Here is a 72,089-nt window from a genome sequence, read left to right on the forward strand (position 1 = left end):
AGGCCCTCCCCTCACCCGGTGGCAGTGCTTTGGTACTGAAAGGCTTTGGGCTATGTGGGAATGGGACACAAACTATGCCATTCCAGGCAGGCTGTTGGCAGCTCTGCTGTGAAATAACAGAAGCTCAGCAGTTGGAGGGATATCTGGAGCTTCTGCAAAACCATGTTAGGTGGTAAATGCTGAGACGAGAAGGAAGGAGACAACAATTCTAAGGAAGCACAGACAAGTGAGAATGCCTGAAGAGGGTGGGCAAGCAAAGCAGGTAAACAGCCAAAGAACTGCAGCCTGATAAGAGGCTGATAAGAGGTATGTGGGCATGGACAGAGAGGAGACTTGGGAGGAGGTACAACTTTAGAGGGACTGCAAGTCGTGGAGGAAACCACACTGAAAAGGTAAGAAGAAATTGCAAAGGAGCCTGATCTTAATCTCCTACACCACCCACTGTGTCCCGGAAAGGATAGAGTATAATAAAATGAGTGAACTGAAGATATGGAAGGGAGGAGTACACCTAGAAGGAAACTGAGGTGTTTTCCCTAAGTGTCTGGGTTTTTGTTGTTAGTTTGCTTTTAACAACAACATCAGAAAGTAAAACGGTTGTGCGTTGGTTTTTATTTAGTTTGGTTGATTGGTTGCTATTAATTGGCATAGAATTGCATTAATTGAAATTCCCTAACACAAAACTGTTTTTAATGCCTGTGACACTCATCTCCCCAGGCTTTAACTCTTCAACCTTACAATCCCTGCCCTTCTTCAACCTCCTGGGGGCTGAACAAATGCAAGCTGAGGTTAGGAGAGGCCTCTAGCACCTGAGGCTTAGAGCGAGGGAGTGAGGGCGTTGGGTTCAGGTTGTGGCATCTGGCATCTCAGTAGGATTTCTGCTAAGGGGCATGCATTCAGGCTAGGTTTGGGTGTTGAGGTTTCACTTAGGAAGTTTATAAATTAGCTTTTGGGATTAGGAAAAGGCTTCAGGTTAGGGTTCAGGGTCTGCTAAAGGTTCCTGATAAGCAGTTAGGTTATGAGATAGCTTTAGATAGGGAGCTGTTGTACTTGTTAGAATCTATTTATGCTTGATTTATTTGTTTTCTTATTGTTTTCTTATAATCTATACTTATCCTTGAGGTTTGTAAATTACTGGGAATATTTACTAAATCTTAATAGAAATCAGGAATTAGTACATGCTGTCTGCCAAGCTAAGAAAAACCTGATTCTGCAACAAAACTCAGGATGATACAAATTGCACTTCCTACTTATCACCAGCAAAGGGAGCTGTTAAATGCTTCAAACTGCTTCATCCCAGTGATTGAAGAGAAACGTGAATGTGGGTGATATTACTGCAGAATATGTTCAACACAATTCTTTGTTGCCTCAGTTTGTTCTGTTGTTTATGCATAAAGTATCACTCTTTTTGCCTTTTATCCCCCCAGTAATTTTGCGGAATACCTCAGGGTCCTGAAAATTATCTTTCGCTCTCATCATAGCAATAAATGTGTAGAAAGATGTTTAAGAACCTCTTGATAATATCACACTCTGAGCAGGTGCCTGTTGTTGTCTTTTTGTGATGTATTTGCGTTGTGATTGACTCATAAATGAATACACAGTAATTACATCTTCTGGCTGCCTTTCATCTCCCCGAGATAGTTATGAAATCATTCTGCTTTCAAAGAACTCCGAAGCCCACACCATAAAGCACTAATAGTGTGAAGGTTAGACTTGACAGATCATGAATGTACATTCTGGTCTTTCAACAAGCCAGTGTACATAGTAAAGAGTACAAAGATCTCCTTTAACCTCTTGAAGAAAAATCAAAAGACAGGAAAATGAAAGTGGGTGGCTATAAAAAGGAGAGGTGTTACTTTCCTCTGTTCACTCATCACTTAAACTTGAACCATCTGTCTTATCATTGCCAAGATTAAGGAAAAATAAACTTTGCTGCATAATGCTATCTCCTGGCAGGAATTAATAACATTTCAGACAATCCCAGCATGTGCTATGAGTAAGTGTAACTGAGCATTGTAAAAATATTATGAAAGCACGTGTTCTTTCTGTAAAATGGCTATGATAAAGGAACTACATTCATATGACAGAAACACAAATGTGGAGATATACTTGGAAGGATACATCAACATAATTCACATAATTAACATAATGTTACTGGAGGCCAATGGAGCTGCAGGAGAAGAAACATACACTCTAAAACACAGGTGAATTGGTTGTAGTTTAAGTACCTAATCACCACAGGCTCAGTGCTATGGCCTGGAAAGAAAAATAATGATTACTGCCCCAGAGCTGTTTCATGAAGGAATGTTTAGAAGCCATGAGATACATAGAACAAGAACAGTTTGGGCATAAGGGTTTGGTGAGTTTGTATTTTCTTCCACCTGAAGCTGTAAAATACAATTTCATGATTGAACATTTGATTATTAAAATAAATAAAAAGTCTCTACTTGTTCCACTAACATCTCCTGATTTTACCTTTCTGTCCTTAATTTGTACCAATTCATCATTAGACTAGCAGACAACCAAATTTGTTAAACACTTTGAAAACTTTATCTCGTGTTTTCATCTGTCTCCCACTCTCTCAAAACAGTGATAAGTTTTGTGCCACAAAGTCAGTCAAAACTACTTGAACCAAGACCAGAATTCGCAGAGGTGCCTTACAAGGCAGGACTGTGGGATTTTCTTCTTACTAGTAGAGTTTACTAATAAATAAAATGGTTATACACCATGACAAAAAGTTTTGGAGTCTCCAGGATTGAAGCAATGCAATCACTAGATTGAAGCTAGTTAGCCTAACTCAGCATTTCTTCTCTCTCAGTTCATGCGTAGACTCCTCTCAGCTTTCAGCAGCAGAAAGCTGAGCTTCTGAGTTTTATAAGGAATAAAGTTGCTTTTAAATATGTCTTTCTGAACAATTCTTAATTGTTACGTCTTATGTTTTTATGCTTCTTACACAACACCTGCATGTACATAAAGATGTACATCCTTAATATGCCTTTAACTATAAATGAAGAAGAGGTTATATATGAACTTAGAAAACCTATTACTAATCTTGTATGTAATAAACATCCTTCCAATCACAAAATGATCTAGGGGTTAGTGGCCTCTGTTGATATGAAAATCTGTAAGAGGAAGAAACAGCCGTTTTGACATGACAGAAGTCTTTGAGGAAGGTCCCTCACCCTAAGTAAGCAGATACAGGTTTTATCAGCTTTCCAGAAAATTTCTGCATTTATAAATTAGCCAAGTAAGAATTTTATTCACAAACGTGATGGTTTTTCATCTCCAGTACAGCAGTAATAACAAAGCACAAACCAGTACAAAAATACCTTGCATTACTGATTCTAAACTACACATGTAACACTGAAATTCAGTGAACTATTTTCGCTTCAGTGGAGGTTCACTTCTAAAGCATTTGATGAAACTTGGTCTCACTTAAATAAACTGAATTAATTTACATTGTCTGCAGTCAAATCAGGACTTTTTGTGTAGAGCTGAAGTGATTTTTATTATTCTGTCTTCATGAGCAGAAAATGAAAGCAGCAACGATAGTTTAAAACAAAATATCACAGGTTATTACTTACCAATGGACAACAATGTGGTAATTGTATTTCTACTGTACAACTTAAAAACATAGACCTAGTCAGATAGTGGAGTACAATGGATGATGAGTAAGTTTATGCAAATCTCACTTCTGTGATTTGAAAGGCCAGTGAATTCTTGAGTGAATTTGAAACATTAAAAAGGATCATGAAAAACAGTGATGGGAACATGGCTGTGAAAAGTATTCCTTGATCACGAAATCTTTTCCTCTCCTACCACAGAAAGCAAGATTTTAATTTATTTTCTATAAATGATAGCACCCTCCATCTTCAAACAGAGGGGTCTTCTCTCTCCTTCCCCCTTCCCCCCCCCCCCCCCCCCATCCAAATAATCTATTCCTTACTCAGAGGAAAAGCTTCTAATTTCTAGTTCTAACTTACTCACTGCTACGTCATTTATTAAATTCATTTTCCAGGTGTGTAAATATTTCTTCTACTTCATATTTACTATCAGAAATATTATCTCCCCTCAACTCTTATTCTGTTCAGTAAAAAGAAACACGTCTCACTGGTTTCCTGTTGCCTGACAGGTTCTCTGTCCTCACCCTACTCACCACATCTGCCCTTCTGGTGTTATTTCAGAAGCGCTCATACCTCCTCTATGTCCTCTGCTTAGGCACTGCACTGCCTAGTAGAATAGGGTAATCTAGACTCCCCAGGGCTGCAGAGTGCTACAGAAGATTCACAGTAGGCATAATCTCTATAAACTGCTAATGAAAAATAGTAATTCTGAAAGCTTAAGTGAAACGCCCATGTCTCTCACCACCAGCACCGAGGTTCATCACAGATGAGAGCAGAGACCACCCTGTGTTGTGGTTTCTCATCAGGTTGTACAAATCTTTCACCTTTCCTAGATATGTGCAGTGTAGGTGTTTTAGTTCAAAACCAACCAAACAAAACACTTAGTGCACCACTAGCCATACGTCTGAATTGTTTCTTCTTATTTTGTACTAAATGTTTGACAATAAGAAACAAAAACAATGCTTCGATCTAATGTCAAAAGTCAGTTTCCCCATCATTTTCAACATCAAACAGCACCAATATGGGTCAGTGGAAAAATAATGTTTCTGTTTTATAGGTACTCGGGCTTTTAGTAACATCATTAGTTGTTATATTTCTGCTCACTTGCGTACATTTCTTTCTCTTCTAGAAGGCAACAGATTGCTCACAAGTGTGGAAGAGTAGAGAAGAAGCTGAACAATGATGCAGGTTTCTAAACCTGAGATTAAAAAAATCTTGTGAAGGAAACAATCATCTAACAAGCAGCAACCATTATGAACGACACAGCTGAACGCAAAATATCCTGGTTGCTCTGAAACTTAGCCAGGCCTATTCTATCTTTTCATCTCCTGCATTTACAGTAATTAGAATGCTTGTTCCTGAGTTTAACATTGAGATATGTATCGCTGTTACCACACAATGCACATCTGCAGGTTATTTATAGTGGATTCTGCAGTAGGATATGGATTTCAGTGTACTTCAGGGGAAGTACAGTGACGTTCCTTTAGAAAAATCTCTATGTTGAGAATTTCTAGGACTCAGACAAGCTATCTCTAGAACTCACACCCTTCTTTCTTGAAAACCATATTAGAGAAGACAAAGAATGTTCTTGCTGCCAGTCACTTCCTTCAGAAATCCAGTGGATTAGCCCAATGTGGGAAGTTGTACAAACAGCCATTTTTGCTGAGAAAATGCTACATTGCTGATTAGTATCATTTTTATTTGTATCTTTAATTGAAAACAAATCGGGCTACAGTAGAAACTCCATGCACCCTATTATAGTGTTCCAAGTTCACTTTCCAATAAGGCATGTCCCAGTCCCCACAGAAATTCAGGAATAATGGTCAGAAATTCAACTCCATAAACTCCAATGGTTACAAATTAGACCTCTTAGACCTATAGTGTGAACCTAGTTGGTTGGCTTTTATATAGGTACTTACAGGTATTTATAGTATGATAGGATTAATATCACCTGCAGTTCTGCAGTGGATTAGAATCACAGAATCACCAAGGTTGGAAAAGACCTAAAAGATCAACCAGCCCAACCGTTCACCTATTACTAATAGCTCCCACTAAACCATGTCCCTCAACACAACATCCAGTCGCTCCTTGAACACTGCCAGGGTCGCTGACTCCACCACCTCCTGGGCAGTGCATTCCAGTGCCTCACCACCCTTTCTGAGAAGTAATACCTCCTAAATACCAGCCTGAATCTCCCCTGCCGTAGCTTGAAACCATTCCCTCTGGTCCTATCACTAATGACACGAGAGAAGTGGCCAACCCCCAGCTCACTACAACCTCCTTTCTGGAACTTACACAGAGCAATAATGTCTCCCCTGAGCCTCCTCTTCTCCAGGCTGAACAATCCCAGCTCCTTCAGCCGCTCCTCATAAGGCCTGTGCTGCAGACCCCTCACCAGCTTCGTTGCCCTCCTCTGAACACGTTCCAGGGCCTCAATGTCTTTCTTGCAGTGAGGGGCCCAAAACTGGACACCGTACTTGAGGTGCGGCCGCACCAGTGCCGAGTACAGGGGAACAATCACTTCTCTGCTCCTGCTGGCAACACTGATTACCTTAGCTTTGCCAATGAAGTTTAATTAAAATAAAGCCTAAGTAGAAAGTGGAGAAGCATATGCTAGATCCTTAACATTACTGTTACCCAGATTACAGAAGAATCAAAACTATTTCCAGGGAAATTATTATGGGAAGAAAACTTTAAACACAATTCAAATTAGCATACAATTCAATTACATCCCAAATAAAGCCTGAGCCATTGTCTCAGTGCTCCTGAAAAACAGTTTGTTTACAAAAGTCATGTGGTATTGTTCCAAGGAGGAAAATTTTGTCTGCTACCAACAAAAAAAAAAAAAGTGTGAGAAAAATGTAAGGAAAAAAAATGTTTTTCAGCTTGCTACCTATGGTTCTTTTCAAACATCTGAAGTATTAACCCAATTATGATATTTTCCTGTAATTAGAATATAGAATCAGAATGTAGATTGGTAAAAAAAAACCAACAAACTGGTAGATAAATGGTTTGACCACATTAGAAATAATGCGTGGATCCAACTTACATTATATTATCATTGAGGACACTTCAAATCTTTAATTTACTTTAAAATAGATTCCTTCAAAAGCAAGAACAAAAATCACACTGCTTTGGAATTTTCCCAGTATCATATAAAGAAATCTGTTGAAAAACAAATACATATTTTTCTTTCTTCCTTATGTCGTTCCAGTTTTGCTAGATTTGACAGCTTGAGAAGGTTTTGGCCTTGCTTTGCAATCCAGGAAACTCCAACAAAAGGTTATAGAAAATGGGCCAATACTATCACATAGATATAAAGTATGGAACAGTTTGTACAAAGCACTTCAGATACAATAGGTGACTCAGCTTTAGGAGAAGTAGTAGCAGAGATAAGGAGAGTAATGGATGGTAGAACATTGTTCAGAATAATCATTCAAGCAGTTACAGGAAGAGTCTCCTTGAAATGGGTAGTATGTGGGCCAGAGTGCTGTATGCTTTTATCAGCTCAAATTCTGGCCTAACTCACTTGTATTAACCCTTAAGAAAGTAACCACCCTTCAAACTATGGCAACTTCTGTACTAAGTATCCTCGTTCTGATACAGGCTTCATGTAGGACATCTGCGCTCAATCTCCTGGTTAGCAAAATTAAGATGATGAGTTCCCTGTGTCAAGGAATTGCAACGAGGTAAAACAGAACCCTCTCAGAAGAATGCAAATAATTTTGGTTGCTCAGGACATGGTCAACTGGTGTGAAAAGAAGGACTCTGGAGGGTTATTTGGGGAAGAGAGGCATCTCCTGCACAGCTGATGGGAACAGCTAACAACAACTATATATCCAACCAGAAAACTGGCTAGCTTGCAGGTGATTGGGCAAGTGGCATGAAACACTACTGAGCTCTCCAAATATTTCTGACCCTCACTGGGATTGTTCAGACAGTCAAAGAGGGGAGATCTTATCACTCTATAACTACCTGAAAATAGGTTGTGGTAAGGTGGGGGTCAGCCTCTACTCCTGGATAACAGTGATAGAACTAGAGGGAATAGCCTCAAATTGTATCACAGGAGATTCAGGCTGCTTATTAGGAAGAAATTCTCCAAAAGTGGTCAGGCACTGGAATGGGCTGCCCAGAGAAGTGATGGAGTTCCCATCCCTGGAAGTGTTCAAGAAACATGCAGATGTGGTGCTTTAGTACATAGTTTAGTGGGCAATATTGGTGGTAGGTGGGCAGTTGGACTAAATGATTTTGGAGGTCTCTTCCAACTTTTAATGATTCTGTGAAAATCAGGAAGATTTCACAGTACAAATAGATACAGTTTCTCAGAACTCCATCTGTAAATTAGAACCTGTCCGTGCTAACCTCTGTGTATGCACTTAAAACTAAAGATAAACTTCTCCAAAGAATTTACAGATGAATCAAGATACTGGAAATACGTAAGATGCTGAATACATATTTTTTTACACAGAAATATTTCTTAAACAGTCTCTGATAAAGTAATCTGATAACACAGCAAGATACTGATTAGCTGATTTTTTCTTAGTTTATTTGGGACAACATCAGCAAGGAATAAGCTGTGCATTTTTAGTCAACAGCTTATCACGTATCTTCTATAGCACCTTTACTATCTTGCAATTAAAATTAACGTCTGTTCTGAAAATAATAAGTCATTACTGTTGATTCATTAGAAAGCTGAAATTCTCAACCTTACTAAAGGTTGATTAAAAATGAGGATCTAGCACTGATATTTTTAAGCTCTTAACACAATCTCTGTGCTTATTCTTCGATGAGCTTCTTAGGAATTCCCAACAGGGTATGATACATGGAATGTATGCTATTTCCACAGACAGCAAACAGTACTAAGCTTCTGGTTTGGGCCATTCAACTGGGTAATAGTCACAGGCAGCTGTGACTAAATTTAACCTAACAGAAGATACATAGATAAAAAAACTTTTGAGTTCTTTCAGTGTGGCTGCGTACAAAACTGAAAAAGAATTATTTTTAAAGAAAAGCTAATTAACTAGGTAATGCTGTGTTGTGGACTTTCTTATGGAGAGGTTGTCTGCAGTAGCTGTAGAAGTTTAACTCAATATGATAAATCAGAATAAAAGAAATAAATAAAACCACTAGAACATAAAAGGTTTTCTGTTGTTGCTTAGTTTTAGTTAGTTTTTTGATTGAGAGACAATACAAAATTAATCCAAATTCTGGAATGTCAGACATCTTACAAGCTTTCAAAAATACCATCATTAAAAGATTTGGTAAGGATGTAAACCAGTCTTGTCTTTATATATATTTAGCCTTTTCTTTGCCCTGATCTACATTAATGCTGTATGAATACTAAAGGTGAAAGCTACACGCACACGTTTCCTATTAATATAGTACCCTTGCACAGATTATTTTTAACTAGGGTGATTCTCACATATAATCATCCTGACACATCAGAGATCCCACAGGGCCCTCATCTGACTCCAAAGAGAAGCACATGTTCTCATAACCTTCACGTTTTATCTGCCAGCTTCGTGGTGATAACTCTAGCACTTAGGAGATATCAAACAGCAGCTGTTGACTGCAGCTTGGCAAGGGAATGAAGCTGTAAGTGCTGGATGCATACATCTTAGGCTGAACTGTAGCTTAGCTCACTTACAAATCCATGAAATATTATCCAGTGAGAAACAGAACTGACAGTATAGCAACAGAACTGACAGTATAGCACGAAAAAAAAATGCTTGAGGCTTCTATTTCTCTTCATAAAGAAGCCTCCCCAAACCGTATCAAACTTAGAATATAATTTCCCTGAACTAAAGTCAGGGCAGGATCTCAAATCTCCCTAAATACCCTAGTACTATATGATGTCATGTTTCTGATGCAAACTGAAAGTTTCTTAATACTGTTTAATGTGCTGATAGAAAGCTCCTCTTGCAACTTGCCACAAGACAAGAAAAAGAGAAAGAATAAATAATAACAAAAAAAAATTCTACTTCTTACTCTTCTAAGTCATGAACATGCAGAAACTTCTAGGATAGATGAAATCACAACTATTGGATGCCACAGGAACAGTTCAGAAGATGATGCAGTCAGTAAGGAATGGCTGCTGAGGTAGCCAATAAAGAACAACACTTAATAACCAATTTCATTGATAAATTGGAAGTTGATGTGATTTGTTAATCCTTTAATAGTTTCTGTCAGCAGCATAAATCTCATTGCATGCCTATCACCAAGCAATATTATAGCAACAACAAAAATACATAAATAGGTGACTATAACAATAACTTGTTAAATCACAGTCTCAATGTGATCATAACCCAAACTTTACATTTACACCTATATACTACAAGGATATTTCATAACAACAATCTCCTCACATAAAAACATAAAAAAAGACAAGCTTGGCTAGAGAAAGTCACAAAGCGTTGAAGTAAGTTCCTAAGAAGAGGAAGAGAAGTCTTGCTGTTGGCTACCCAAATAATTTTGTTTAATAAGCTGTGTGAAAACACTGTTTTCCTGTCTAATTTAGCATTGTTTCATTGTCAAAATATATTGATTCTAATTAGAATTTTCTACTTATACTAAACTCAGTTCTGATCAGTCATTCTAAAAGTACTCCTGGAAGTCAAAGTTTGACCCAAGCAAAAATCAAAAGTGAAGAGTTGTCACATTTTATGGCTAGACTTAAAGGTGTGTTCTTAAACAAACAAAAGCTGATCAACTCTTATGCACATAACAACTTTTGGCTTGAAGGGATATAGACACCTGTTGATGTCAGTGTCTTATCTCTGAGAATAGTCGAAAAAGCATTCTTCAGACCTGTCTTGTTATAATTTAAAATATGTAACTCGTATTTTCTTTTAAGCCTGATGTGGACATAAGACCCAGAGTCCACTAGGATACTTCTTTCTCAGTTTTTAAATACAGTTGTTTATATTTTTGTCATGTGGCATTAACAACATAACTGGTACCTATAGCAATATTTTACTGAAATAATTAGCCTCAGAACAGCCTAGGATCCTGAAGATCCCATTAGAACATCTTCACATAAGGTAAGAAGATATTTTTGTGAGAAAAAATAATTGCCTCAAGAATTCCAGACCTTCCACTCTGTCAAAGACAATTTGTTTCTAATTTTTCATTTTTGTTAGAGTAATTAGCAGAGCTCTAAACCAGTCATGCTTCTAGAATCCAGTTATTTTTTTAATCAGTCCACTAGAATTACATTTGAACAGTCAGGGCATGACACTTCAGATCTTACGTTACTATATTTGCTTCACTGAAATGAATTAAATAATGCTTCTGGTTTGCGTATTCCTTAGAAATGCCCTGCTATAGTTGTCTTGTTCTCTTTATCTGTGCTCCTGCACAGACTTCAAATTGTCCACGTCTGATCATCCTTGATGTCTGGAATAAAGGTGCAGTGGACTCTGATGATGTAGCTATCCACAGATAAAAAGACATGGAGCTGTTGGAGTTGATCCAGGGGAGGTCTATATAGGTGATCAGAGGGCTGAAGCACTTCCCTTATGAAGAAAGGCTGAGGGAGCTGGGCTTGTTCAGCCTGGAGAAGAGGGGAGACCCTGACTGCAGCCTTTCAGTATTTAAAGGTAGTTATAAACACAAGAGATCCCGAATTTTTACATGGTATAATAGTAACAGAACAAGGGAGAATAGTTTTAAATTAAAAGAGGGTACGTTTAGATTATGTAGGTCACTCTGAAAGTAATGCTTCCTATTTATTTCCAGGAAATCTACAACAGATACTGAGAACTGATATAGTACTATTTGATAGACCTAATTCTCAGCTACAAAACACTCTTTTTGACACACTGACCACCATTAGCAGTGCATTTTCATCAGCAATGAATAAGAACCTGTATGCTATGCTTGTAAAAATCCACAGCAGGGAGGAGACCCACTGTTGCTGTCACCACTGCTGAATTGCACCAGCACTGCTTCATAATGCTCACATCCACTGTTCAGACTCTGTTTCAGCAAGTATTGATGAAAGAAAGTGGGTGCCATTTTTTCCCATATGGAGGAATTCAATTGCACACCCTGGTGGGAACGTTCAGCCTCTTCTGCCTCAACATCTGCCTGTGATATTGAAGGCTAAGTTAATAAAATGGGAGACATTATTTTTGGAGTAGCCCTCATAGATGTTAGGAAGAAATTCTTCACTATGAGAGAAGTGAAGCATTGGCACAAGCTGTCCAGAGAAGCTGTGGATGCTCCATTCCCAGAGCTATTCAAGGCTAGGTTGACTGGGGCCCTGGGCACACTGATATAGTGGGTGGCAACCATGCCCATAGCAGGAAGAGTGGAACTAGGTGGTCTTAAAGGTCCCTTCCAACTCAAGCCATTCTATGATTCTGATTCAATCACATGGCAGGTCAGTTTATTAGAAATCCGATATAGCATTAGCACAGGTTTATAAAAGCTCTATATGGGGAAAATAAGAAATTCGAATCATATAATCACTCAGGTTGGAAAAGACCATAAAGATCACTGAGTCCAATCACAACCTCACCATACTACTCTAACAACCCTGCGCTAAATCATGTCCCTGAGCACCACATCCGTACAGTTTTTAAACACATCCAGGGATGGTGTCTCAACCACCTCCCTGGGCAGACTATTCCAGTGCTTAACAACCCGTTCTGTAAAGAAGTATTTCTTTATATCCATCCTAAACTTACCCTGGCACAACTTGCCATTTGCCCTCGTCCTGTCACCTGTCACCAGTGAGAAGCGACCAACCCTGTTCTTGATGTAAGCACCTTTCAGGTACTGGAAGAAAGCAATAAGGTCTTCCCTCAGCTTCCTCTTCCCCGGACTAAACAGCCCCAGTTCCTTCAGTCAGTCTTCACAGGGCTGATTTTCCAAGCCCTTCACAAGCCTCGTTGCCCTTCTCTGGACCTGCTCCAGTACCTCCATGTCCTTTCTGTATGGAGGTGCCCAAAACTGAACACAGAACTTGAGGTGAGGCCTCACAAAGTCCAAGTACAGGGGCAGGATGACTTCCCTAGTCCTGCTCACCACACCATTCCTGATACAAGCCAGAATGCCATTGGCCTTCTTAGCCACCTGGGCACGCTGCTGGCTCATATTCAGCTGACTGTCAGTACACCAAAGTCCCTTTCCATCAGGCAGCTTTCCAGCCACTCCTCCCTAAGCCTATAGGGTTGCCTGGGGTTATTGTGAGCATATGCTGGCCCATCAATGCAGTTTATCCAGGTCCCTCTGTACCGCCCTTCTCCCCTCAGGCAGATCAACACTCCCTCCCAACTTGGTGTCATCTGCAAACTTACTGAGGATGCACTCAATACCCTCAATTCAACATCTTTATAATTTTGATGAAGCGGCCCCAGTAACAAGCCCTGGGGGACAATGCTCATCACCAGCAGACAAGTGGATTTAACTCCATTAATCACAACTCTCTGGGCCTGGCCATCCAGCCACTGTTTCACCTAGTGGAGCATACTCCCATCCAACCCGTGGGCAGCCAGTTTCTCCATGAGGATGTTGTGGGGGACAGTGTCAAAGGCCTTACTGAAGTCCAGGTAGACCACATCAGCAGCCTTACCCTCATCCACTAAGCAGGTCACTTTGTCATAAGATGAAATCAGGTTTTTCATGCAGGATCTACCAGTCATAAACCCATGCTGACAGGGCCAGGGGATCAAAGACCACCCATTCCATAACTTTCCTGGGCACCAAGGTGAGACCGATAGGTCTGTAGCTACCAGGATCCTCTCAACCATGGTCCTAAAGAAATTAATGCCCTCTGGAAGTCCAAGGTGGCAATTCTGCTGACAACCCCTACATCATTCAACAAGGATCGAGAAATCTAGATTCTCATGATCATTATGCTGTCTCCAACCTTTACATCCACCACAAGACCTTCACTGTTAACAAACAGCAGGTCCAGGGTTTTGCTTCCCCTTGCTGGCTCCCCAACAGCTATGCCAGGAAGTTATCTCCCACGCACTATAGGAACCTCCAGGACTGTTCCCTACCTGCTGTATTATAAATCCAGCAGATGTCTAGGAAGTTGAAGTCCCCCACAAGAAAAATGGGGAGTGGCCTCGAGACCTCACCCAACTGTCTATAAAGTACCTTGTCCACCTCTTCATTCAGATTGGGTGGCCTGTAGCTGACTCCCACAATAACATCAGTCTTATTGGCCTTTGCTTTTATTCTGACCCCTAAGCTCTACACCCTATCATCATCATTAATTTCCATACACTCACATTTTTTCTTAACATAGAGGGCTATACCACCACCTTTCCTGCCTTGACTGTCTGTTTTGCAGAGCTGGTAGCCATCTATTATAGCACTCCACAGGTGCAAGGCATTACACCATGTTTCCATTATGGTGACTATATCATAGCTTTCTGACAACACAATGGTCTCCAGCTCCCCCTGTTTATTGCCCATGCTGTGTGCATTAGTGTACAGGCACCTGAGCTGGGCCTCCTTTTGAGTGGCATCAGCCCCAATACCCTCATGGCAAGGAGGCAGGGGTGACATGCTGCATGTGGAGCCTCAGCTGGCTGCCAACATCTCAGGGCCCATAGGGTTTAGCACCACCAATCTCCCTCCCACATTCCCTGATGCTCCTCAGCCTCTCCACATCCTCCTTCAGGTCAACCACAAGGTTGAATAAGTCATTGAGCTGATTGTATCTTACACAAGTGCTGCCTCCCTCATCTAGCACTGCAAAGGCCAGGCTCTGGCACCCACTACAACCAGAGACCTGCACAGTAGCATCTTGTTTCAGGATCTCAGTCTGGGTCTCCACATTTTTCCTGTCAGCAGCCTTGCACCGAGGTGCAGCCACAGCAAACCAGCAGACTCACAACTATTCAGGTAACTTTAAAGAGTGTGACTGATCAGCTCTGCCCTGCTGCCAATAGTGCCGGCACTGCCCCTGCCCCTTAACAAGTGCCCCCGCGCTTAACAAGCGCCCCCGCTTCACAGTGATAGCAACCCTTCTCGCTCTGTAACCCCATGAATGAGCGGCTTACGGTTTCTCCGCGTTTGAACTGCCCACGCAATCCACGCATCCCCAGCTCCTCCTCTCCGTCCCTGCTGGGCCGCCCTCCCTGCGGCTTTTCTAGGCGGGGATGCAGCGCCCAGGCAACGCCCGCTCCACGTCTTTGTTTGTCACGTCAGTCATGTCTGTCACGTCAGCCGCTGCCGGGCTGCTCTGTGATGTCGGGGTTCTGTGGGTAAAGGAACCGACCGAAACGCCCCTGTACCTCGGTGACAGTCGCTGCTGTTCGGTCCGGGACAGTTCTGAAGCAGCGAACCTTGGCAGTCCAGGTCAGTCAGGGCGTTAAGAGTCAGTCAGGAAGTTAATAAAGACAATCAGAAGAATATATATATATATTATACATATATTGGTTTGGTTTGGCTTTTGAGTACATGAAGCTAAGCAGGCCCTTGTGCACTAAGCTCCATTTATGTTTGGGCCTACTTCTGTTTGTGAATGTCAGCTTAGATCCATAGGAAAGGAAGAGATAGATTGAATAAAGTAACCTGTTTATGATCTGAGAAGTGAATATGATTCACGAAATCACTTGAATTCGAAACGATGGTTTCTAATCTAGGGAATAAAAACTGCCTCTCATGGAGATTGGCTACTGGTAGCTGCTGAACGTACTATTTCTCTTAAAAGAGTGTAAAATATTGAGATGGGTAAGACGAGATGAATTTAAGTCCATTCACAGATTGTAGGCATCAAGAAATTTCTGTGACTATGACTCATGGACACTCTGAACCGAAATTACGTAGATAAATCTGATTTATGTGCTGTGAAAATGATGTTATCATTCACATCTGTTGCAATCACTGCTAATTATTCTCCATCATCTCAATCATACTGTAAAATAATCATTCATTGGTTTTATGGATCAAACACGAGGCACATATATTATAAATTTATGAGTTATGAATTAAAAGAAAATAATAAATGCACCTAGAATTCAGACTGATTCAATTGATCTGAAATATTTTTCTATATATTTGAGTGTATATTAAAAAATGAAGCAGATTTATGCCATAAACCATCCAGCTGAAAGGATAAATGGGAAAGAGGAATTATATCCAATGGTTTTCAGGGTATGGCCAATGTGAGGACAAACATAAAAATGTCTGCTTTATCCAAAGCTTCAGATTCTATAATTATTGAATTACAAATTTAAGATTGCTTTATTAGGTATTGCTTTTTGTACGCTGTATTTCTGTTAATATGCAAAATAGATTTTTATCTACTGTACACATTTTATTTCTTCTTGCATGTTCAGCTAAACTCCAAGTTAATAGATCCAATGAATATAATCTTCAAGAGTACGAATCTAAGGAAAATGTTTACTTTTAGGACATCAAAAAGGTCTTTTCCTTATCAAAATGAAGTTACATTCATACTTTAGGCTATAAAAATTAAAAATATATGTATCTATCTTCACAAATTAGTAAGACATCATGTTACCAAGCACAAGAGATTAATATAATGTTTGTTTTACAGAAAAGTCCTGGTTCAGATCTCTTTACTGATACATGCTGGCAAAGTTATATTTACTTTTTAGGCATAAGTTATTTCTGGATTTGCACTATGCTTTCTATGTTTTGTCGTATCACATAATATTCAGCAGCTAAAGATTTTGTTTGCTTGTCAAAACGGAGTAGTCAAAATGGACTAATCTGGAATTTTGAAATGAAACCAAAAATTCTATAATGATGGGGATAGAATCATGAAAGGTTCACAGGAGAATTCTGGATAGAAGGGACATTTTCCCAGCCTCTTACTCAAAGCAGGGGCAACTCTGAGGTCAGACCATGTTGTTCAGTGCTGTGTCCAGACAGATGCTGAAAACCTGCTAGGACACAGAGAGCAAAATCTGCAAAGTGCTCCATTCTCAACCATCCCTTGTCCCTTCACTGCACCCACCACAGTTTACTAATAACTTCCCTGTACTGCAGGGCACCAATATGGATGCAAAAGTATGGACACTCATTTGAGCTGTGAGTAGAGAGGGAAATCACTTTCCTCATTGAAGTGCTATTCAAAACCTTAACGTGATAACAAAAAAATGAGATTTACTTCAAATTTGCTAAGTAGCCCTTTATGATATTTCATGTAAAGTCATGGCATTTTTCTCCAAGGCAAGAAAGATTAAAAACTTAATATAAAAACTTAAACAAATATCATTTTAGAAGGCTATTTTTATAGCTTCACTCACAGTTTTCAGTTGTGACAGTGCAGGTTATTGGAATTCCCCTCAGATTTCCCTCTTGGCTTTCAGTCCTCACTATGCATATTGATAGAAGTATGTTAGACTCCTGTAGCCAACTGAGTAGCCCCTACCCTCTTCTATGTCATCAAATGAGACTTCTAAACTAAGATAAAGCAGCACATCTGTTTTGTGGAAGGTACATCTACTATTTTCCAACATCAAAGAAAAAAAAGAAAAAGAGAATAAACAAACAGATCCTGAAAGCACTTAACTATGTCATTATATCTCTGCATTAAAAAAACAGAAGGGGAGGGAGAGGAAAGCAAACAGATTGAAATAAGATGACAAAATACTAAATAAGCTTACAAGAAAGAATATGACCTCTACTATGTTACTGTGTGTGCTTTTTCAGAGATAAAGAGAGGATTTTATTTGGATGATAGATTTTATCCCTACTCTTATCTTGTCAAATGATTGTAGAATAGCTAGTAGGAAATGCTACTCACAAACATGACTTCTTAATTAATGTACTGTCTTTAAATGTATGCATGCCAGCAACTAGAATTATGCAGGCTGGTTGATTCAGCTTACAGATCTGAGGACTGCAGACTGATAAAAACCTTAGTAACACTGATAAAGAGTGTAAATACCTCATGAGAATTTTTTGCTTACTTTTCCTGTCTCTGCATGTGGCAATTTATTTCCATCTGAAAATCCTTCTGTAATGTCATATTCCTCATTCCTTTGTGAAACCCATTAAATCAGATTAAAAAAAAAAAAAAAAAAAAAGAAAAAGCAATTGAAGAATTACCTCATAGTAATGAGCAAAGATTTTGAACCCTTTTAAGTATTATTAAGTAACAAGGGGAAATGGATTTAAGTTGAAAGAGTTGAAAGAGAGTAGATTTAGGTTGGATGTTAGGGGGAAGTTCTTTACTATGAGAGTGGTCAGGTCCTGGAACAGGCTGCCCAGGGAGGTTGTGGACGCCCCGTCCTTGGAGGTGTTCAAGGCCAGGTTGGATGGGGCCCTGGACAACCTGTTATAGTAATTGTGGAAGTTTGGTGGCCCTGCCAGGCAGGGGGGCTGGAACTTCATGATCCTTAAGGTCCCTTCCAACCTGGGTCATTCTGTGATTCTATGATTCTATGAAGTATGTAGATCACTCTGAAAGCAATGCCTCGTATTTATTTCCATGGAGAAACTGCAGGCACAAAGAGCACAATAATGCTGGATATCTGATAGAGAAAATTCTCAGGTGCAAAACAGTCTTTTTCAACACAGTCACCACCATTAGCTCTGCATTTTCACTGGCAAGAAACAAGAGCTTGCATGGCACAGTCATAAAAAGCTGCACCAGTGGAGGTGATCCACTGCTTCATAACTGCTATCGACAGTGTTGTTGTTAAGAAAATGTTGCTCACACAGTCCATCTTTCATTGGCCTGAAGAGACAGAAATTAGAAAGTGCTAAATGCAGACTATATAGTGGGTAAGGTAGGACAGCCCAGCCAGGACTGGCAATGTGCTCCACAGTCTTCAGTCTGGTATGGGGCCTGACATTATTGTGTTGCAAGAGAAAGATTATCTTTTTCTCTGGCCTGGCTCTGGAAGTTGGAGCCTTCGGTTTAGTCAGCATTGCAATGTAGTAGTGGTCAGAGCTGATGATTTATTTGAGCTCCACAAAACTCAGAAGGATCCCACTTTTCCCATCCCAAAAGACAGTGCACATCCCTTTACCTGCTGAGTGCTGTGTCTTGAACTTTGATGGGGAATTTGCATGCCATCAGTCAGGCTGTTGTTTTGATGCCAGTTCATAGTGGTGACACCTTCTCTTCACTGGTAATGATGCAATCCAGGAAACTGTCACCTTCAGATGAGCTCATAAAGACACTCTTCATTTAATGGTGTGACAGCTGTGCAAGGCATCTGGAACATGTCTTCTACATCACTGTTGCCACTGCTGAAATGCACTACCTATCACCTCACTGTGCTTACATCCACTGTTTGGTCTCCTTAAACATTCAGCAAGAGTCAGTGAATGTCAATGGCTGCAATTTTTTCTGTGTAGAGGGATTCTGTGACACACCTTTGCCTTCATACACACCTCCTTGTCACACCTTTTTTGTGAGACTGCCTCTTTGCTGCCATCTGTCACGCAGCAACAAAATGTCTACTGTATTACAAGCAACACCCACCTTTGATATCATGGACCAACATAATGAAACAGGAGGCATTACTTTCAGAGCAACACTTGCTGATAACCATGCTGAGAAGGCATGTCTCACTATGTAGTTATCTTATTTAGAAATCTGAAATTAAACTCAGAATGGGATTAAAAAAGGGAACAATAAAAAATATAAACACTAAACGCATAAGCCATAACACCAATATGGGACAGAAGTTTATTGGGTATTTTTTTAAAAGGCTTGTTTTGTTTTTAATTTGGTTAGTTCAAATTTAGTTTCAGTGTTAAGTTTGGATCATTTTGAACCAAGCATAATTTGTGAAAGACATCAGAAACCAAATCTAAAATGTAAAGAGATCTCAAAGAATTGGACCTTCCTAATTAGGGTTAGGGTTAAGATTAGGGTTTCCTAAGCTCTAGAAAACAAAAGGAATTAACAGAGATTAGGTAGATAAATTTGAACAGCAAATAAGCTTTCTACAGTTTTGGTTTGCATGTCATGAACTCTGATTTAGATCTGAGGTCTTAAAATCACCACAGATTATATAAATGGAGAAGAGAATGAAGAATTTCTCACAAATGAAGCTATTTTGTCAAGGAGAAAAAGTGAGAGGAAGGGCCTGCTACTTGTCTTTGAGGTTTCTAATTCTGGACTTTGGGGAATGAAGTCTACATATGAAAGCTACTAAAAGTTGTTCGACACAGAGCACTGGTATAATGGGTGCCTTATAAACAGTTTAATGAGGCAGCACACTGTTGCGCTCTGCAACAACTTCAGCCCTGAGCAACAACAAGGTATTTCACCATGTCATCCACCTAATGGCAAATTAGCCTTTGGTTTCACGCATACAGCCTGCCATTGTGAAATTCACACTGGAAATGGAAGGCCATCCGTTCCTCATCAGCCAAAGCTGTTTCAGAAAACGGTGGAGGAAAAAAAAGGAATGAGATGACAATGCACAGAAAGATGCACGCTAAAAGTGGGGGGATTTTATTGAGTGTTGTTATTTTCAGGAAAAAGAAGAATTGATAATGCAGTTTAAAATGTAAAAGTTGTTGGAGAAAAATAGATACTTTCATACGTAATTTCAGAATTACAGACTATAATCAAATACAAACCATCAAAGGTTATATTTTAGTGATGCAGCCTTATTTGATCAGACAATGCTCATGCACAGCTTGAGACACTTTTAGTCTTATTTTGGGAAGCTGAAAGGTGATTGAGCAGAGCAAAGGCCAAGACCTTTCTCTCATTAACCAAATTAAGTCACTGTCAGTGCTTCAGCCCAAACACTGGTAATTAAGCATGTTATTCAGAAAACAGGTGAATAGCACATCATTCCTCATTGCTTTCCAGTGTCCTACACACAGTCTCTCTATGGACGCATTGTGGGAAGCCTGTTGTATCAGACAGGCATGAAGAAAGAGAACATGCACAAATCATCACTTCAGTAATCTGCAATATTCTTCATCCATTTAGAAATACTGGGCAGCATATTAGACACAGTCACTACTATTTCTGTGATTGCTCGACCTTGTTGCCCTGCCCCTTTTCCAGCTTAGTTTCAGATCGTTCCTAGCATCCAGGAATCCATTTGCTCATGACAAGCCGGTGATGTTCTGTGACAGATATCTGTCACCAAACATTGCCTGTTGTGTTTAGTTGCTGTTCTTGTAGAAAAGCTCATTCCCCAGTAACCAGGATTCACAGGTGCCATCTTCCAGAGACTTGAAAGTTCTTTTCTCTAACTCATTCTCAGCTCCAGACTGTTGGATAATAAAACTTAATGACACAATGTGCATTTCGCCATACTTTTTGTGACTTCTAAATTGACAAGAACTTTATTTAAGCTCCCATCAAGGACATCTGACTTGATATTGGAAAGTATCCTTTTTGCCTCAGCTACTCTGTCACAGAGACAAAACAAGATCTTGGCCTAAGAGTGACTAACCAAAAACATAGGTAAATTCTGACCCTTTCTAATACACTGTTAGAAGAGCACAAACATGGAGCCAGAATGTAACCTCTCACCAATGATCATTCCTCCTTTTAGCTACACTTATCACTTTAGTTAATTTAATGACTACAACAAGTCTTCTTCTATTTCTCCCTGTGCAACCCTGCAGCTTAGATGACAAATGTCAATAAATTATCCACACTTTCATTGTCAGGCCAGGAACAGAAGTAGATTAACACAACTGCGTTTGTCTTTTGCTTCTTCTGAACCATCTAATTATCTTTCCCCATTCTTGTCCTTAGAAATCTGTGAAAATTTTAATGTATTTCTTGATACAGAAGAGTTATGTAGAATCCAGTGAGGCTGTAAATGAAATTATGACAATTTGTTCCACTACAGATTTATTTATTTATTTTGCCCAAGATACAGATAAACAAGCAAACTCTGTTGCATTTAAGCTAAAGCCCTTTAAATAATAACCAGCATTTTAATTGGATCTCCTTAGGTTCTGTGCTGTGTCATGTAACACAGGCATTAAGCTTCATTTCTGCTAAAAATATTGCCTCTTCTAGAATTTGAGCATTAGTTTATGCAAAAAGATGAGATAGCAAAGAGAATCTTTCACTGAAATGAAGCATGTCCCACTGGTTGTTGAACTGTACAAGTATTTCTGAAAGAACTTTTTTCCAACAAGAATCTGTGGATCAACAAAATATCTAAAACTCTGTGCTTATATAGGGTTATTTAAATTAACACATACTGTCAGTCTAAGGGCTCCCAATAATGGAATCAAATTCCATTAAAACTGTCTTATCTGACTAAAAACTAACTCCAAATAGTAGAAATCTTCTTGACCCTGGGTAAGGGAACAAGGAAACAAACACAATTTGATTTCAGAATTGGTTGGTTATGTTACTAACATGTATATATTCATAAACTTATGTCTGTATGTTATGCGGTTGTAAGATGTATAAATTCAGAAATAAATGAGATGGCAGTTGTTTCAGTTTTCCTATTTTGTTTGAAATAGAAAATTTCTTAGTTGGTTGGAATTGTGATTAGAAGAGCCTATTTAAGTTCTTCTGCTGATTTTAGTTATATTTTGATTTTCATGTCCTTAGATTCTCTTTGGGCAGTGAGTAGAAAATGAAAACAAATCTTGGCTGTGATGATGATCAATTTCTGCTTTCTTGGAATACTGAACCAAATTCTTAATGGATTTTGCCTGAAACATGTGCTTCATTAGAAATTTGGCTTGACTTTTTCAACATGTGAAGGGCCAGTTATTAAAGCTATCCCACGGCTTCTTATAAAAAACGAAGTATCCACTATGATAGCAGCAGTCTTCACTGATGTATAATTCTTTCCAAGCAGTTGTTTATAAGGTAGATGATCAGTCCTGAAGATGGTTTTAGTCCTGGTCGCATACACTTGCACCGTGGCAGAGAAAAGGACTTGGGTACTTTGTAATTCATACATGTTTAAGAAGTGAGAAACGTTCTGTTTGGAAATACAGTCAGATTCTATTCCACATTTTGAATATAAACAGGAACTTTGATTCTCTTTGAGAAATCCTAGTATGCTAATAAAACAGCCTCTCTTTGTGTCATCATAACAAAGCCAGAGTTTCATAAATATGTACATCTCTTACATGCCAGGAAATTCATCTTCCATTTCCTCTGTTTCCTCCAGCCTTAGTACCTTAAACCACACGCTAACACTGCATAATCTGCCAGTGATTACTTTACCTGTTCCTTTCACAGGTGACTGAATAGTTCTTTTCTCTAAACTTTATCTGTTAAACATCTTCTCTTCAGACTGGGATGATTATTTTCCCTTGCCTCTTGCAGTGAGGGACTCCTTGGCTCCAGGCTTCCCATGCCATTAACTCCGATTTTCTCCTCTCTTTTCTTGCTGCCAATCCACAGAAATTACTCATTAAACTAACGACCCTCAGCTTCTGCTCATGAATGAAGCCAAACAATTTGAAGAGTTCACTGATGTTGCTTTGTGTACCGATATCTAAGCATCTTTGCTAATTTGGGAAGCTAACCGCTTAACATTAAGAGTTTTATTATCCAAATATATCAGCAAAACAGTGATCCTTGGATCAGACTCCAAGGCAAGAGTATTTTATTTTGCATGGAATCTTCTATGTAACAGATGTTTTACTAACAGAGCAGAAGGAAAGGAATATTAAAAGCTTGTTTCAACAATAGACCTAGAAATAGGAGGATGGAATTTGTGCCCGCTGAAGGGATACTTTAAAAACATTTCTGTCAGGATAGAATTTTTTCATAAAATCATTTTGCACTCCTTATATTTTCAAAAGGAAAATGCCTTTAAAAATGCTAAAACTTTGATGAGGTAAAAATCTTTTAACACCGCTGTTTCAAATCATTTCATAAAGTATATAATTCCACCGGGAATACATCAGTGACTTTGTAATCTGATTGGGGAAGAGTGATGATTTTCTTTTCACTTTTTCATTCAAAGTGTCTGCATTTCTCTGTTTCTGAAATGGAAATTGTTTTGTTGTTGTTGTTGTTGTTGCTTTTTTTTTTTAACCATCAGCTCTGCAGTTATTCTTTTCTAACACATCTCCCAGGCACGTCTAAAATCCTCTCATTCCAAAGTAATACTGCATTAAACCTGTGTTTAGGTTCCTTGAAGAGGAGACACCAGACTCGAGGAATGCTGACATTCTCCACTACTTTCTCATTATGTCTCTGCTTTCTCAGGACTCTACAAAGTCCCTCCCAGTTCAGTCTTATTTGCCTGTGGCTGCACTATGAACCAAGACAGGGACCCTAGAAGTTTTAGCAGTGTATTTAGGTGAATGTGCACTCAAGGCATCTGAAATATCACTTTCCATTCAGACAGCTCACTGCTAGGCTAGACTCATCCATACAGATCCTGCTGCTTAGTATTTTCTTACATGTATGCTCAGGCAAAAAATAGTAACGCTAAAAACAGCAGAAAGGACAGAAGTAACTCGAGACAACAGAGGAAGGAAGATGATAGATCTGTGAAAGTTAGGAAGGAATTACCCAAACTGCATCAAACAACATAATGCTTTTACCATGTCACCTTCTAACAGATCTACATAAAACATATGCTTAGTACGTTATTACTGAAACCACTTAAAACAAATGTTCTCAAACTGCAAGATCTGCAAATCTGTATGGAAGTCTACAAAAATGAATTCTGAGGTTGAAGTCAGAGGCAATCACTGCAGATGATTCCATTTAAGCACTAGTCTGCCATCGATTCATAAGAAGAAATATCATCAGACCTATTAATAGAGTTGTCATTCAGTATTTTGTCAAAGCAGCAGAACACAAACCTAAAAGAGATTCTGCTAGTTATAGTAGAAAATGAGATGAAAAAATTATGCTTCATCTTTTGAATATGCACATAAAAGAAGTTTCCTGCTGTTTTGCAATTGTAAAGCCACAACACAAAACAATTCACAGGAATTTGCAAATCAGAAGAACTTGTAATTGCAATATCAATTACCAGTAAACTTTGAACTAAAGCAGTTTACATAAGGACAGAAGAGTCAGGTCTTTAAAATGGAAATAGAAAAACTGCTTTAAAAATACACCATGATGCTGCTTTAATGAACATGTGTGTCTGAAAGGTAGTTTTAATTTTGTTAAGACTTGAGTGACTTACTCCACAGAGCAAAATACTGTTTGCAGGTTCATTCCAAACTGTCTAAATGTCCAGGCCTCCATACTCCTAAATTCCATAAATGAGTCTATTGACCTATAATCTGCAGGGTAAGGGAAAAAAAAAAAGAACTTGGAAAAAACAGAGAATATAAATGGAATGAAAATCTTTGTATTGGTTAAGAATAAGAAGCTCAATAGTCACAGAAGTTAAATGAAATCTTCAACATGAAGATTTTAAATGTGAATTACAAAGACTGTATAGTTTTTGCCATAAATAAACAGGTAAGGGATTTTAAATAGTGCACTGTGAAAAAATAATCCCTAAGAAATGTTTCCCCAGAATACTGAAAACTTCAATTCTTTTTTTTTTTTTTCTATTATTGACACCATACAAATTATATATTCATGTAAGTTGATTTTAAACAATATGGAAAATAGGTGTGATTGAGAACATCTTGCAAGTGTTGGGGTCACCTTACAGTACAACAAAGGCTTTCTCAGCCCACAACCCCATGAACAATGTACTTTCAAAAAGCTCTGACTTAAGCCCTTTATTCTTATGTGATCAAACGGTGACATAGATTGAAAAACTGAAGTTGCTGAAAAAATACCTGTTTTTATGCAGGAATGTAAGCTTGTTTTTCAGCAGTTCCTCAGTCCAGCTGAACATCTGTGTCCCAGAGCAGGGAGCTGCCTATGCTAATGGAGTGGTGCTGCAGCTGAATGCATAACTGTTGACTCAGATTGAAGAGCAGAGTACAAACTCTTCTGAAGGATGTGTACACACCACTCTCTTTCAGTTGCAGAAATGTCACATGAAAAGGTTAAAGAAGGGTCATCTCATTCTGCTCATCTTACCGAATGCTATCACCTCTTCCATCTGCCATTTGAAGTGTTTGCGTGAGCTCTCACTCATCCATTTGAGGCAAAACACACTAGATTAGTTTACAGCCATTAATGGGCTTATTTTGACTGAAAGGAGGAATTTCTTGCAAAAAGTAGTTGGCAGGTCGGATCTCCAGAAAAAATGGCAGTGAGATGTTCGCACTGGGCTGCAGATCTCTTTGGTCAACGTCACTGCAAGACAAGGAATCCATCCCTAGGTACCTTTATACACATAACTATACCATTAAAGAGAGCACTGTTCAATAAGGCAGCCAGAACTAATACCGGAAAAAGTCAAGTCTTTGCTTTCTTTTCCACCTCTCCCTCTCTGTTCTTGGATATGTACTTTTGCCCTTACCCTTTCTGTGATCCATGAAGAGCTCATGTAACTCTCTAGCCTGTCAAAATGCATCTTCTTCCTCTTTGGCTGAGCCGGTTTCCCACTACTTCACTGAGAGCGGTGAGCTCACAGTGTTACAGGAATTATATTAAATAGTACCAAGAAAACACTCACAAGTTCTGAAACTGAATTGTTCACACTGTCCACAGTAAATTGTTATAATGACCCCGACGTGGTTCTGGCCCAGGTTAACTACTTGTCCTCCAGCAATTCCCAGATGCAGCTGCAAAATCACCAAACCATTCCCCACAGGCAGCTTGCATGTGGCCACCAAATGCCAGAAGGTTCCAGGGAGTGACTAATGGGAAGGGAGTTATGTCTTGGCCAGAATATGGTCTGGGCAAATATAATTTACTAGAAAATATATAGCCCGAAAGTCTGAAGTACCTGGGAGTGCAATAGGAAGAAAGGAGAGCAGATGAGAATAAGAAACATGTTAAAAAGCTGTTGAGGAGGAAACAAGACTGTTCCTCTCACCAGCTGTAAGCTGTTACACAGGCTCAGTTAGTCTCATATAACCGCATCCCTATAGATTTACAATTTTACTCCTTAGCTAATAGTAGTACCAGTTGCTGCTGACCGCAACAGATACTCCAGGCAGCTGCAGAGCTACTATGGAGACGGTTATCTGCATGAAAGGAAAAAGCTGTTTTTCTCTTCTCCATTCCAAGACTGTGACACAGATTGTGTTTACACAAAGCAACCCTCAGGGACACAATAGCCACGCAAACAGTGGTTAAATGTTATGCAAATGATCATGATAACTGCTGAAAGTTTAGAGAAGAAAAAACACAGAAATGCATCTTATATCCACCAATCTCCTCTGAAACAGGGAACTGAGAACTTGGCCAATGTATTTGCCCAGAAGACTAATCCAGATGTTAGCCATTTCAGCATTTTCATTTGCGGTTTCACGAGGAGTTAGACACACTACGTAGATTTAAGATACGTAGATTTAAGAGAAAAACATAAAACCCAGCCTCCCCTTCTTCCCCCCCCCAAATAAAAAAAATAAAAAATAAAAAATAAAAAAAAATTTTAAAAAAATTGAGAAAGCAAAGAAATTTGCCACAGTAGCTGCCATTAACCAGGCACTCAGGCTACTGGACTACGTGAGGTTCAAATGGCTTAAGTTTCTAACAGGACAAATTCACAGGTGAACTGAATCCTATGATCCCTCTAAGAGTCCCAAGGCCTTTCCTGCTTCTATTCACTTTGAGAACTACCGGCAAAGCAGAAGGGAAACTGCTGTCTGTTAAGTGGGTCAGGGCCAAAAAAACACTGATTTGTGGAAAATGACTTCTTCCCATTTTTCTTTTAGCTTCTATTGAGTCACTGACGAAGTACATGGACTCTCTCTCCCCTCAAAAGGATATAATCATCCCAACTGGTGGTGAAAGGGCTTAAACTAGAGGAGTCTTAAGCAAGAGAGTTGTCAGATATATTAACTTATGTTTATCTTTTGGGTGGTAGTTGATACAAGAAAAAATCTGCATCACCATTCTGTTATGATAAATTTATATTCATCATTATTTCCAGAGTGAATCTTGATCCCCTTGGTTATAATAATGCTGCTAAGTAAATAACTCTCAATGACCAGTTCCTTGCTCTGATCCTAAGTGAAGCGGTCTCTGGCAGAACAGATCTGTCTTGGAAATTTGGCAAGATTTGTCTTGTTTCATGTAGAACGAGGTGTAGCCAACAGATGCATAATAGGGTAAAGTTTGTGAACTCTCTTCCTGGCCCTCTTGCATATTGTAGTGCAGACACTATCCAAGAGAAAAATGACACAGCATCTGGAAAGAAAAGATAGGGTCAGAGATGCTTAACAAGGCAAGATCTTTCCATGGCAGTTTCTTAGTTAATTGCTCAGGAAAACGTTTTCCAACACTGCATTTTCTTGTCCAGTCTCTCAACACTGTGATTCTGTTTGACACTTAAAATTAACTCAGAACTTCCTCATGTGGAACTTGCCTCAAAATGACCTTGGCTTGAGCTGGTGATTCTAGAGCAGAAGTTTAAAATAAATACATTTAAATAAGTAGCAAACATTTAAGCTAGGATGTTTGCATCATTTACTCAATAAAACAACAAAACCAGGTTATTTCTAAAGAACAATCATTTGAATTGGTTCCTTCAAAGTGCTCCACACTGCATTCATACAGCTGATCATTTTGCAGATAAAATCTTGTCTAAAGGCTGCCATTTACTTGATTGTTTTATAGAGTAACATATCTTCGATCATGTTTTAATTGTTGCCATTTCCCTTCTCCTTTCTCACTAAAGGTCTGTGTTCACCCAGTGGAAGACTGTTAAAAAATGTAACAAAAGAAAAAATAAGGAACTCAGGCATTACTATGTTATATTCTTACTATTTTTGGTCCCATCAAGAACTGTGACATCGAGTCATGGATCACTGATGTCATCCCAAAAGGTAATTAGGAAAAAGTAAAAGCCAGAAGTTGATCTGCATCAGTGACACCAAGGTGCTCTAAACCTGTCAGAGCAAGCTGCTACAAATAAAGGTCCATCTGCTTTGCATCAGAGAGATGGTGAGAAACAGCTGGAAGATCTCCATGGATCTGTCCCTAATTATCCATAATGGGGTTGTTTCCTCTTTATATTCTTATGCTGTATTAAACTAAGTTGGCACAGTTCCTTCCATCCTGGGTCTTTGAAGTGCTGTATGTATCATTCATTTTCCTATGCAATCATTATCATCATTCTTTTCCCTGTGTTTTCACAGCTATTGTTCTCTGTCTTATTCTCCCAACCCATCTTTTTCCTGGGGTTGTTCTCAATCCTGTCTACTTCTTCTCGTTTTATATTGCTCCCCATATAAGTAACAACCTAATATTAATTCTAGTGGAGAAACCTGTGTTTTCTATGTACTGGATTACATATTTTCAGTTTCGACGTTACAAACAATGTATTTTCAGAAAGAGTGGTTAGGCGCTGGAATGGTCTGCCCAGGGAAGTGATTGAGTCATTCTCCCTGGATGCCATTCAGAGTGACCTTGACAGACTTGAAAGGTGGGCCTGCGTGAACCTAATGAGGTTCAACACGGCAAAGTACAAGATTTTGCACTTGGGTGGGAGGAATCCCAGACATCTATACACACTGGAAGGAGTAGTCCTTGAGAGCAGCCCTATAGAGAAGGATCTGGGGGTCCTGATGGATGAGAAACTTAACATGAGCCAGCAGTGCGCTCTCGCAGCTCAGAAAGCAAATGGCATCCAGGGCTCCATCAGGAGAGGGGTGGCCAGCAGAGATAAGGAAGTGATTGTCTCTCTCTACTCTGCTCTTGTGAGATCCCATCTGGAGTACTGTGTCCAGGTGTGGAGCCCTCAGTACAAGAAAGACAGAGAGCTGTTGGAAAGGGTCCAGAGGAGGGCCACAAAGATGATCAGGGGGCTGGAGCACCTCCCCTATGAGGACAGGCAGAGGGAGCAGGGCTTGTTCATCCTGGAGAAAAGAAGGCTGCGGGGTGACCTCATTGCAGCCTTTCAGTACCTGAAGGGAACCTACAATCAGGAGGGGAGTAAGCTCTTTGAAAAGGTGGATAGCAGCACGACAAGGAGAAATGGTTTTAAGTTGAAGGAGGGAAGATTTCGGTTGGATGTTAGGGGGTACTTTACTTGGAGAGTGGTTAGGTACTGGAACAGGCTGCCCAGAGATTTTGTGGATGCCCCATCCCTGGAGGTGTTCAAGGCCCCAGGATGGGGCCTGAGCAAGCTGGTCTAGTAAACATGGAAGTTCTTGGTCCTGCATGGCAGGAGGTTGGAGATTCATGATCCTTGAGGTCCCTTCCAACCAAGGTCATTCTGTGATTCTGTGATTCTTTCAGTTCATACATCAGGAACTCTAAGCCTAAATTTTGCTAGCTCTCATATACCTATGTGATGCAAAAACTATCTCTTGGTGGTAGTGTCAGGTAGCAACAGAAGCAACAGGTCTTTTTGGTGCTCTGGGTGACTCAAAACTTCTCTGGTGGCAACAGAAAAGGAAAGACATTTTACAATATTTTTAAGAGTAGAATCAAGAAGAATGTAGCCTTTTGTGGCCCACTTGCATTTTGCCACTTGATTTCTTCTTGGATAAAGTGAGAATCATAAACACCAGTTCAGGATCCGATAAGTGGCATCAGTAGTAAAGGCAGATGGGCCCTGACTTACAAGAGCTACAGAGCTCCCATGTACCCCTGTCTTCGTAGTTTTTATGTATGTCCTATTTCATGTTTGTGGTATCTTATTATCCATCTTTGTATATTGGGAGGATTGGCTGACATGCCTGAAGGTTGTGCTGCCATTCAGTGAGACCTGGACATGCTGGAGAGCTGTGCAGTAAGAAGCCGGATGAGGTTTAACAAAAGCAAGTGTAGAGTTTTGCACCTAGGGAGGAATAATTGTATGCACCAGTACAGGTTGGAGGATGACCTGCTGGAGAGGAGCTCTGCAGAGAGGGACCTGGGCGTCCTGGTGGACAACAGGTTGGCCATGAGCCAGCAGTGTGCCTTTGTGGCCAAAAAGGCCAGTGGCATCCTGGGGTGCATTAAAAAGAGTGTGGCCAGCAGGTCAAAGGAAGCACTACGCTGCCCTGTAGGCCTCATCTGGAATACTGTGTCCAGTTCTGGGCTCCCCAGTACAAAAAAGACAGGGATCTCTTGGAAAGAGTCCAGCGAAGGGCCACAAAGATGGTGAAGGGCCTGGAGCATCTCCCCTATGAAGAAAGGCTGAGTGAACTGGGTCTGTTTAGCCTTGAGAAAAGAAGGCTGAGAGGGGACCTGATCCAGGTCTATAAATATCTAACGTGTGGGGGGCAAAGTGGCAAGGCGAGACTCTTCAGCAGTGTGTGGAGACAGGACAAGGGAAACAGCCAGAAACTGGAGCATAGGAAGTTCTGCACGAATGTGCACAAGAACTTCTTTATGGAGCACTGGAACAGGCTGCCCAGGGGGGCTGTGGAGTCTCCTTCTCTGGGTGATATTCAAGACACTCCTGGACACCTACCTGTGCGACCTGGTGTAGGGAACTTGCTTTTGCAGGGAGCTTGGACTCGATGATCTCTAGAGGTCCCTTCCAACCTCTACGATTCTGTGATTCTGTGATAAGGAATCACTGTTTGAATAGGACTTCTGGCCCATGAGCTCCAGATCCTGTTTCTGATTTAATTTAAAGTCTCCAGATCCTTCTATACAATCCCAATAGGGGACTATTGATATGACTAAATAATGTAGTTATTACATTAATATTACGATAAGTGTCCTATCACAAGGAATTTAAATTTCACCAAAAAAAAATTCATCACTATGCCTGAACCAATCCCAGTAAATGAAGGATTCCCCTTTTTTACAGCAGAATTATTTTCCTCCTTCTCAGCACATGACAACGTGTGATCTTGATCTCCACCAAAAGCATAAAATCATCAAAGTATCACTGTTACTGTTCCCTGATGAAAGCTTTTAGGATCTTAGGTTTCTTGACTCTTTTAAACCATGTGTGCCCAATCCACTAATTATGTTTTTGATACCCTCTGTTTTTTCTCTTTTAATAAAAAATATTGAATAAAAATAAATTATTGTATATAAATAATAAAACTATATTATATGTTTTATATGCAGCCTAAGGCAATTCCTCTTCACTCAGTGCAGCCCAGGCAACCCAAAAGGTTGGACGCATGTGCTTTAAAGGACACAGCCAGATCTTTTGCTTGACTTAAGATTATATGCCCTTATTTCATGTTGAGGAAAAAAAATTGTCTCCAAACTTTATGCCAACACACTGTCAATATCTGAAAAAACTCCTTATTTACATTTCTTTAAGTCCCATTCAGACTGAAATAAGATTAGACTAATTTAGGATTTTATATTCCTGCATATTCAGCTTAATTTATTTTATGTTTAACATCCTTAAGTAATGTTTTCATTATAATTCATTGTCATTTTAATGCCCAAATGAAAGACATTTTAGTCTACCTGAAAAGGGAGATGAATTTACACAGAAAGAAGGTGGTGCATAGATAACCAGCACTGTAAGCAACTGTGTGGCTTCTGACAAATGCTTTAATTCCAGGACTAAGCTAATAGATGTATGGACCATCTTCAGATTTTTGTGATATCTGTTCCTGATCCACAGCCATCCTGATCTATTCACTTGAATGTCAGCATTACTGCTTTGGGTCTGATTGTAATGCAGTTGACGCAGAGATCATTAAGGAGATCGTGTTCCTGCTTATTCCTCTCTCAGTTATGCAATTCACACAGCAAAAGCAGGGCCAGTAGTTACACAGGGGACAGGAGCCCATCAGTATCACATTTATCTTGGAGAAGTCAGTATATCGGTATAATGACAGCTTCCAGAGCTGTGTCTTCACCAGCTCAATCTCTGCTGCTATATAACAGAACAGATAAGTAAACTGCTCTATTTGTTCCTGCAGAAATTACAAAAGATAGATAGAGCGTAATAATGCTGTTCGACAGAGCAAATTCTCAGCTACAAAGCACTATTTTGCAATACATTTGAAAACCATGTGCTGTGTATTTTCACCAGTGATGAACAAAAGCCTTCATGATGCATTTCTCAAAGTCTGCATGGCTGTCCAGAATGTTACTCGTCTTTCAGATTGCTGTTGCCACTACTGAAACACCACCCATCACATCATGTGCTCACACTCACTGTTTTGGCTCCATAAACATTCAGCAAGTGCCAACAAATGTCAGTGCATGACATTTATTCCTCATGGTGGAATTCAATTACATACCTTTGCTTCATATACCCTTCCATGCCAGGCACTATTTTGTCAGATGGCTTCTCTGCTGCTATTTGTTTCATGGACACAAAATATAATGAAATATTGGTGGGAAGGTTCAACCTCTACTGCTACACCCCCAACTTCCACCTCTGATGTTTTGGGCCAACATAATTAGAGACATAACTTTTGGATCAGCCTTTGTGAAATTGAACTAAAAGAATACTAGAATGATAAAAGCTTTACTGCTGCTTTACAGAGAAGGTTCTGCCTTTGTTAGTTATATTGCCAGAAAGAAACCAGAAATTACAGACATCTCCCCCAATTTATCTGTAAACTAATGACTTCACTGTCTTAAGAATGAGTTATGAATGTTAGTACAAAAACTGGAGCTATGATATTCTCAAAATCTTCTTATGACAAGCATCCCATGTATAGCTTAAAAAAAAAGGTATTCAAATGAAGTAATGAATAGTCTGGGGGATTATGCAATAAAAATGAAATGAATCATCAAGTGGGCTGAAAATTAATGCATTCAGGGATGAAGAACAAGAACGTTTGCCAATAAGCTGGGATATTGCTTAAGTAGTCTTGACACAGCCAGCAGTAAAATGAACAAATAAAAAGATGTAAATGAAACATCTGTTCCAGAAGAGAAAGGATATTCAAGATGATAATGCTTCATCTGCAGGATTCTATATAATTCTGGTAATCCTCCTTTTAAGAAAGGTGAATTCAGCTTGAGAGATGAAGATCTGCAAAGAAGTTAACAATAAGGGAGAGTTTCTTTAAGGAGAACTTTGGCTCTTTTGCATTTGCAAAACAAAGGCTGAAAGGCAATACACTGCTTTCTGTATTACACAAGACAGTTGAACTTGGTGGGGAGAGTAAGAATTATCCATCCTTAAAATCATTGTTGATACAAGAACAAATCAGAGAAACATAGAATCACAGAATCACAGAATCATAGAATTAATGTTGGAGAGTACCTCTAAGATAATCTAGTCCAGTTGTCCACCTACCACCAATATTGCCCACAAAAACATGTCTCCAAGTGCTACATCCACCCTTTCCTTAAATATATCCAGGGATGATGACTCTACCACTTCCCTGGGCAGCCCTTTCCAATGCTGGACCACTCTTTCTGAGGTGAAATTTTTCCTAACATCCAGCATCTGGTTCAGACCTTCCCAAATACAACCTGAGGACCTTCCTTCTTGTCCTATCGCTGTTATCTGGGAAAAGAGGCAGACCCCCACCACAGTACAACCTCCCTTCAGGTAGTTGTAGAGATCAGTAAGGTGTCTCCTAAGCCTTCTCCAGACTAAACAATCCCGGTTCCCTCAGCCACTCCCTGTAAGGCCTGTGCTCCAGACCCCTCACCAGCTTCATTGCCATTCTCTAGACACACTCCAGGCCCTTGATGTCTTTTTTATAGTAAGGGACCCAAAACTGAACACTGAAATGTGTATAACTGGTCTTTGATAAAATTATACAGAAAATGACAATTTTTCAGAACATTAAAGGATTTTGTTCTTGTTGGAGCATCAAAGGAACAATTTTATGGACGTGGTAAAATCATCTTGGTATTAGGCAAAGCTTATTCAACTCATGAAAGAGATTGTACAGCATAACAGCACACAGTAATGAATAATATAACTTTCCAGTACTGCTGTTCCACTGTCCACTAGTGAATTCTAAGCTAAAGACAATCTCTGAGATTGTGTATCATCTTAGTACGTAATTGGAGGATCTCTTCGGATCACACAAGCAAGGTATGTAAACTACAAGGTGATCAGTTACTGTGAGCATTAAGTGTTACTGAAACAAATTCTGTGCTTCCAATATTCCATTAATCTTCATTAAGATCTGAGAAAGGATCTTTCCTTTTGGATGCCTTGTCCTAGTCTTATATCTTTTTCTTCAGCAAATAATGTTAAAACCACATGGCTGGTGCAAATGGCTTAGTAATGTTTTAAAGAACAAGCCAAGCAATCTGGATAGCACCTGAATAAGCTTGCAAAACTGCAGATACAAGTTATCCTGACAATTTGCATTATTAGATTTTTTTTTATTTATTATTATAAATTATTTTATTTAATTTACAGAGAATGTCTGTGTAGTCTCTGAGGTTAAGTATTATAAATATATTGTTAGAATTTTTTCAATTAGGAGGATTCTGAGATTAGCAGCAAGTTGCCAAATTCAAGGGAAACCTTGTCTGTTCTGGCACATTTATTTCTAAGAGTTGTTATTCCTCCTTTCATGACTGACCAGATATTAAGTGCAGGAAATAACTTTCCATGCCTGACTGTATCCTCTCTCCACAACACAAACAACAGGAGATTTTAAGAAGGACTTGACTACTTTTGCAGGCTTTGTGTCACTGCTAATTACTCTGCTGATCCAACTGGCAACTCAGGCACAACAATGCAAGAGAAAGGAAAGACAGGAAGAGTCTGACAGCTCTCAAAGCAAATAGCATCCAGTTCCTTTCTTTTTTTCAGACTTCCAGGAGTGTCATTCCTATAATATATAAACAAGTGGCTAATACCTTGGTTTCCACTCCTTAGCAGAAGTAATTGATTGACCTTATTTTACTTCATGTGTTGGCAGCCAGAGAAACCACGCCACCAGTCCTGTGACAGGCACCCATGCTCTGCCCATTCTGAAGTCATTAGAAGGATTCTTGCAACCAGAAGCAGAGCATGCAAGCAAATTTACAGCACTGATCAGGGAGCTGTCAAGTTGATATAAAATCACACAGTTGCTGGCATAGAAGAGTGACAATATGTGGCCAGTGTTAAGGGATAAAGCAATGTTTCAGTCAGTGTTACAGTGTGAATTTATATTGACCTAGACTGACTGTAAAATGGTATCCTATCTGAGTTAGTTACTGAGTAAAGAAGAGGATGATTACCCCATGTGTTGCACAGACTGGTTTCTGTATGAAGCATGATGTAGAATATGAGCAGCTAGCAGATGAGACCTAACTCATCAAGACGGTTGTAGGGTACATATTCAGGGTGTATCCTCTAAGACAAGGATGAACAGTGTGCTCAGCTGCCCTAGCACTCCCAAAATACATATGCTTGAAGAAATTCACAAGACACATCAAGAATAGACATACAGAATGCAAGGTAATTGCTGAGGTGTGGAAATTGGGAATCTTCAGCTTGTAACAGTTATAGGAGCTGAATGTTCTTCTGGATCTAGGTTTTGCCATATAATAAAATTATGTACTAGAGCTTTTGCCTGTTTTTAAGGGCTTAGGGTGTTTTTCTGTGTTTTGTTTGTTTATTTTGCATTCAAATTTGAGTGATTTTCATTTTAGAGGTAGAATTCACCATGCAGATACCCGTCACTCAGCATTTCACCAGAGGATTTCTGCATGCTTCCATCTCACATCTGTTCAGAAACGTCTTTTAGAGGAACGCCAGAGAAACGGATATCTGTTGATTTTTTAACTTTAGTTACTTTTTGGCAAATTTCTTCCTAACTTCCTCAGGAAAGACAATATCCTCACAGATGAATTCCCCGTTCACAAAAAGCGCTTTAATGAACTATGTGGCCTGATGACTTAATGGCTTATTTGGCAGAGTGGACTTAACAAGACCTACAAATGACAAATTTATGTTAAAAAAGCAGTTGGGTCAGGATGCATAGGTAACCAATTACATGGAGCTGGACATTCTGTTAATAGCTTAAGGCTCTTTCGAGTGTATGAGCTACATGGCTCTTCCAGCTGTCACCAGTGGAGGGAGAGTTGTATCTCTAATCCCAGTTCTGCTGTCACTTATATTAATTTTACATAGTACAATTTTTCTGGATACTGTGTTAAAGGCAGAAGAAAATAAGAGGAGGTTGTAAAGATATTTGTTTACTGTCCAGTGTAGCCCTTCACAATTCAGGGGTCATTAACTTTGGAGAAGCAACTAAATACTTGTTACCCCTTAAGCAAAGCTGAAATGAAATTTCAATACACACAATTCAGCACATATAAGTATCCATCCCAAGGAATGTCTATCAAATCATAACATTCCTTATTTTACAAATGAACTAAAATGTAAAGAGATAAAGCATGGAAATTATGTGCTTCTAATTTAGGAACATAAACAAAAAGAATACATAAGTTGGAAGTCCAGAGCAGTAAAATCTGTTCAAGTCAATCAGCAGAAGCAGAATGCAATTAAGTTAACCTATTTTGAGAAGCGTTAAGAGAAATTAAACCCAATGCTAAGAGTTAAAAATGTAGATACAATGAGTTCAGAACTAGTGTTCTTTGTTCTTCATTGAGAAAATCAGATTATTTCTCATTCTGTGCCACGTTGTATTCAGGATAGATGCGAAGTGCAATGGAGGTAGGCTAAAAGCATATGTAATCATAGCAAATACAGGTTAACCACCTTATTTTTATACCTTCACTTGCAGGTACAATAAAAAAGCTAAACACTTTTTTCACTCTTCATATTTGGGGGTTTTGGTGATCCTTTATTTCAGTGTTAAACAGTAATCCCCAAAGATTGTCTTTTCAGAAGTACATGTTCTCATAAAAGTTGTCCCTGCTTTCTAAAGGAGTAAGCAACCATTTTAAAGCAATCTGCCAACATCAAATAAAAGCTACTGCAAATGAATCTAATGAAACTTCCGACAGACTGAAAAATTTTAGTATTCCATATTTTCACAAGACAAAATGTAACTAAAAGTTCTGCAAATGGCACAAAAAAACTGTTGAAAGAGTTTTCACAGAAGAATTTTGCCTTCAAAAAGGACAGAAAACTTTATTAAGAAATAAAAATTGGAATATTATTGTCATTTACTCAGCCATTTTTGGCAGCTGAATTATGAGAACAGCACTTCAGACAGATGTTCAGCAGGGATTTCCAGCTGCTAGCAGAAATGATGTCAGAGCGTTGCACAATTCCCAATGTTTGTAAATGACTGGAATAAACAGTCACATCTTTAGGTCAGTTATTAGTATCCAAATTCCTTTTGAAGCTTCTGTGTTATGAACTGAACAGTACTGTATACCTTTTGGCTCATCTCAGTGATCTTGTAAACATGTGGATTTGGGACATCTGTTTTATTTAGAACCATTTAACAGTGTGTATTATGGGAGACTGTACAGGTAGAAAATTAACCCATTAATTAGTCTTACCTGTACTTGATGTATCAAAATGATCTTAAGGTGTGACCCTGAAGTTCAGACCCTAGCTGAAGCCTAGACTTATAGAACTCTAATCAAACTTATAGAACTCCTTCTGAGTGAAGCTTCACAGTTCAGAAGTTTCCTCATGTTTTCCTAAGTGCATAACGGGTGAGCCATTTAATTCTATCACATTCTCCCACAGCCTCTGCCCTCCTCGAAATTTAAATCCAAAAAGTCCATGAGAATCATCCCTTACACTTTTTCCATAATCCCTCCAAGTTTGCTCTATTTCTGTGCAGTCCTAGAAAATACTATTAGAAATGAACACGTGAGAATTAGATTACATCTCACTTTGAATCTCTTACAGACATTCTGCCTTACAATATTATGAAGGAAATATGTAGACTGAAACGACCAGTCCATTATGTGTGTACTGGTTGAGATAATCCCTACTTTTGATACCGTAAAAGTGGTAAACCCGCTCTAAGCAGGTGGTTTTCTCGCCTTGTTGTGAATCTGAGAGTAAGGAATGGGAAGAAAATATTCATCCCCCCAGTCAGAATTTTCATATTGTGGAAGGAACTCATATATTTCAGATTATTTGAAAGTCAATTGGAAGTTGCTGACTCTACAGGCAGAGTACTTAGCTCTCTTAAGAAGTGCAAAGAGGTTTTTGTTTACTGAGCCTCCCCACTCTTAGCACTTGGAAACTTACAGAACAAAAGGGCATTGTAAAGGCAAAGATCAGGGGGCCGTATTCATTCATGCACTTTTTCCTTTTGTAACTCAGACACCAGCCTTCATGTAGATTTTATATATGAGAAAGTTTAATTTAATAATGGGTTTTTAGTATATCTGCACTGAACTATAAAACAGAACTCATTACTGATATCATTTGTTCAGGCTGGTAACAAATAGCAAAAACAAAGGAACGGGAAAAAGGGACAATGTGGGAAAAGTCTGTCCAAGCAGATATTCAGAAGTCACAAGTTCATATTTAAAGGATTAATATGTGTATTCGTTTATATATTATAGCATTAAGCTTGACCATGTTTTCAATGAAAGAAAAAATACAAAGGGTATGTCTATATTCACTCACTCCACTACATAAATTATATTTTCTTAACAATTAATGTTCACTATTCAAAGCGTAGACCAAAACTCAAAACTCATCTGTTCTGTAAAAGCTCGATTGAATGACACTTTGACAATTTCTTCAAATATGACATAAATTCCTAAGTATGGAAGACTTCCTAGTGTGTAGTTCACAATAATCTCAAGGATTTTTCTGCCTGCCATATCTGAGAGCGGTTTAAAATTGCCTGTTCCTGTTAGATGTTTATCTGTACCATATCCATGAGCTGAATTCACCGCAACAAAAGAAAAAAGATAACCTATCATCATTCTTCCAGGTCACTATACTGGGGCAGAGACCTCTCCTGTGACTTCTGTGCCCAAATCAACTTACTGAATCAATCATTCTTTGAAGACAATGAAGGAGCTTTCTCTGAGGAAGAAGCCACAAACCTCAAACAACTTGCTCGTGGGTGGACCCTGGGAAACAGGTTATGAAGTTATATTTATATCTACCTACATTTCAACTCTAGTTTCTGTTGACAAGTCTAAAATGGTTTACAATACATATTGATAAGTATGGGTCAAATGTTAAATGTTGCTAAAACTGAAGATTGCTAATATCCTTGATAAGCATTTCAAGCTATTTTAGGAATAGTCGGAAGTTTTGGAAAAGTAGGCAAATGTTGTAAAAGTCTCTGTAATTTATTGCAAGCAACAAGAAGTGGGGAAGATCACCTGATGTAATGCAGAGAAGCCTGGAAAATAAGGTAGGGCTGCTTTTGATTACTAAGGTAAAGAGAAGCTCTGAGATCATGCCTTCTGCAAGACCTGCAACAGGCCTTTTGCTTCAGTTATGCTAATCTCTTTTTCCTGCTTCTTACTTTATCTATGATAGGCTATAAAATCTTCTTTAATCATTGTTTTCAATGTGCTAAAAATACATACAATTAAGGGATATAAACGGCTCCAAAATCTGTGACGTAAATATTTGGTCTGATATTTCCTGATTTGCCTAAATAACATTAACTAGCGTATTCCTATAAAAGGACTCTGGTTACAAGTATTTATGTTAGAGATGAGCTAATACCGTTCTCAATCCTTGTAGAAAGAAGTTCACCGAATGCCAAATATTTCAGACTTCCTTTGAAATTATATTCCTCCACTATGTTATAGTTAAGCTTTTCACTGCACAAAATATATTGCCTGGAGAACATGTCAATTAGTCCTCTACCTAAGAAATTATTGGTGTGCTTTAAATACTCTGAGACAATAATTTCATTGCAGGAAAAAAAGAAAGAAAATTTTAGACAATATCCACAAGCTTAGATCAGATGGGGTTTCTGCTTCTTCACCACAAATAACACAGATGTGTTATTAGGCTGTCACTTAGGCATGGATTCTTGCTGATGTTCGACATCCAAGAGTTTTGAGTCTCTCTACTGAAAATGAAAAGACATATCCAAGAAAAAGATTAAGTAACAGATTTCATGGCTGAATGCACAGTTACAAGTGCTTGTTTTATCTAGAAACAGGTTAGCATCTTAGGCTCAGATTCACAATAAACTCTGTTAAGAAGTAACCAGTTGAAACCGGGATATTTGTGTCATCTCTGTCTTCCAGATAGAAAGTCATGCCTCAGTTTGTACAGAGATCAACATGAACCTGAGTTTTACATTCTGAAACACTTTACTGGCCTTAGATTCTGTGTTCTTCCATTTAAGTTGAGAGACTTTACCCACTGAATGAATGGCAAATATTCATATGAAATTACATTGCCTGAGGTATTCACCATGAATGTGCATTTCCCCTTTCTATTAGAGAGGAAAAAACTGATGCCCGATTTTATTTTTTCTTTTGAAATGATATGGAGTAAGAGCAAGACTATAGAATTTGAATGGATATTTCTCTTTGTCCTTTACAAATAGAGTGACTGAGAAACCAAGAACACCAGATTCTTGGGTCTACGAGGAGAGCAAGCAAGGTGTATCCTGATATCAGGCATTACCAGAAGTAAGGTTAGTTTTATCTAACTTAAGGCATCCGTGATACAGATACCTACTGCAGAGGTTCTCTAAATGCAAAGAGAGAAATTCACAGGTGTGATTTACCTGTCCTATTTTAGGCAGCATTGTAGATATCTCCATTTGATCTCATGAATCCCACCCGTTTCCTGACAAAGATGCAGGAAAGACACCAAAATAAGGTCTCTAAAGATGTGATACTTCACTGCTTTTGAAAGAAGCATACTAATATATTGTGATAAATTCAACTTTCAGCACTTTTACAGGAATTGCTTTATCATTAATGTTTCATTAGTTTTCCATATGCAGCACATATAGAGAGTGAACAGATATTAAATGCAGCCACTGAAAATACGGTGAAACATAATCAGGTACAAAACCGTGGATGTAGGCATGATAATGTCTGTGTAAGAAACATCTTGTAGGATAAAATGTTTGTAAAAACTTCTAATCAAAGCTCACCTCTGATAAATACACCTTTACTGAAACTGATGCTGTTATGGCAATCTTCCCATGTATGAGTTTGTGGTAGAAGTTACAGATCCAAAAGAATACCTATAAGTAGCATAAGTTAGACAGTTTTGTATTTTACAGGTGGAGCAGAAGAATTCAGATATTTCTGAAACCATGAAATAAATATATATATGTGAGTATATAGTATTGCACACTGGCAAGATCATTGGGATTCTTTCCTTTCTCTGGGTAATGAAACTTGAAGAAATGCTCAGAGAAGAAGAACACTATAGAGCTTGCTGTCTATGTCAATATCAGTGTCAAGATTAAAAATGATGTTTTAGTTATATATATAATGATAATTATAAAACATGACACGTTAACTATATGGAACACTCAACATTTTTAGCCATGGAAAATACATTAACTGAAAATTAAAAGTTTCAGAGAATTTGATTGACTGAATTATTATCTTTTTTATAGTAAAAATTTATAGTAACAGAATTATTTCACATGAGTAAAGCTGTAAGAAAGGATTCCCCATAGAAATGACACAATTCAGAATCCTTTCATTCTTCTAGTATCAGTAAAGCTCTGATTCAAAAAGAAAAGCAGAGGAAGAATGAACCTGTTCAAGCAGCTTTTGTAGTTGTGACAGAATCTCCAGGAAACCTCCAAGGGACTTTGCTTTTCTTTTTAACTTTACATTACAGACATTTAGATAATTGAGCTACAGCACAAAACTCCAATGTAGATATTTATGTTAAATAAATTATTATGTTATTTTCTTTTTCTATTGTAAAATTACATCAGTATTTGTTGTTTGCTAATTCTGTATTATTTTTTGCATCTTTTTACCTAGGATAAACTATGACATGTAGAGGCAAGTGTATTTTATAACTAGGAAAAAGAGTAGCTTCCTTTTGGAAAGAACTTGTGTAAACACATGTAAGAAAGCTATTGTCTTGTCTATAATAACAGCCTTCCAAAAAAGTGATGACAGGCTGCTGATGATTTAGTCACTATTTATCTGTGATAATAGCTCAAGTACTTCTGGCTTGCATGTCTATGAATAGTACATTTGAAAAGGAATCCATCTAGTTACAGTTGTTTCTTCATGCTATTGCAGTGACATCTTTGCATGTGCTGTCACTTTCTTTTGATGTGATGTTAAACGTTGGCATACTTGCCCAGTCATGTCTTAACTACACTTCAATAACAAGTTTTGCATCTTAGTTAAGTCTTGACCTTGAAGTGCAGCTGGGTGTTCTACTAACTGGAAATGTGGGAAATCGTGGAACAATATTGCAGAACAGAAGTGTGGGTGTTTGAGATGTAGCAGGTGTTTCCTTTGGATGTGCCAATTTCCTACATAAGAAACAGAATTCTATCTAACAGCAGAACTCCTCATACAGCTCTTTCACTTCTAACTATGGCACAGCACCAAGTCCAATGCTTAAAAATGAAACATGAATATATAATATATGTATATTATATATATTCATGAATATATATATATACATGCCAGTATAATCCAGAGAATGAGCAAACAAAGAATGTCTCTGTTATGGAATTATCTTCTTAGATTCAAGCTTTGCCAGAGGCAGAACGTAGCACCTTTTCTACAGCAGCTGAAGAAAACAAATCTCATAGAGCTTCAGATATAGCTTCAGATATAAAATTAGAATGGAACAGTCAGTAATTACTACAAGCAGTGTTTTCAGTACTGTTAAGGGGCAAACAATCTGAAAGAATAGGCTATGTGACAGAACAACAAACTACATTATTTTTTTCCAATCAGAGTCTGAATTTTATAGCTAGAATTTGTTTAGCGCTCGTGAAAATTACCAAGATGAGTGTCTGGGCAAATTACATCCTCCAAATAGTAAGCAGTAATGGAAGAAGGAGCAGAAGATCTCATACATGATCTTCTATCAGTGTGTTTGTATCCTGAAAAGAGAAATAAATTACATCAGATCTTTGCTAAATCTTCCTCAGGAGATCTTTTTAACAAGTTATTTTGCTAAATCTTCAACTTAGATGGGGTGAACAAATGTGCCACATATTAACAACAGTGACACCAGCTTTTATGGTCAATAATGAACGTGTTCTTAAAAATATATATTTTAAGAAATGTTACTCAGTTTGTAATAATACAGAAAAACCAGCAGACAATGCTCGCTTGGACAGAATGGTGATTTCAATTTAATGATATAGGAACATCTTGAGTATTTAATTCAGAGGAATTTGAACTTGGAAAAGAGAACTGGGAAAATGTTGAAGCTTGTGGGTTATGATGAAGGTATTTTAGTAAAGGAGAAAATGAAGGGAAAATAAGAAGAATAAGAATATGCAGAACAAGTGATGTGTGACACAACTGCTCACCATCTGGTGACTGATGCCCAGCCAGTGCAGTACCCCCTGGCCAACTCCCTCAGGCTTATAGCTGAGCATGACAGCAAATGCTATGGGATTTCCATTTGGCCTCATTACCCTCACTGCTCTGTGAAACTACCTGTAAGGTTACAGCAAGAATGGTATCAGTCACTTTTATCAGGTGACAAGTGACAGAATGCAGGCAAATGATCTCAAATTATGCCAGGGGAGGATTAGACTGGACATTAAGAAGAATATATTCATGGAGAGGGTGATCAAGCACTGCAATGGAATGCCCAGGAAAGTGATGGAGTCACCATCCCTGGAGGTAGTGAAGAGATCTGCGGATGTGTTGTGTTAAGGGACACAGTCCAGTGATGGGACTAAGCAGGTCTTTTAAAATAAAAAAATACTGAAAATTGCAATTTTCAGTGCACAAAATTAAATTAGATTCTTTTATCAAATAAAATCATGGCATTCTCTTTACAATTTTATGAGGTATATAGCCTACTCTTAGATTAATCTTGTCTGTCCAAAGATTTATTTTGTCACAATATGACATCTTTCGTCTTGAATGTATTCTCATTTCTAAATTATTTCATCAAACAATAGAGTTGAAGGGTAAACTTTAACAGTGACTTACAATGATCTTATAAGACACAGGGCAATTCTGACTGAGGAAATTTCTGGTGAAGGATTAAATACGTCCCCATCTCTAAATGCATGTGTTCAAATACTAGGGTCATAATTTTCTATTAAAATAAATATTTTAAATGTGATATTGGGCAATACTTGGCGTATTTGTAAAGTATCAAACACTGAAAACACCAGGGAACTGGATTTTAGAATGTTCTTCACTGCCTCCTGCTTGCTAAATAAGCAAGAAAATGCTTGACCTCACATTGCTTCAGGGATTAGAGACTCAATGTGTAGCCTGCAACCTGGTCATGCAGAAATACCCACAATCCGAGCAAGATTATTAGAGTACTGCTTGGGGGAAAATTCCCCAGTCAATAATAAGGAGCCTCAACAAAGAAGTTTCTTCTCCTCTTCTGTCTCCAATTGCACAGAGCATGACCATGAATAACAGCTTTATCAATCTCATAATATTTTTCAGAGAAAGCTTCTTTACTTTGAGCAACACTGAATCTTAATGGCATGGTAAGCTGATTAGCATACCTGAAACATGAAAACATTTTGTAAAATACTTCTATATTCTTGAAGTATTTCACTAGAATGAGGCACAACTGTTCTAATACTGGCAATTTTGTTCAAACCTAAAAACAATAGACAAATGCAACACAGGTTTTGTGTGTGATAAGAATTATGTAATTGACAACTGGCATAAACGGGTGGATAACAAGTAGATCAATAATTTAATCCAGTCACACAAGAATGGAAAATCCTTATAAGGGTACTGCATGAAAACCCTTCCTCAGGAAAGTTCTTCTGAAACCTGTACAGCTTGGTAATGACATTTAAAAAGTAATAAAAATATCTACCTGTCATTTGAAATGCCATAATTCAATGCAAATACATAAATAAATAAATAGATGTATAAATTAAATGTTACAACAATCAAAATTATCCTGCAGAATCTATTTTTAAGACCACATTCTAAACAGTTATACATAATAAACTCCATAGAGCGGAGATTATCTGTGTTATAGAAGGATAAAGAGTGACGCTTCTTCACATTCAAGGATTCTATTCCAAATGAATCTTTAAACCAGTAAGCTAGTTTTTTCTGGAAATTTCAACCTCATATATCTAATTGCCTCTTTCTTTAACTTCCTTTGTATATCAGATGTAAAACAGGGCGGGTTTTTTTTTTGTTTTTTTTTGGTTTTTTTTAGAACAGTCTTTAAAAGCAATGAAAATGTTTTTTTTCTTTCTAGTACATCCCAGTCACTTCAGCATATGTAAAAGAATACTAATATGTAGCAAAAAAAAAAGAATATCTACTTCTATGCCTTATTTTTTCTTCTAGTTGTAGTTATTTGGCACAACCACCACTAGTATCAACTTCTTTCATCGAGCTAAAAGGAAGGAAGGAAAGACTTAGTTTACAAAGCTGCTGTTGTTGGCACTAATATTTTAACAGTCAAACATGAGTGAACAATATATATATATATTTGAATATATATATTTGAAATATTTCTGTATATACTTAGTTCTGTATTACTTACTTCTGTATATACTTATATACTTATATACAGAGTATATACTACCGTATATACTCTGTGAGTTGTAGTTGTCAGAATGAATATGTAAATGGACGCCTCACAGATCAGTTACTCAAAGTTGGACCAAAAAATTCTTCGGATGTAAGACAAAAGCATCACCAGGCAAAGCCTGAGTAGGGGTGAGTTGATATTGTCCTGTACAACAAATTAATAATAATAATTTTTAAAAAAACAGAGAAAGTTGTTTGCCTTATTTTTTCATTCAGATTGCTAGTAGAAGTTATTGCTTTTTGAATAGAAATGAATCTGGAACTGTGTCTTGAAAAGCATGGTAGATGTCCAATGGCTGAATGGTAAAATGTGATAGGACAAAGTTGTAGAAAAGCTACAGAAAAAGATAATTTCCACATTTGCCACTGATGACTTAATAACATGTTTCCATCTCTAATGAATTCTATGGCTTCTTTATTTACAGAGAATGCCAGACTTGAATCTTTTCACTAGGAATGACTAGACAATTCATAATTACTGACTGCACATTACACTGTACACATTCTTTGCAGCCTGGTCCTTTATTGTTCATTCTCCGTTAGTGCCAAAAAAATGTATGGCATTGTAATTGAATCTATACATATAAATGATCTTTCAGACCCTATTTCACTTATATGCATCTGAAGGAAAGCAGGGTCTTTCAGTGGCTGTTTTTGCATCAATGATGTTTCTTTGATTTCCCTGCACATAGAAACTTTTAAGTATGCATAAATGTCATCTAATACTAGCTTAAGTCTTAAAAAATAAAACAGAACAAAACAAAAAGGAAAGCCTTGTATTGTCAAATATAAATAAGAAATTCAGAAATAGCTGCAATATATAACTGGATTTTGTACTTTCTACAGAAAAGTTACATCTGGAGAGGCACAACACCAATGGCTGCAAAGTCTGTCCTGTTCTCAGAGAAGCTTTCAGCAGAATAAATTAGGAAGCAGCAGTAAGCTCTCTGTAGGGTAATGGTTGATCTTTGACCGTGCTGACAGCCAGAGCCCTTACAATCTTGTTCAACAACAGGTCAGATTGGGCTTTAATTACTGTTCTGTGAACAGTGCACAATTAAACACATACAGCACAGAAACTGGTATGGGGTAGAATAGAAAAGAGATGTCAAAGAGTCATGAGACAAACTCGTTTCAATATTCAGTTCTAAAGACAGTGAGCTTTATATGTAAAATAAAACTTGAGAAAGTTGCCTAACAGGCACTGCCTTGAAAAATCAATATTTAATATGTGATTTCTTATCCAAAGCTTGGAGTGTACTTGGGACAAAATCTACACTAAAGAGGTCTGCATCAAACTGTGGGGATTCATTTGTTGCCTACATTATCTTCACTGATTTGCTTACTTAATAGATGGCCACTGTAAAACTTGCAGATAAATTCAAATTAGCTAAAGGCACAACGGACTCCACTCATGTGAACGAAATTCTTTTTGTGGATATTCATATTTAGATGTGAAATGGCCTTGTTTCCTTGTAATTTAATACTCAACTTTATTAAATGTTAGGGTCTGGGGAAGCCTATCATCTCTTGTACAATGTTACTCTAAAATGTAATGCATTCTACTTTCTTCAGGTCTTTCATGCTTTCCTAATCTTTAAACTGAGGTTTCTGATATTTTGGTAACAGTTGTCCAGCAGAGTAGTAAGCAGTTTCTAAGCTAGTAGTGAGAAAAGGGACAGAAGTTGCAATTCTGTTTGCATAAGTAATACCTTACAACCTGTACGCACAACTACCTAAAGCACATTTGCCTATTCAAAAAGCAGTGACAAATCCAAGCACACTTAGAATCAAAGAACAGAATCATGGAATCAGAGAATCAGAGAATGGCCTGGGTTGAAAAGGATCACAGTGATCATCTAGTTTCAACCCACTACCATAGGCATGGTCACCAACCACTAGACCAGGCTGCCCAGAGCCACTTGATATCTTAAGCTTCTCTAAAGCAAACTATAAAGGCCAGAAAACTGTAAAACCAAAATAGCTCAATGAATTGCCACCACAGGCTAAGGTAAGTGATGGACTGAAGCTGGTGTTTCTTTTAATAAGCAGAGTCCAAATCATTGTGCCATAACTCCTTTTAAATGGAAGAGGTTTCTTCCCAGAATAAAGAAAAGTACTGTATGACACCCCAATTTCACCAAGTTTTCCTTTGTAGGTGTTAAGGATTTGAATCAGACTTCTTTTAGATTTAAAACAGCATGCAACCATTCACCTCTAGCCAGCTTCAAGGAGTCAAGGACTAAACCATGTCCCTTCCTGCCACATCTAAACATTTCTTAAACACCTCCAGGGACAGTGACTCCACCACTTCCCTGGGTAGCCTGATTCAGTGCCTGACTACTCTTTTAGAGAATAAATTATTTCTGATATCCAACATGAACGTCCCTTGGTGCAACTTGAGGCCATTCCCCCTAGTCCTATTGCTAGTCCTATTGCTAGGAGAAGAGGTTGACTCTGACCTTGCCACAACCTCCCTTCACAGAGCTATAGAGAGCAAAAATTCTCCTATCCTGATGAGCCTCCTCTTCTCCAGATCAGATAATCCCAGTTCCTTCATTAGACTTGTGCTCCGGACCACTCACCAGCTTTGTTGACCTACTCTGGACACACTCCAGGGCCTCAATGTCTTTCCTGTAGTGAGAAGTTGAAAACTGACCACAGTACTCAGGCGTGGCCTCAAAAGAGCTGAGTAGAGGGGAACAATCACATCCCTGCTCCTGCTGGCCCCACTATTCCTGATACAAGTCAGGATGCCACTGTTCTTCTTGGCCACGTGGGCATACTACTGCTCCACATTCTGCCAAGCATCGACCAACCCAGGTCTATTTCTTTCATGCAGTCTTCCAGCCTGTAGGACTTACCTCTCACGAACCCATGCTGGCTGGGCTTGATCCCTTGGTTGTCCCGCACATGCCACGTGATCTCACTCAGGAACATTTTCTCTATAACCTTTCCGGGTGCCAAAATCAGGCTGTCAGGCCTGTAGTTCCCCAGATCCATTTCCAACTTTTCTTGTAGATACAAATCACATTGGCAAGCCTCCAGTCTTCTGAGACCTTTCCGGCTGTCCAAAAACACTGACGGATGGTAGAAAGCGGCTTTGCAATCACATGTGCCAACTCCCCCAGTACTCTTGGGTGGATCCTATCTGTCCCCATGGACTCTGTGATGTAAAAGTCAAACATTCTTTAGATCCCAGCTTAAACCCTTAGAATTTTATGATCTGTTGCATTCTTTAAGTCTAGATATTTTTTCATTGTTGCCAAATTATTTCAAGAGTATAAGCAATCATTCCTTAATGCATGTCAGTTTCGTAGATACAAAATAATAGCACAGCAGGAAAAGTTGTTGTTCGTGTTAAGCACATAATAAACTCATTTTTCATCCCAAACCAATTCACATTCTGAAAATCATGTTTGTCATAGGATTTTATCAGGGTAACATGAAATATTATATCACCAAGATAAGCTATTTGAGTCTCTTGATTCAGCGAAAGGATTATTCAACTTTATCTCTTCATGAAATCATTATACATTTAATCCAATTTAACATCATGCAGTGTCTTGGCATTGTTCTAGCATGCTGAGAACCACAAATATTCAGGCTGGCAGAAGAATAGGGTGCTAATTCATAGCTTCACAGTTCCCATTCATTTTATTTAAATCATTTAAATCAATTCTCCTGGCTTCAGGCATTTTTTAAGAGACTAAAAGAATAATCTCTTGAAAGAAAGTAGAAATTTGGCATGCTTTTTATATTCATTATCTTTACACACCTGAAGTTCTCTCAAAAGAAGGAAATGGAAGGAAACCAAGAAAGAAAGACAGCCTTTCACCAGTAAAGAACTGAAAGCCAGAAAGTTGATAAACTGCACTACAATACCACCCTGTAGCTTCTGTCTTGACTCTGACTGCCATTTGATAATGTTGTTAAAATAATGTTCAGGAAGCACTTTTAGCCTACTCCCACTAAATGTTATACAGATCTATGTATGTCCCTACAGTAAGGAATTCTGGATAACTGTAAGGCATATAAACATATTTCATTTTGTTTTAATATTCTGCATTATATTCAGCAATAAAATAATGACAGAATTACACAGAATCACAGAATGACCCAGGTTGGAAGGGACCTCAAGAATCATGAAGCTCCAACCCCCCTGCCTGGCAGGGCCACCAAACTTCCACGTTTACTGGATCAGGTTGCCCAGGGCCCCATCCAACCTGACCTTGAACTACTCCAGGGACAGGGCATCCACAAAATCTCTGGGCAGCCTGTTCCAGCACCTCGCCACTCTCATAGTAAAGAACTTCCCCCTGACATCCAACCTAAATCTTCCCTCTTTCAACTTAAAACCGTTTCCCCTTGTCCTGCTATTATCAGCCCTTTCGAAGAGTTTACTCCCCTCCTGGTTATAGGTTCCCTTCAGGTATTGAAAGGCTGCAATGAGGTCACCCCGCAGCCTTCTTTTCTCCTGGATGAACAAGCCCTGCTCCCTCAGCCTGTCTTCATAGGGGAGGTGCTCCAGCCCCCCGATCATCTTTGTGGTGCCCCTCTGGACCCTTCCCAACAGCTCTATCTTTCTTATACCAAGGGCTCCATACCTGGACACAGTACTCCAGATGGGGCCTCACAAGAGCAGAGTAGAGAGAGACAATCACTTCTCTATCCCTGCTGGCCACCCCTCACCTGATGGAGCCCAGGATAGCATTTGTTTTCTGAGCTGCAAGAGCACGCTGCTGGCTAATGTTAAGTTTCTCATCCATCAGGACGCCCCTGTCCTTTTCTGCTGAGCTGTTCTCAAGGACTACTCCTCCCAGTCTGTACAGGTGAATTAACAGCAGGAATCATACATGGCACAGCTAAGGAACAAGGTTAGTGAACCAGACCAGCAGTGATCAGACATAATCAGTGTTATTTAAGAGATCAGAGAATACAGGAAGGAAGGATTAAAAAAAAATAATAATTAAAAAAAAAAAATGATAACAACCTTCTGTTCTTTTTTGCACATCAGCTGAATGAAAAATGAGATTGTCTACACTTTGTCACAGACATCTGTTTTTTGACCTGATTGTAAATGGGAAAATCCTGTCTCATACTCAGGTCAAGATACTTGTTATTAATTTCAGTGGAACCAGGTTCCTGAATGTCTACCTTACACATCTACATCATGTCAGAAATAGATCTGGATTTTCCATTACATTTACAATGTCTTAATTTGTGTTAAATTTTATATGAACTTTAGGGTCTCATGATCACCCACATAAACAAGAAGCACGTAAGATTTTCTGTATTTTCTGTGTGTTTTTTATTCTGTTTTGAAAGGTTTTCTTTTAGCAGAGAGAATATATTTTCAGAAATCAGGAGAAGCCACATCTGCCAGAAGTTATACAGAATCACAGAATCTGCAATGCACTTTCAAAGAGGAGATTTGGAGAGCAATTACTTATGAAACCACATAAAACAATATAAAGACAGTAAGACTGAGCGATGTGCCTTCATCAGTATTGCACAAAAAATCTTTATAAGAATTATTAAAACTACAATCAACAGCAAAAGGAAAACAAAACTCCTTCAAGAGTGGATTCTTTTGTGGAGGGAGCTGAAGGATATAGAATCATAGAATGGTCTGGGTTGAAAATGACCTTAAAGGTCATCTAGTTTCAACACCCCTGCCATGGGAAGGGTTGCCAGCCACCAGACCAGGCTGCTCAGAGCCACAGCCAGCCTGGCCTTGAGTGCCTCCAGGGATGGGGCATCCACCACCTCTCTGGGCAACCTGTTCCAGTGTGTTATCACTCTAGAACCTACAGTAGATTCTGTGGAAGGTGGATGAGGACATTTTTTCCTCTTAGTACTAAGCCACCAAACCACAAGGCATATTTAATGAAGTGACATATTCCAGCTTCAATGACAGGCTCATTTGTACCCTATGCCCCGTTTATCAGGACATTCTCCAGCGGTTTAAAGATAAGGATTCAGCACTCTGCTCAGATTAAAACTAGTCAAAGATTCCCTCTTGCTATTCAGATTTCTTATCTATTACCCCTTCTTTCAAAAAAAAAAGGAAAAAAAAAAGGTTCTATAAATTTAGAACATTTTTAGAATTCAGGTATCTCTATTCCCAATCTTGGATCACAACCTATTTATTTATTTATTTATTTATTGGAGACTTTAAAGGACAAACCTTAAAAGCTTTTGAACAGCTGTCAGTGATTTCTTTAAAGCAATTCAAGATGTAACTCCACTCTGGCAGGGAGGCATGAATGAAAATGGGAATGTAAAGGGTTGAGTAGACTTTGTAAACTTCTGACTGGTAGTGATGGCTATTAGGGCCCAGCATACTCAAGCCATATTTAGGCCTACTAGATACCATCTCGTTGTTACGCATACAGATCTTTTTCCTGTAAAATATCTGACTTCTGAATATCCATACTTTTAAAAGTATGTATAGCGCTTCAGAGCTGTCCCGGACCGAACAGCAGCGACTGTCACCGAGGTACAGGGGCGTTTCGGTCGGTTCCTTTACCCACAGAACCCCGACATCACAGAGCAGCCCGGCAGCGGCTGACGTGACAGACATGACTGACGTGACAAACGTGACAGACGTGGCGCGGGCGTTGCCTGGGCGCTGCATCCGCGCCTAGAAAAGCCGCAGGGAGGGCGGCCCAGCAGGGACAGAGAGGAGGAGCTGGGGATGCGTGGATTGCGTGGGAAGTTCAAACGCGGAGAAACCGTAAGTCACTCATTCATAGGGCTACAGAGCGAGAAGGGTTGCTATCACTGTGAAGCGGGGGCGCTTGTTAAGTGCGGGGGCACCTGTTAAGGGCCTGGTAATGGGGTGAAAGTGGCGCCGGCACTATCGGCAGCAGGGCAGGGCTGATCAGTCACATTCCATTAAGACTGCTTGAATAGTGCTGGTGAGTCTGCTGGTTTGCCATGGTGTGGAGACCCAGGCTGAGGTCCCAAAACAAGATGCTACTGTGCAGGTCTCTGGCTGTAGTGAGTGCTAGAGCCTGGCCTTCGCAGCACTAGGTGAGGGAAACAGCACCTGTGCAAGATGTGGCCAGCTCAGTGACTTACTCAGCCTTGTGGCTGACCTGAAGAAAAAGGTGGAGAGGGCATCAGGGAATGTGAGAGGGAGACTGGTGGTGCCAAACCCTATGGGCCCTGAGATCTTGGCAGCCAGCTGAGGCTCCACGTGGAGCACGTCACCCCCTGCCACCTTGCAAACAGGTGATAGAGGGGAACCAGCAGGCAGGCAGTGTTCCTGCTGCAGTGAGCTTCCTGTCCTCTCTTCCCCCTAGCAACAATGGTGATGAATTGGGGGTGTGGAGCAGTGGCAAAAGGTCCCTTCTTGGCTATGCAGGTGCAACAGATTCCCCTGCCTCCCCAGCTGTCCCTGCAGAAGAGGTACAGTGCTCTGCAGGGACAACTGGACAGTGGTGGTGACAATGGTCCTTCCCACTTTGTGGTGTTACCAACGTCTAATCAGTCCTCATTTAGCATTAAAACCTCACTGGCAAAGAAAAAATTATGGGTCATTGTCTTTGATGACTCTCTGCTGAACGGAGCATAAGGGTCAATATGTAGACCAAACCTTCTACAAAGGGAGATCTGTTGCCTCCCAGAAACCTGGGTTAAAGATGTTAGGAAGAAACTTCCTTCCCTAGTTTGGCCCTCAGATTACTATCCCCTGTTGTTGTTTCAGGTAGGCAGTTATAATATAGGAAGAACTTCCCTAAAGACTATTAAAAAGGACTTCAGAGCCTTGAGGTGACAGGTCAAGGGGTTGGGAATACAAGTTGTGTTCTACTGTATTCCTCCAATTATAGGGAGTGATGAGGGACTAAATATTACGGGCGTCCAGATTAATACGTGGCTCTGAGCCTGGTGTGCCTGACAGGACTTTGGGTTTTTTTGACCTCTGCTCTGTTTGCATGAGACCAAGCCTGCTGGCAACCAATAGGAATGGCTTCTCCCATCAGTGGAAAGTTTTGGCAGTCCTGGCTAACTGGGGGTGTCCCAGCAGACTGGAGACAGGCAAATGTGATGCCCATCTTCAAGAGGGCTGGAAAGATGATCCTGGTACCTACAGGCCTACCAGTCTCACCTTGGTGTCTGAGTGGGTTATGGAACAGATAATCTCAGGAGCCATTATAGACCAGCTAAAGGTCAACAAGGGGATCAGGCGCTGTCTGCATGGGTTTATGAATGATAGATCCTGCCTGACAGATCTGATTTCATTCTATGACAAGGTGACCTGCTTAGTGGATGAGCGTAAGGCTATCAGTGTGGTCTACCTGGACTTCAGTAAGGCCTTTTACGCTGCCCCCCACAATATCCTTGTGGAGAAGCTGGCTGCCCATGATTTGGATGGGCGTACATCCCTCTGGGTGAAACACTGTCTGTATGGCTGGGCCCAAAAAGCTGTGATCAATGAAGCTGAATCCAGTTGGTGTCCGGTCATGAACAGTGTCCCCCACAGTTTGGTACTGGGACTGCTTCTATTTAACATCTTTATTAATGACCTTGATGAAGGGTTTGAGTGTACCCTCAGGAAGTTTGCAGATGATGCCATGCTGGGAGGGAGTGTTGATCTGCCAGAAGGAAGAAAGGCACTACAGAGGGACTTGGATAGACTGCATTGATGGGCCAAGGTTAACTGTTTGAGTTTCAACAGGGCCAAGTGTCAGGTCCTGCATTTTGGTCGCAACCACCTCATGCAACCATACAGGCTTGGGTAGGAGTGGCCTGAAAGCTGCCTGATGGAAAGGGACCTTGGTGTACTGATGGAAAGCCATCTGAATATGAACCAGCAGTGTGCACAGGTGGCCAAGAAGGCCAATGGCATCCTGGCTTGTATCAGGAGTGGTGTGATGAGCAGGACTAGGGAAGTCATCCTGCCCAGTACTCACTATTGAGTTCTGTGTTCAGTTTTGGGCACCTCCATACAGAAAAGGCATGGAGGTACTGGAGCAGGTTCAGAGAAGGGCAGCAAGGCTTGTGAAGGTCTTGGAAAATATGCCCTATGAGGAGAGACTGAAGGAACCCAGGTGTTAAGTCTAGGGAAAAGGAGGCTGAGGGGAGACCTTATATATCTCTTCTAATATCTGAAAGGTACTTACAGCAAGAGCAGGGTTGGTCTCCTCACTGGTGACAGGATGTGGGGAAATGGCCTCAAGTTGTGCCATGGTAAAGCTTAGGTTGGATATCAAGAAACACTTCTTTACAGAAAAAGTTGTTGAGTACGAGAATAGGCTCCTCAGGGAAGTGGTTGAGTCACCATCCCTGGATGGATTTATAAACGTTTTGGATGTGGTGCTCAGGGACATTATTTAGCAGAGGGTTTTTAGAGTTAGGGTAGTATGGTTAGGTTGTGGTTAGACTCAGTTGTGTTCCAGGTCTTTTCCAACCTGACTGATTCTGTGGGAAAGAAAAAATGATAAACTGGAAAAATACACGGCAGCACAGCAGAAATACATGTAATTTAGTCAGAACATCATATACCTGTCAAATCTGTACAAAGCTATCCCACAGTGTCCTGCCAACTAACTTCATCTGTGATTTCTGGATCATCTTAAGTGAAAAATGTATTAAATTTAAATTTTAAAGGTTCTTAAATATTTAAATTTGAGGTAGATGTTTAAATCCTTGTGGCTTCTCAGGATCTGTCATTTCATCTCACAGACTTCTGCTGTGGTACCAGTAATTAGCTTCACACTTATTTAAAGTGATTCCCCTTCCTGTGTTTTGACATCTTACATCCCACTACTAAACCTGCCAGTGATATAGGAAAACATGTCAATTCTCCTGTCACTTTTATTCTGTGCTGATGCTATCATGGCATTTCTTCTTCCATAGCCTCTTGGCCAGTGTTCCTTTGCTCTATGGCCTTTACTTGCACTCCTGACCACTGTATTTTCATTCAAGAGATGGCAGTGGAAGAACAAATACAGTTTAATAATTATGACTTCTTTTTTTTTTTTTTAATTAATGCTGCATTTGTAGCAATAAGTGCAGAAAAAGATAGAAATTGAAACATATATCAGTATGTCTGTAGCTGGCATTTTTATCAATTCCTTCAGCCAGTAAATCATTATAGTTCTTATCACACAACTTGGCAGAAATACTGTGCTGAAACACTGAAGAAAAGGAAAAAAAAAAAGATAAAATGTAGTAAAATTTTAGTTCATGTAAAAGAAAAAATCAGTGATATTTCTGGACTGTCTTTATTTTCCTCAACTCTTAGTGAATAAGAGCTATAATCTGAAAATCATTCTGGTCATGCCATGATTTACAAAAATTAGGAAAGAAAAAAAGGAAATAAGTGCTTAAGTTAAAGAATTTCCATACGCTATTCTATGTTCTGTAGAGTTCCACAGTTTTTGTAACATACTTTGCACAAAAGTCAACAATCCAGATTCTCTCAGTGTTACTGAAAAGCGTAACAATGGTAATAAAAATTCCTGAAGGAGTGTTTTCCATTGTGTGCACTCTGAATGGGAATTGTCAGGACCCAAAACAGCACCAGCTGCACGAGCCAGAAGATCTTCAGGAGGTAATTAACAGCAGAGCTCACAGCTTTGGCTGGCTCAGGGGCAGTGCCACGTGGTGCTGATTAAACTACTTCCAGGACCTGAGCTGCCAGCCTTCTTTTGAACTGTGCTGCCAAGGAGACCTACCAATAATTACAGAACCAAAGCAGAAATCTCTGCGTGATTGTCATGTGATCTAGACACACTCCAAACTGTCAGCAGCATAGAAGTTTCCATTCTGAATGTTGAACTCCAGGGATGTATTAAGTTTCTCACATATTTCAAAATTATGTAGCACCAACGCTCTAAGAACGTTTGCCAATACCTTCCTCATAAAGTAGGCATGGATTTCATATTTTCTCTTCCCACCAATTACTGATATTCTCACATATTCCATAAAGAGTGCATGATTTCTAATTATAGTAGGCATATTTCATTGCTTGTCATTAATACCCACATATTTTTTTGGAGGACTTAACTTATGAATTTTGCTCTAGAGTATTTTTCTTCTGCTAGAACACATTATTTCATATTTATTACAAAATGTGACTTTCATATTTACTATATCTTTTCCCTTTCCTAGTAAATGACTCATAGATTTTCTAGTGATCTTCCTGCTGCTGGTAACTAATCAATATCCTTTGTCTCCTATGTAAAACTGTAAAAACTTTTTAGGTGGTCTTTAAGGAGAAGGTAATGTGTCTCTTCACAGAATCACAGAATGGCTGAGGTTAAAAGACTTACAGAAGTATTCTGGTCCACCTCACTGTTCAAATGGATCTATCTAAAGCTGCTTGCCTAGGACAGTATTTCAATATCTCAAAGAATGAAGACTCCACAGCCTCTCTGGGCAGCCCATTCCTTTGCGCAGTCACTCACACATTAAAAATTCTTCCCTTAAGTAAAGAAAAAAAAAGGCTCTCTTTACTATGCCTTCATGAGAACTTGTCTAGAATACTGTGTCCAGGTATGGGGCCCTCAAGACAAGAAAGTTGTGGAGCTGTTGAAATAGGTCCAGAGGAAGACTATCAGAGGACTGGTGCACATTACCTAGGAAGAAAGTTAGAGGGAGCTGGGCTCATTCAGCCTGGAGAAAAGAAGGCTCTGGGGAGACCTCACTGCATCCTTCTAGTACTTAAAGGGAGCTTATAAACAGGAAAAAGACTGACTTTTGCATGTGCAGATAGTAGTAGGACAAAGGGGAATGATTTAAAGCTAAAAATAGGAAGATAATTGGATTATGTTATTAGGAGGAAAATTGTTACTCAGAGGGTGATGGGGCACTGGCACAGTTTGCCCAGAGAAACTGTGGATGCCCATCAAGGCCAGTTTGGATGGGTCAGCCTGATCTGGTGGGGGTAGCCCTGCCTGTGGCAGGGGGTTGGAACTAGGTGACCTCTAAGGTCCCTTCCAACTCAAACCATTCTATGATTCTATCACAGAATCACAGAATTGTAGGGGTTGGAAGGGACCTCTAGAGATCATCGAGTCCAACCCCCCTGCCAAAGCAGGCTCCATCCACCATGTCACATAGGTAGTCATCCAGGCAGGTCTTAAATATCTCCAGAGAAGGAGACTCCACCACCTCCCTGGGCAGCCTGTTCCAGTGCTCCATCACCCTCACTGTGAAGAAGTTCTTCCGCACATTCGTGTGGAACTTCCTATGCTGTACTTTCATCCCATTACCCCTAGTCCTATCCCCACGCACTACTGAAAAGAGACCAGACTCACCACTATGGCTCCCACACCTCAGGTATTTATAAACCTGGATCAAGTCCCCTCTCAGTCTTCTTTTTTCAAGGCTAAACAGACCCAGTTCCCTAAGTCTCTCCTCATAGGGGAGATTCTCCAGGCCCTTCACCATCTTAGTGGCCCTCCGCTGGCCACTATGATGGCTGGCCCCACTGGCCTCCGCTGGCTATGATATCTCTAAACTCAGCTCTGAAAAGTCCTATGTAATAAAATGTTGCCCTGGAATCTGAACAAATGTGAGCATGCTCTTTTGGAAAAAAAACTTCAGAACTGAACTTTGCACATCACAAATCAAAATGAGAAACTATTTGAAAGCTCAAATGCTAGTCAAGACCAAAAAATTCCACACATCATTATTTTAGCAGGAATGATATGCACCAGAAAGATTCTTCTTTAACAGATCATTTAGACAATGAACTTTAGTTGGAGACTCAATATTTATTTGACGAAGGAAAATGTAAAGACAGATAAAAATCTCAAAAGGAGTTGGCCAGGATTTAAGTTTAGACACTCATAAGTGTAGGAAATTATCTCAATATTTTGAAGTGTGGAATAGAATACAGATAATGTAAAGTAAGTCTACAATAGTTCTAGGAGAAACAGGGACAAATAAATGAACCGTCATTTGCTGAATGCAAAATCCAAACAGACTAGAAAGCTCTCTTTAATTTCTTCTGTTTCTTCTTCTGGAAGGGTAATAACTCAGTTTGTCCAGACAAATGTTTTCATAGACCCAAAATGGAAAAGAGCGAGAAGTTCAATGCATATTGGAAATACAGGATCTTCCCAATATATATTATTATATATGAAACAACTACTCTTTATAATTGAATGAGTTCACTGTGCTTTAAGCAAAGTCAGTGACTCACAAAGGGAAAAGTACCACATTGCAGCTCTTAGATTACTTAATTTTGATACAAAGTAAAAACAGTATTTTAGTAGTTCACTCCTTCAGTTGTCTCTGTGCAGCATGCTTATGACGTTCATAAATTGTCTTCACCAAGATTTCATAACAAAGCAGGGTTGTTGTGTCTCCGTTTTTAGTCTGGGAAGGTAAGAGAATTATCTGGCTTCTCCTTTGCATTAATTTGCTTGTATTATTCCATAAGCATTGAAGAATCTAGGGACAACTATTCTAACTCTGGTTTCTCGGACTTATTTAAATGAAAAAGACAAATTGCCCACATCAATTTCAGTCTCTTAATGACCACACAACTAATATGACTTTTATTCTTTCTTTCTTTTTTTTTTTTTTTTTTTTTTTTTTTTTTTTTTGTTAATAACTGCAGCATTGGTGTGCATCTGGCCTGTGTCTGCATTAGAGAATTCTAAATAATTCATAATGGAGCTAGTACTAACCCTGCTGCAGCAGTAACTAATCTAATGGGGACAAACTCTGCTAACTTCTACTTTTCCTATTATTGTGTCCTTTAGTACATTATGTCAAAAAAAGCATGGTCAGGCTGAGCACCAAACAACTGCAGTAATGTGTATAAGATCAAAACGGTCTTCATTGTGTGAAATATTATTGCATGGAAATTGTTTACCAGTTTCTTAACTACATTGAGAGAACTGTCCCTATTTTATTTTATTTTTTAATTAAATAAATCTTAACTGAATTCTTCTTAGCTTACTTTTGCCAGACATAAGACAAATTTTAGATATGAAGCAAGCTCTCTCTGTCATCAGTAGAGAATATCCAACGGACAATTTATGCTAGTAATCTTGTGCAAATACTTTGAAAATGCCTAACTTTTCCTCTGACTGTAGAAGAAGTCTAGATGACTACTTTAGATTAAGTGCTTAATTTCAGTACAGCTTAAAGCAGCTGAGGTCAGTCATATCCCATATATAATATAATTTCAGCACATAATGCAGATATTATATAGTTCAGTGCAGAAATAGTTTTCTTCTGTGTTTATATGTATATACGCATGGAAGCAATATGGGTGGATGTGTGTTTGAATATGCAAACTTAAATATAGAATCTGTATGTCTTAGGAGCTTCATAAGCTTAAATTAGCACAGATATAATGGAGCACAGAAAAATATATTCCTGGATCTTTTTACACAATAAATAGTTGAAAGCTTTGAAGGTAGAGATCAACAGTACACCAAATAATATTTCCTTTCTGATCTCTCTTTCAGCAGTTTAAAGTTACTTAAACATAATCAGGGCCTTAATCTTGAGACCAGTCACAGTGTAGCATAAAAATAATGCCATGAAGAGTAAGAGAAAGCATGAGATTTTAATCAAGCAACAATGAGATAGTCTTGTTCATGTCTAGTGCACAGTGAAATCATTTATATGGGTTCTTTTTGTTGTTGTTTTGTTTTGTTTTCCTACACATCACAGAATGGCTTGGGTTGGAAGGGACCTCAAGGATCATGAATCTCCAAACCCCCAACACAGACAGGGCCACCAACCTCCTTATTTAATACTAGACCAGGCTGCCCATGGCCCCAGCCAACATGGCCTTGAACACCTCCAGGGACATGCTCCCTAATTGATTTAATCTGTGTATTCAAAAATCTTCTTGCTTAATCTAAACCCAGAGACTCTGTTTTCTTAACATTCACTTACCATTCTTCAGTATATTTTCTACAACAACAAACATGGTGTAAACTGCATAAGGAGGATGCAAAACAAAAGTAAGATGAGAAGACAAAACTACTGCTATTGCAATTTGCAGATTTATCATTAAAATGAGATGTTGGTTGTCATTTTCTTTTTGCCAGATTTTATGTATAGATACATTTGCATAACTCGCACTGATTTCATTAGAATTTATTCTTATGTGCTAGAGAAGCGGGTTTGGCTTAAGGTTTGTAATCATATCACATTAAAAATACTTGTTCTTCAGGTGCAGCCAGAAGTTCAATGAATTAGCGTCACACAAACCACAATATGTAAATATTTAGGCTCATTACTGTACAAAACATCTCAGAGTGAGCAATGTATTCTGTTACACTACTTGTCTTATCAGGAACAGTATTTCTCGCCAATGTCAAAACAAACCAAACGGGAGAGCTAAAAGCCTATAATGTGGAATGCAGGAAATAATGCATACTGAGAGAAGTCATTGAGAAGCAAGGAAATGAGACACTAAGGGATTCTAATAATCAATCTCTTGTTATATTCCACCACATGATATCAGAAAGATGATAGGATGTTTTTAACAATATCATTACTTCTTGCTAGTGACACAAATGCTATATGTAATAGAAGAATTCTTTTTCAAAATCCCTTTGACAGTATCTCTATGAGAGAAGACATTCATAGAAGGCGTAATGAGTGCTGTAGGTTCATCTCTATGGTAGCTGAGTGGAATGGCCCAATACTGTCTTCCAGTACTTGAATTGAGCACATAAACGGGAGGGGAAATGACGGTTTACTTGGGTTGATAGTATTAGGACAAGGGGGAATGGTTTTAAACTAAGACAGGGTAGATTTAGGTTAGATATTAGAAGGAAGTTTTTCACTCAGAGGGTGATGACACACTGGAACAGGTTGCCCAAGGAGGTTGTGGATGCCCCATCCCTGGAGGCATTCAAGGCCAGGCTGGATGTGGCTCTGAGCAGCCTGGTCTGGTGGTTGGTGACCCTGCACATAGCAGGGGGTTTGAAACTAGATGATCTTCAAGGTCCTTTTCAACCCGGGCCATTCTATGATTCTGCGATAATTTTTCCCTCTCATTTGTACTATCTAATATGCTCATTAATCTGCACAACTTAAATCAAGCCAAATGACAAACTGCAAACTAAACAGATCAGTTTAATATTCTGAAGTATGGGTACTGATACATTGGAAGAGCACAGATTTGATCTTACATTTCTATTCTGAAAACAAGACAAATGCTTACATGTCTGAGAGGCAAACAGATGTTTGGTCTATTGAAAATAACTATTCTAGACAATTTTTATACTATTGTATACACATGTAACACAATCTAAAACTTAGAATCTTAACTCTTATCTTCTTTCTAGTAAAAATAAATGACTTAAGATTCATGTCTTTAACCAAGAGAATTTAAATTTGGAATCATTTTTAAGCTGAAATATAGCTGCCGCTGTGAGTCATCTTTTTTCTCACTTTCACAAGCTAAACACTAAAAAGTTAAATACCACATAATTAATCATCAGAAGGTCAGGTTTTGCACTCACTTGTGCCAGAATGCCTTCATAAAAGGACTAGTGAAAGCAGTGTATTTACGTTAATGATATATTTATATCACTGAGAGATTAATCACATTCAGTGTATTTAAAAAGAGCAGGACACTGATCTAAGCAACATACATTCCCACAGGCATTACCTTCTAACTGAGGCTGTCAAGATTAGATACCCAGAACTTACATGACAGTCCAAATAAATGGCACCTGATGAAAATTCTCCCAAGGTAAATTCAAGACCTATGTAAGTTTAAATCATTGGAGCTTCATTAAATGTTCCAGCCAAATCCAGTGCTCAGCCAAGAACAGTATCAAATATTTTTCTGTCAACCTGGAAATTTATATACATTAATATGAATATAATGAACAGGGCCACTTGGGGTTTGTGTGCTTCAGTGGCATGGGGTCATAGCTTCTGACTGTAACTCTTGATGTGAAATGAGTGTCTATGAAAAGCAGGAAAAAATATATTGTATGTTACAGAATCCATATTCAGAAGATCCAGGCAATTGGTGTCTTGCCTAAATTACAGTCCAGTGTAACGACCATTTGGTAGCAGGGAGCTGAGAGTGTGTGGTATACTTCCTGGAGTGTGAATGTATGAGAGACTTTTAGGCTTGAGTATTGCTAAACTGAAAGATTCCTGGGAAATACAAGAGAAGATGTGGCATGGCTGAAGCCAGCTATAGTGCTTACATGTGGAGAATAAGCATGAAGGTCTACTGTGAAGAAGGAATCAAAATAGAGAGGTTATGAATGTAAAGCAAGATGCATTATAACAAAACCAAATATGCCTTGTGTTCTGTGCCTTTTAACACATCGCAAAAGTGTATACCCTAGCAGCTGAAGGGCCTACCAGCAGAAGTGCTCTGACTCATCAGATGCCCTTTGAGGAATAGCCAGAACAAATGCAGATAGCTGATAAATGCACAGTGTATGTCATCTACAGATGTTTAGTCAGAACATGCTAGTTTGGAAGAAAGCTGAAAAATGTAGACAATTTCATAGTCAGCCTGACTTAATCATCTACTTCAGAAAACCCACAAAAGAGAAAAGAGGGCAGTTGCTGTTCCTCTTGCCTTCCTAAAGAAGTTTTTTCAAGGGGGAAGGAGGGAAGGAGGGGAAGGGAAGAAAAAAAAAGAAGGTTTACTAAACTTTCTGAGGTGTACTTTTCAGAGAAATATATTTGCAGTAAAATTGTTCTGAAAGAGCAACTCCCGCAGGTATCATTGACCTCTGATTATCACTCATCATTCAGATTTAAGGTAGCATTGAAATAAACAGAAATTCTGCAGTCATTTTGTATGGTGGTAGTCTGCCCTGGAAGATTCTTTCTTACCAGCTCTGTGTCTTTCCTCTGTGCCTTACCACAGGAATCAGGAATCATGAAATGAGAAGCTTGCTGTAATAAGTATTTATAGCAGCAGTTCTACATACTGTAAAGGGAAGGCAACACAAGGAAGATTCAACTTTCTGGTAGTCCAACTAAAGCTACCCAGATATAACTTGCTGGCTCTTCTTGCCCTTTTCAATATCTAAACTGCATTACAAGATGATAAGAAATACACTGAATACTCCCACAGTGGTTGCTACAGGAATGAAATGTAGTTACACAGATGAGAAGAGAGATGGTCTGTCTGAATTCAAGTGAGGGGAAAGGCAGTTCTCCTAGACAGTCTCTCCCTCTCTCAGAACACTGCCGAGATTCATATTCTGAGACCATGATAAACTGTGGGAAAACAATGAATAATTGGCAGTCTCTTACAGTTGCTTCAGAACTCAGAGCTACCATGCAGCTAAGTGACCTCTGGTTCTGCAGGGTCACAAGGAGGTAAATAATAGGAGAAAGGCAGTAAATGAAGCATTATTGTGCAGACTCTGCCTGTACTGTATCAGTTCTGTAGAAAAATAAAGGTTTCCTGTGTTCTGTTCCTCCATGGTCTCAATTGTGTGATTAAGCACAGCACTGTGTGGTGTGAGTTGCTTTGCCCCAGGCTAAGCACTGGGAGGTTCAGGGAAACAAAAAGATTCCCAGAATGAAGTAGTTTACATAATGAAAGCTTGAGTAAACTGCTTTGTATCTGTGGTCTGGGACATATGGAGTGACCAGGGGCAGTCCCATGCCCTTGCCTTACAGCAGGAGGTGAGACAAGGGGAGAAGTGGTCGTGCAGCCTACTTTTCCAAGATTTGTGTGCCTCCTCTGCTCTTCTCTCCAAATTTATTCAGGTCATAAGAGTATATAATCTGCAACACTATCCCTCCAATGCATGAGCACATTTGCTTCAAATCAGTGACTGCATTTCAATATGAAATACACTTCTGGGAGAAGGGAGAAACAAGGTGCATTATGCTAGACAGAATGCAATAGGTATGTAGTCCTTCCAGGGCCTAATCTTGTCCATTTGGACATGGCATTGCAGAATATCTTGTAGTGATATTCCCTGGGAAGTTCTTATCCCTTCTCTAGCAAAATGAAGAGTTAGAAAACTATAGAATTTTAATTATACTCAAACCTTGGAATAAAGCAGATATATGAAATGTAGAATTACAATAAATATTTTACTCCCGAGATTTCTAGACAGTCTCACAGATCATGATTTACAGTGTTTCAGCATTCAATACCCATCACATCATGTTAAAGTCATTTTTACCTAGCAAAAGGATGGTTGGCTTGTCAATCAAACCACGCAGCATGTTCACAAATATGCAACATTTCTGCTGCCTTGAAACAAGAGCTGGGCTTGCTCCTAGAAGCCTTTACTGTTGTCAGTAATCCTCCTACGCATGAATGATACTAACTAAATAATATTATTCATTTCAGATTAAAAAAAAATATGTCAGACTCCAAATTTGAATTTAAGGCAGTGGCTCTTCCAGGTAAATGAGTCAGAATTGCACATTATGTTTGCGTTTCCTTTGAACATCAAATCAGCTCCACCAAGTTTTTTGCAAGCAAAGATTAATCACTTTCACACCACATTTTAATCTAAGTCATTCATCTAATGCTATTCCTCTAATGATCCAGACATCAATTTATCTTTTACTTTTCTATTACAAATGAAACATCATATGCTTAATGGGAAAAAGGAAATACATAACTTCTAAGAATCAGAAGCAGATTTGAAGTAGTCATAGCTGTGGGCTGTTTTGTTTGTAGCTCAGTAATATTTAACATAAATGTAAATGACGAAATCTCCCAGTTGTCATCTGAAATCCAGGAAGAAAACTCTAACTCCAGTGTGGTGTTAGAAAGCAGCATTCCTTTATTCCTCACAATATGTACTGGGTGACTTGACAAATCAAGTACGCGCACTCAGAGTTCTTCATTTAAACAGTTAGGACATACCTATGCAATGCGTTGGTCCTTCAACTAATATTCTGATCCCTATTGCTAAATCAGCCTATATGAAAGTAATAGAGGATATTTCTCATCAAAAGCTACATGCTACACTTATGGACAGAACTATACTATGGGCAAGCATCATAAATTTAAGTAGCTATTTTGTATCCGGTAGCCCTCTAGGAATAGTTAGCAAAGCATGTACTTGATGTGATGGCAATTCAGTGAACAAGAAAAATGATGGAAACTCTAGAAAGACGTGTGTGTTTACAAGAGAAAAAAAAGGGAGGAAGCTGATGAAAGAACCCACAATAGAGTGTTTGGAAAACATGCAGAATATCTGTTGAATATCTGAGTCTGAAAATGTTTTTCACAACAAGCTTATCTGACACAAGAGAATTAATAATATATTTCATTACATCTGGCTTTCAACAAAGTATCTGAAATACATCAGTGCTGGCTTGGGTGGCCAGTCTGCTTTGGTGGTCACTTATTTTCCCATCAGAGACATTCAAGTTTATCTCGGATTAAAGTTCTACTATAATTAAATTTTATGATCAGTAACAGCAATCCATTTTCATTTAGATTAATGATATATCACTCTGAACATTCTGACAAGACAGAGAAGGTCTTGGAAAACAGGCCAAAAATGCTGTAGATGTTTATGTACATCATACCATTCAGCTGTTTCACAATGAATTGCCCTGGAGATATTTCTATCTGTGTTTTTATAGGAGATTTGAGGTATTTATTTTTGCCTCCAAGAACTGTTGATTAAATAATTCTTTTCAAATGAACTTTAAGTTTACTCAGTTTTCAAGAAGCAATCCAACAATTAACTTTTTAAATGTTGAATCGCATTTTCTTGTAAAATGCCAGATCTGGAGTCTAATAACTGAGGCCTCATTAAGGACAACTATGCTCAAACTAGAGTCTTTGGACTTGAAGTTGGTTTGATTTTAGTTACTAGTGGTGCTGGCCACCAGAACAATACATTTACAATGAATAATCCTGGATTTCATCTGGGAACATCTGTCCATGTAAACATCCCTCAACTCAAACAAGACCAGGGGAAAAAGCTAGGTATGCCATCCAGCCAATAATGAGCTGACCAGTACCAGAAATATACCTCTGTTTCTGACAGCATACAGGCATGGGAGGAGATGAGTGACCCAAGTGAATACAGTTGAGCACACAGTCACACCACCTTCTTCTTGCTGTAACTACAGTTATCATGCAGCTGATATCTTTCTTGCTTGCAAGTGCTAATTGTGCCCACACACTACAACTTCAGTTTGGTCCTTCACAGTATGATTTTGTCCTTGTTTCTGTGGTTCCTCTCCTCTGGGAAGTGTTGCAGCCTAACACACTCTCAGATGGAAGATTCGTTTCATGAAGCTGTCAGAATAGCTCTGTATATCTGCAGAGGGTCCAAGTCTTCATGTTTTCTAGGAGAAACCATACAGGTGTCAGACAAAAGCCATACTTCTGAGTATGAAACTCTTAATACACGAATCTATAACTCAGTCAGCAGTGACATTGTCTTGAGGAAAATACTCCATGTGCTGTGAAGAAAAAACGTAATGGGGGAAATTTGACAGCATGAACACCAAGGCTAGCCAGGAGAAACTCTTGCCTGACAAAACATACAAGCGCTTCATTTTCTAAATAATTGGTACTTGGTGAAATATTTGTGCACACTTATCATCATGTCAGAGATGTCAGGGCCAATTGAACGTCTGAGGCATTCTGCAACTAAGATGACAAAGGCCCTCCACTGTGAAAGCTGTGCTTCAGTGAAACCTTTTATGTCCCATGTCAGACAGACATACTCAAATGTATCTGCTCTGCATGACATTGGTGACATTCTTTTTTGGTAGCAGTGGACTTTCATTTAGGCTGGATCTGTTAAAGTTATTCGAGCAGGAAGGATGTGAACCCCATACTGAGTGCAGTTTACCATGTGCTATACACAGGGCCTTTGCTTAAAAAAGCTTTCAAATATTTCTCATATCTGTGGGTAGCTATTCTACGTGATTGTCATTTTGAGTCCTTTCTGCACTCTTAACATCAGTGCATAATGTGAAGAGGAACACAATTTAAGCAATAATAGAATATACAACTGAGCTGGAATTTGTTTCATATCACCAGGAATTCTATTGCAAGCAAACACCCTCTCTCTTTATCTCCAGTTCATCATTAAAGAAGAGAACACTCCCTCTGGTATGCTCTAATAGCCCCATGCCATGTCAGATATGCAAAGCAATCATAAATCCACTTTAGCTTGTTAGTTTACTGCTGTTTTCTATCACCAGACAAGCACAAAGCAACTGGAATGTGTCAGTGAATCTGGCCCTAAATCACACTTCCTTTTTTTTCTTTTTCAAGTGGTATTTTCAAGTCATGCCAAGTAATAACATTCCAGGGAAGAGAATTACACCATATTCAGTGGCTTTCTAGCATGCAGATAGCCCAGTTCTAAGGAAGCACTGGTTGCATGGCACTCTTCAGGAAAAAGGCAGTTTAACCCCAGCCCTGCTGATGAATTAAATGGAATTTACTAGAGCAGTATGTGCAAGTATATTCTTTGTGAAAGAGGTGCAGCAGCAGTCAACAGCTTAACTCATTTATTTGTTTTATTAAAACATTCAAAAACATTAATTACATTACAACATTACACTACAACATTAATTGTAGTGCAGAAAGTTTCTTCCTATCTCCCTTCTATTTGAACTGCGCTACTACATCTTACTGTTGTTTTATCAAGAGGAAAACCAGAAGTATGAGTGACAGTTAGGAAGATAGAACTGTACTACTGGATCTACATTAAAAGTCAGATCAGTACTAGGTTAAAAGACATGCACAGAAGATGCAAAGACAGTAGCTAGTAAACCAAGAAAGACAAGAAATCTTTCTTTAATAAGACATGGAAGCCTATAAAGGTCTCTTTAACAGCACATTCCAAAACGACCGTGCTGGTTCCATAGCCAGACTAAATGAAGTGAAAATACATTTGACAAGGATGTTGCTGAAATTTTCTTTCTTTCACTTGTCACTGACCCAAAGAAAACTATGAAATCAGAAGCTAATGAAACATTAGGATGATCTGAATGTTCCTGTAGTCAGGGAATGACTTCATAAAATGTATCTTTGAAAATTATGGGGTTTCAATATAATTTTGCTTAACGTGACAGGAAAAAACAAGTCTGACTGTTTTTCTCAAAATCAAATACAACTTTAGTTGCTTTAAATAAGTATGTGGATTAAATTATCTACATGCTCAAAAAAATAAAAAATAAAAAAATTCAATACAATACATTTATTCCATTGAAAGACAGCAACTCAAGTAACCTAGGACAGAAGAGAAAGTATTTATATGGAGAGCCTCTTTCCACATTTGTGACTTAATTCTCCAGCCTAGCAGGGCTTCAAATACAGGCAACAATTTAAGGTAGTTAGGGAACCAAAGCCTATAATTGAGGTGGAGGTTCTATAAAGGACCCTGTTTGTTTAAAAAAAAAAAAAGAGAGAGAGAGAGAGAGCGAGAGAGAGAGAATTATGGATTTCTTTAATATATATTCTTCTGCACTTATTCCATGGGTGACCTATTTCATAGGTATTCCACAGGGCTATAACTTCCTAGGGTAAATTAGCGATGCAGAGGTTGGTATATATTAATAGCCTGATTTCACAAAGCCAAAGAATGTGATCCATCTCCTCTGGCTGAACCATCTCCCATCCCGTGGTCTTTTCAAAGGGCAAGAGCCCTGGTTCCCCTAAACATCCTGGTGGTCCTTCATTGGACCATTCTCAAGATTTGCACGATTACTTCTTTGGCATATACAGCTCTGAACAGAAACATTCCATTTTAAAGTTATTTAATTCAGTATGTATTTGAAATATATATTTATAATCCAGTATATGCAGTTGTTGTTCTCACCGAAACCTTCCTTTACACTGTTGAGCTTTGAAGTGCTTCTCTTTAGACTTTCACATCCCAAATGTCTCATATAAAACTGTATAGTATTCAGTCACTCCCTTAGGTCTTTAACCTCTCTCACACACTCTCCTTTTTTTTCTTTTTCATGATCACTTTCTTTCCACATCTAATCTCCCTTTATACAGAAAAGGCATCCAAATATATATTTTAGATACTTTCTGAGAGAGCACTTTTAGACTGACAAGACTGTAAAGTCACAGCATTCCCCAAAAGAAAAGCCACTCAGCTTCAGCTTTGTTTTCCCTGGTGGTTTGAGGCTTACTTGGAAGAATAATAATAGCAATAATAACTATAGTGAACTCTGAAGCAAAACCTGGCAATCTGTGAGACAATTTGAAATGAAACAAAAGAGAAGAAAACAAAACAAACAAAAACAAAATAACCCTTTTCTTACAGGTACAAAATGTTTCTGTGACTATTTTGAAATAATTACCTCTGTAGTTAGTTAACATTTTAAAAAGAATACTCACTGTAAGCTGACAGTCTAAACCATTTTCTATCATATACAGTGTTACTATTAGATTCCAAGAAGATTTCAAATACCTATTAAGACAAGAAGTATTGTATTTCTTATCAAAGTATTATAGTCTTGATTATTACAAAGAAGACACTATTTGACAGCTTTGGATAGGGAGTTCAAATTTAGCTTTAGGGGAAATACATTTTGGAATTGGCTGGTCAATTTTGTCCTTTGGTTGTTATTTAAAATGACCTCTAGTGTAGTAAACAAGTCAGACAATGAGCGAATTGAGGCACCTTATTCATAGAATCATAGAATCATAAAATCACTCAGGTTGGAAAAGACCTCAAAGGTCATCAAGTCCAATTGCAGCCTGACCATAGTACCCGAACTCTAACAACCCTCTGCTAAATCATATCACTGAGCACCACATACAAACAGCTCTGAAACACATCCAGAGACGGTGACTCAACTACCTCCCTGGGCAGCCTTTTCCAGTGTTTAACCACCCTTTCTGTAAAGAAGTGTTTCCTAATGTCCAGCCTAAACTTACCTTGGTGTACCTTGAGGCCGTTTCCCCTCATCCTGTCACCTGTCACTATTGAGAAGAGACTTGGCCCTCTCTCACTATAAGCACCTTTCAGATACTGGAAGAGATATATGAGGTCCCCCCTCAGCCTCCTTTTCCCCAAACTAAACAGCCCCAGCTCCCTCAGCCTCTCCTCATAGGGCTGATTTTCTAAGACCTTCACAAGCCTCATTGCCCTTCCCTGGAGCTGCTCCAGTACCTCCATGCCCTTTCTTTATGGAGGTGCCCAAAACTGAACACAGTACTTGAGGTGAGGCCTCACCAGTGCTAAGTACAGGGGCAGGATGACTTCCCTAGTCCTGCTCACCACACCATTCCTGATACAAGCCAGGATGCCATTGGCCTTCTTGGCTATTTTGGCACACTGCTGGTTCATATTCAGATGACTGTCCATCAGTACACTAAGGTCCCTTTCCATCAGGCAGCTTTCCATCCACACCTCCCCAAGCCTGTAAGGTTGCCTGGGGTTGTTGTGACCAAAATGCAAGACCCGACACTTGGCCCTACTGAAACTCATGCCGTTAATCTTCGCCCATCAATGCAGTCTATCCAGGTTCCTTTGTAGTGCCCTTCTTCCTTCTGGCAGATCAACACTCCCTCCCAACTTGGTGTAGTCTGCAAACTTACTGAGGGTGCACTCAATCCCCTTGTCAAGATCATCAGTGAATATGTTAAACAGAAGCGGTCCCAGCACTGAGCCCTTGGGGACACTGCTCATGACTGGCTGCCAACTGGATTCAACTTTATTGACCACAACTCTTTGGGCCCGGCCATCCAGCCAGTGCTTCACCCAGCAGGGTGTTTGCCCATCCAGACCATGGGCAGCCAGCTGAAATCCAGGTAGACCTTACCTGGTCTACCAACAGCCTTACCCTCATCAACCAATTGGGTCACCTTGTCATAGAATGAAATCAAGTTTGTCAGGCAGGATCTAACATTCATAAACCCAAGCAGACAGGGCCTGATCCCCTTGTTGACCTTTAACTGGTCAAATGTCTCCTGAGATTATCTGTTCCATACCCTTCTCGAACATCGAGGTGAGACTGATAGGCCTGTAGCTACCAGGATCATCTTTCCAGCCCTTTTTAAGATGGGCATCACATTTGCCAGCCTCCAATCCACTGGGACTTATTGTTCCATTAGCTCCCTGTGCATTAAAATACCGCTTTCTCAAATGGAAATCTTTCCTTCCATTCTTTTGACTCCTATGTATAAAAAC

The 72,089-nt window shown here is 39.1% G+C and overlaps 1 long non-coding RNA gene across 1 annotated transcript; it reads left to right on the plus strand.

Annotated features, from left to right (window-relative positions):
* Positions 1-14,115: 14,115 nt before the first annotated feature.
* LOC107308042 lies at positions 14,116-41,112 on the plus strand. The gene is made up of 3 exons (XR_001552605.2): positions 14,116-14,939; positions 39,267-39,419; positions 40,857-41,112. It is a non-coding gene; the product is annotated as an uncharacterized LOC107308042 (long non-coding RNA).
* The last annotated feature ends 30,977 nt before the right edge of the window (positions 41,113-72,089 follow it).

Source organism: Coturnix japonica, chromosome 1 (genome assembly GCF_001577835.2).
Source record: "Coturnix japonica isolate 7356 chromosome 1, Coturnix japonica 2.1, whole genome shotgun sequence".
In the NCBI taxonomy this organism is placed as follows: Eukaryota; Metazoa; Chordata; class Aves; order Galliformes; family Phasianidae; genus Coturnix; species Coturnix japonica.